We start from the raw sequence: 72,089 nt of genomic DNA, 5'->3' as shown, positions 1-72,089 counted from the left end.
GCTCATATAACGGTTATACCTAAACCTGATAAGGATCCCTCTTATTGCTCCAATTATAGGCCCATTTCTCTCTTAAACGTGGACCTTAAAATTTATGCTAAATTACTAGCCCTGCGGTTACATTCCCTCATCCCGAAGTGTATACATCAAGAACAGGTGGGTTTCGTCCCAGGCAGAGAAGCGCGTGACAGTACCCTGATGACCTTGGGCATTATAGCTAGAGCTAGGTCTACTGGGTCTCCTCTGTGCCTGCTTTCAGTGGACGCAGAGAAGGCCTTTGACAGGGTCAACTGGGGATTCCTAGCCTTAACCCTAGAGCGTATAGGCCTCGGCACTAAAATGATTAAGCGTATTATGGCTCTTCACTCCTCTCCCTCAGCCCAGGTATGGGTCAATGGCCTCCTCTCTACGCCTTTCGCTATTAATAATGGAACGCGTCAGGGTTGCCCCTTATCCCCCTTCCTATATATTCTGACCATGGAATCTTTGGCCAATGCTTTGCGTAACAATCTGTCTATAAAAGGGGTGGGAATTGGAACGAAGGAGCACAAACTGTCACTTTTTGCTGATGACTTACTTCTCTACCTCTCAGACCCCAGAATAGGCTTACCTTCAGTCCTTCGGGAATTTGAGAGATTTGGTAGACTCAGTAATTTCAAGGTAAATATTCAGAAGTCCGAAATTCTGAATATCTCATTAACACATAGGGAAATCACCCACATCAAAGAAGGGTTCTCGTTTAAAGTGGCCTCTGACTCGATTCGCCACCTGGGCATTAGCCTTCCTGCAAACCCTAGTCATCTCTTCCAATTGAACTACAAACCATTACTTAGGAGGGTAGAGGCCTCTCTCCAGAAGTGGTCCCCCCTGCAGATTTCTTGGTTCGGTAGGATTAATGCCCTAAAGATGGACATATTACCCAAACTCCTCTACCTGTTCCAGACTGCCCCGTGTAATATACCTAATAGATTTTTTGCCCAATTGCGGTCACTAGTCTCTAAGTTTATCTGGAATGGCACAAGGGCCAGGGTGAGCTACAAAGTTTTGTCTAGAGCAAAGAGCTTGGGGGAAGCTGGCCTACCTGACTTCCAGGCATATTTTAGGGCCTCCATCTCAAACTGTGTTCTAGACCTTGTACACAAACGTTCTCTGAAACTTTGGGTAGACATAGAACACACCCTCGAACCGCATCTGGTGCCTGGGATATTTTGGCTTCCTGTAGCCGCACAAAATAGTCTCTTACATACCCTTCACTCCCCTTTACTTCAGACTCTGATTAAATTATGGGGTAGATTTGCCTCTAAAATCAAGTTAATTTCCACTCCAGGTCCTTTGACTCATATTGTGACTCACCCTGGCCTTCCTTCTCAGATCAGGAACTTACCATCTTTCCGTACGGTCCCCCCTCCCCGGATTCTAATTAGAGATATTTTTAATAGTTCGGGTCTCTTACCCCTTAGGGATCTGTCACATATATTTCTAAATTCCCCGAGTCGTTGGTTCCATTACCTTCAACTTCGTAGCTTTTTGGGATCCCTGGCTCCCGGATCGCAGCTGTCGGCCCCTCTGACAAATTTTGAAAAGCTCTGTGTTGCCAACACAGTTCCAGATCATGGTATCTCTCTGATTTATAGCTTGCTGGGTGCCGGCGGGATGGAGGACCTGTCACTCGATGAGCAGATGAGAAGTGTTGGGTTTGCCTCTGGTTGGGAGAACGAACTGATGTTTTCCCTGTCCTCTGAGCAATGGAGTCGCTCCCTCTTATTTACTCATAAGTCATCCATGTCATGTCGCCTGCAGGAGCTGAATTATAAGATTCTTACACGTTGGTATAGGACTCCGGTTAAGTTGCACCACTTTTATCCATCTGTCCCCAACACTTGCTGGCGTTGCCAAGCAGAGGTTGGTTCCATGCTCCACATTTGGTGGGACTGTCCTGGGTTTGCCCCATTGTGGCAGGATGTTTTTGCTCTGTATAATGCTCTCTACCGTCCCCTCTGATCGCTTTGCTCTCGATATACCCGGGCAGGATCCAACATGTCAAAAAAGGAGTGCTTAGAACATTTGTTTTATCTATGAGGCAGATTATTCCACGCCAGTGGAGATCTTCTGATAATTTGCGGAGAATCACGTGGGTACGGGCCCTAGATGCCTTGTTCAGGATGGAGGAGTTGGAGGCCGAGTCCTGTAACCGTACCCAACCGTTTACACTGACCTGGGAACCTTGGCAACAGTTTAGAAGCTCCTCCCGTTTCCAAACCTGGCTGGACACAGGTGATTGCACCTGGCCTACATGATATGTTGTCTAGTCATTCTCCCTCTTCCTTCCCACCTCCCTTCCCCCTTCCCTTCCCTTCCCTGTCTTTTGTTTGTCGTTGTCTTGTCCTTGTCTGTTCCCCTGTCTTTGCTTGTTTATTGTTTTGGTTCGCTTCACCATGAGCTGCATTTTAGTAGCCCTTTGTTCAACTTGCTATTACTGAGTACTCTAGGAATTTGACGTGAGTTCTTATTTCCTTTCCTTCCAGCATTCATGGCTCTATGAGCTACACATTATGTTTCCCCCGGTTGCTGAGCCATTTGATATGTATGTGCTAAGTGGTACCTGATCCCTCTGGACCGCATTGTGTGTGACCCAGGGGAGTATGTTGTTTTCTATGTCCACCTTTGCACTGGTACTTTATGTTTTATATAGTTCTGGAATAGGAGATACCTACTGCCTACATTGTCATGGCTACTCTGTTTAATTAATTGCTTTGTTTCTCTATGCAATAAAAAGAGATTCAACACTAAATAGTGTCCTCTATAGTGCCTCATAGTGTGAATAATGTCCTCTATAGTGCCCCCAGTGTAAATAGTGTCCTCTATAGTGACTCCAGTGTAAATAATGTCCTCTATAGTGCCCCCAGTGTAAACAGTATCCTCTATAGTGACTCCAGTGTAAATAATGTCCTCTATAGTGCCCCCAGTGTAAACAGTATCCTCTATAGTGCCTCCAGTTTAAATAATGTCTTCTATAGTGCCCCCAGTGTAAATAGTGTCCTCTATAGTGCCTCATAGTGTAGATAATGTCCTCTATAGTGCCCCCAGTGTAAATAGTGTCCTCTATAGTGCCCCCAGTGTAAATAATGTCCTCTAGTGCCTCCCAGTGTAAATAGTGTCCTCTATAGTGCCCCCAGTGTAAATAGTGTCCTCTATAGTGCCCCCAGTGTAAATAATGTCCTCTAGTGCCTCCCAGTGTAAATAGTGTCCTCTATAGTGCCCCCAGTGTAAATAATGTCCTCTATAGTGCCCCCAGTGTAAATAGTGTCCTCTATGGTGCCTCCCAGTCTAAATAGTGTCCTCTATAGTGCCTCCCAGTCTAAATAGTGTCCTCTATAGTGCCTCATAGTGTAAATAATGTCCTCTATAGTGCCTCCAGTGTAAATAATGTCCTCTATAGTGCCTCCCAGTGTAAATAGTGTCCTCTATAGTACCTCCCAGTGTAAATAGTGTCCTCTATAGTGCCTCCAGTGTAAATAGTGTCCTCTATAGTACCTCCAATGCAAATAATGTCCTATATAGTGCCTCATAGTGTAAATAATGTCCTCTATAGTGCCTCCCAGTGTAAATAGTATCCTCTATAGTACCTCCAATGCAAATAATGTCCTCTATAGTGCCTCATAGTGTAAATAATGTCCTCTATAGTGCCTCCAGTGTAACTAGTGTCCTCTATAGTGCCCCCAGTATAAATAATGTCCTCTATAGTGCCTCATAGTGTAAATAATGTCCTCTATAGTGCCCCCAGTATAAATAGTGTCCTCTATAGTGCCTCCAGTGTAAATAATGTCCTCTATAGTGCCTCATAGTGTAAATAATGTCCTCTATAGTGCCTCCAGTGTAAATAATGTCCTTTATAGTGCCTCCAGTGTAAATAGTGTCCTCTATAGTGCCTCCAGTGTAAATAGTGTCCTCTATAGTGCCTCATAGTGTAAATAATGTCCTCTATAGTGCCTCCCAGTGTAAATAGTGTCCTCTATAGTACCTCCAATGCAAATAATGTCCTCTATAGAGCCCCCAAGTGTAAATAATGTCCTCTATAGTGCCCCCCAGTGTAAATAATGTCCTCTATACCAGTGTTCCCCAACTCCAGTCCTCAGGACCCACCTGCCGGTCATGATTAAAGAATCTCCTATGAATGAATGCCTCTTGTAAGTCCTGATGCACGGACACTAATTATATCACCTGCTGAATACTAAGGAAACCCTGAAAACATGGCCGGCAGTAAGCCTGAGGACTGGAGTTGGGGAACACTGCTCTATAGTGCCCCCCAGTGTAAATAATGTCCTCTATAGTGTCCCAAGTGTAAATAATGTCCTCTATAGTGCCCACCAGTTTAAATAATGTCCTCTATAGTGCCCCCAGTGTAAATAATGTCCTCTATAGTGCTCCCAGTGTAAATAATTCCTCTAAAGCCCCCCAGTGTAAATTATGTCCTCTATAGAGCCCCCCCAGTGTAAATAATGTCTTCTATAGTGCCCCCGTTTAAATAATGTCCTTTATAGTGCCCCCAGTGTAAATAATGTCCTCTATAGTGCCTCCCAGTGTAAATAGTGTCCTCTATAGTGCCCCCAGTGTAAATAATGTCCTCTATAGTGCCTCCCAGTGTAAATAATATTCCTCATACTGTACCCCATTGTAAATAATGTTCTCCATAGTGTCCCCTATTTATAATGTATTCCCAGTCAGAATGTACTGGGATCTACAGATAAATCTCTCTCTATATACCAGTGGATTGTATATGTGTTTTTAAGGGAACAAAAGCAGAAGTATATATTTTTTTATTCATTTCTAAAAAATGTATAATGACACAAAATAAGGAACAATTACGGTAGCAGCGGGTCCTGAACCTGGGACCTTCTATATTGCAGCCAAGCGTTAAGCCACAGAGGACAATGCTACTAACAAAAAAGATTTTCTTTGACTAAAAATCTTACTTTTCGCCATGTATCATTTCTTCCCAAGCACAATGTTCTGGTATCTACAGATACATCTCTGTACAGACAGAACATTGTAGAGGTGGTTTTTGTAAAAGAATAAAAGCAGAAGTATAATTTTATATATTTTTTTAATTGCAAAAATAAAATAAATTACAATATACAAAATTGTCCCTTATAGAAGGAGAATAAGTAAAATAATGGAAGAGGGGTGGAGCTTGCCGATGGCGGAGTAAGCAGCACGCAGCTTGAGCTCCTGAACACCTCCGGCTTACAACGCTAACACATAGCTCACAGAGGACTGCGGGATACTCCATGGGGCGCAAGAGGGGTCCATCTTCCACCACAGTGCCTACAGCACATGAACCAGGCAACATAGCACGATTTTTCGGCCCGTCCAGCCAGCCCGGGAACCCAGGCTCCGGAGCCACTACTTCCAAGATCGCGGAGCTAGTGCAGGATCCCGCCGCCTCCACGCCAGTGACCAGAGGGAAGACTGCATCCCTTAGTGCCCGCATTCAGGGAGATCATCACACCGGAGGACCTCCAGCTTCCTATGCAGCAGCGGTGAGTCCTGCCTCGATGTCTGCGTCCATTTTGCCGGCGTCTATAGGCTCAGAGGCCTACCCAGACCTGCAGCTCTCCCAGTGTGGTTCCCCAGCCCCGTCAGCTGCTTCAAGCAGATCACCTGCCGCCCACTCTCATGACGATGATTGGGACTGGAAGATGCACTTAAAATCTCTCCCCACTACCACAGAGGTGAACGCCCTGCTTAGCACGATGGAGGCTTCCTTCAAGCAGGATATGGTGGCCTTGCACCAAGACATCAAGCATGTGGGGCAGAGAGTGGAAGATGTGGAAAACAAACAGGAGCAGAGCCTCAACACCCTGGACTGCCACTACAAGGTCATAAATGATCACGCTGCACAATTGCAGGACATTCTGACCCACATTGATGACATAGAGAACCGTAATTGGAGGAATAACCTCCAAATCAGAGGGGTCCCTGAATCTATAGATGATCTTGCCGCCTGGGTGCAAAGCCACTTTGCAGCATTATTGAAGGCAGCCCCTGACACTATCATTGAGATTGATCGGATTTATCGGGCTCTTGGCCTAAAGTCATCTGACCTGAACCGTCCCAGAGACATTATATGCTGCATACACTTAGAAAGAGTCTATCCTCAGAGCGGCCCGTAACGCAGCTGGTTCTAATTTGGACCCTAACGCTATCCAGATTCTCCCGGATCTTGCTCGACGCACCTTACAGCTCAGGAAAGCTTTGAAGCCTCTCCTATCCTTGCTTAGGGACAATACGATTTTATACAGATGGAGTTACCCTTTTCAACTTTCTGCAAGGAAAGATGGGAAATCTGCTATCTTCAAATCTCTTGCTGACCTGCCTAAATTCCTGGCCACATTTGATCTACCTCCATCTTGGCTCCAGGATCCTCAGGAGACTGGCCCGTTTTGCAGATGGTTCTTCTATCATACTGGGCAGTGACCTTAATATGGTGATGGACCCTGCTATGGATTCTTCGACTGGTAAGTCCGGTATCTCTCCGGCATCCCAGCGCTGTTTTAGAGAAGACCTGTCCTCTCTTTGCCTCGTTGATTTATGGAGGGTGTTGCATCCGGGAGTCAGAGATTTTAGTTTTGACTCTCAAGCACATAATAGCTACGCTAGATTAGATCACCTGTTTGTCTCACATTCTATATTGGATGCTGACCCACTCAGTTCAATGGATGGATTCCTTTGGTCAGACCACACACCGGTGTATGGTCTACTCAGGTTTCAACAGACACCTTCCTGCCCCTTCACGTGGAGACTGAATGATAATCTCCTAAACGACCTAGTTTGTATAACTGACATTCGCAAGGCCATTTCAGAATTTGCCAATAACCACCAAAATAATTCGTCCCCCCCCTACGATAAAATGGGAAGCTCTAAAATGTGTACTTAGAGGAATTTTTATTTCCCATGGTGCCAGACTCAAGAAAGAACACTCTGCAAAACTTTCCTCTCTCCTGATAGCACTCGACAGTAAAGAAACATCAAATAAGCTTGCCCCGTCTGACCAGTTGAAAGCCGACATCTCTCTTCTCCGGCAGCAAATACTCAGAATTCTTGATCAGAGAACTTTTTGCCTTCGCGATAAAGTTTAATTCGGGTTCTTTGAATACGGAGATAAGAGTGGGAAATGGCTTGCTAGGGCTCTACACCCACGGCTTCCACAGACACAGGTTACCTCGTTTAACACACCAAATACGGGCATAGTACATTCCCCCTCTGGAATCTCATCAGAGTTCCGAACTTACTATAGTTCCCTATACGACCTGAACACCGGAAGAGATTCTACTTCGGATGCCTTTATACTAGACACTAGGAATTATTTGAGCCAATTCGGCCCCAAACGTATTCCCAGCGAAGATTCAATGGCTTTGGAAGATGATTTCTCACCGCCAGAACTCATAAGAGTTATGAAAGATCTTAAAAATGGGAAGAGTCCGGGTCCAGATGGCCTAACCCCACGTTTTTATAAACTCCTCATGGAAGAATTATCCCCCTTTCTCCTCCAGTCTTTCAACTCCGTAGCTTTGGAAGTTCCATTCCCGCCCCAAGCTCTACAGGCCCATATAGCAGTCATACCCAAACCTGACAAAGATCCCTCCCATTGTGCCAATTATAGACCTATATCCCTTTTAATTGTGGACCTATAAATGTATGCCAAATTAATCGCTCTGCGGTTACATCCCTTTATTCCAAAATGTATCCATCAGGAACAGGTGGGTTTCGTCCCTGGTAGGGAAGCACGCGATGGTACCCTGAAGACCCTGGGCATTGTAGCTAGAGCTAGGTCTACTGGGTCTCCTCTGTGCCTGCTTTCAGTAGATGCAGAGAAGGATTTTGATAGAGTCAACTGGAGCTTCCTGGCCCAAACGCTAGAATGTGTAGGTCTTGGCTCTAAAATGATTAATCGCATCATGGCATTATACTCCTCTCCCTCAGCCCAGATCCGAGTCAATGGCCTTCTCTCTACGCCCTTCACTATAAAGAACGGAACGTGCCAGGGTTGCCCCCTTTCTTTACATTCTGACCATGGAATCATTGGCTAATGCACTTCGGAGCAATCAATCAATAAAAGGGGTTGAGGTTGGAGCCAGTGAACACAAACTGTCCCTCTTTGCGGATGACTTGCTTCTTTACCTTTCCAACCCTAGAATAGGACTACCTTCGGTCCTTCGGGAGTTTGAGAGGTTCGGCAGGCTTAGCAACTTCAAAATAAATATCCAGAAATTTGAAATTTTGAATATCTCCCTGGCTCATAGAGAAGTCACCTACATCAAAGATACATTTTAGTTTAAAATGGCTTCCAACTTGATCCGCCATCTGGGTATCAATCTCCCTGCTAACCCTAACCACCTCTTTCAGCTGAACTACAGACCGTTGATTAGGACTGTTGAATCTACCCTCCAGAAATGGTCCCCCCTTCAGATCTCTTGGTTCGGTAGAATTAAAGCCCTGAAGATGGACATCTTACCCAAACTCCTTTACCTGTTCCAGACTGCACCCTGTAATGTACCTAACAGATTCTTTATCCAGCTTCGGTCAATAGCCTCTCTGTTTATTTGGAATGGCGCTAGGGCCAGAGTGAGTTATAAAGTATTATCTAGAGCGAAGAGTTTAGGAGGAGCAGGCCTTCCTGACTTTCAGGCATACTATAGAGCCTCCATTGCAAATTGTGTGCTAGATCTTATCCACAATCGTACCCTGAAACTATGGGTTGACATAGAGCATCCCCTTGCCCCACGTCTGGTGCCAGGGATATTCTGGCTCCCTGTGGCCGCTCAAAATAATCTCCTTCACACTCTTTGCTCTCCATTACTTCAAACTCTGATGAAGTCGTGGGGAAGATTTGCTTCCAAAATAAGTCTAGTTTCTGCACCAGGTCCGCTGACGGCTATTACTGCTCATCCTGACCTACCGTCCTCGATTAGAAGCTTACCATCATTTCGGGCTCCCCCCCAGATTCTAATAAGAGATATTTTTAAAGGACCAGGACTTCTACCCCTTAATGATTTATCTCACATCTTTTTCAATTCCCCAAGTCGTTGGTTTCATTATCTCCAGCTCCGCAGCTTTGTAGGTTCTCTGGCTCCCGGATTGCAATTATCCGCTCCTTTGACAAATTTTGAAAAGCTTTGTGTAGCTAGCACGGGTCCAGGTCACGGTATCTCTCTGATTTATGGTCTGCTTGGTGCCGGTGAGGTGGGGGATAGGTCGTTGATCAGATGAGGGGTGTCGGATTTGCCTCTGGTTGGGAGAGCGAACTGGCGGCCTCTTTATCTGCTGAACAATGGAACCGTTCCCTCTTATTCACTCATAAATCAACCACTTCATGTCGCCTACAGGAGTTGAACTATAAAATTCTCACACGTTGGTATAGAACTCCGGTCAAGTTGCATCAATTCTACCCATCGGTCTCCAACACCTGCTGGCGATGCCAGACAGCAGTTGGATCCATGCTTCACATATGGTGGGACTGCCCTGGGGTCGCCCCCATGTGGCGGGATATCTTTGTTCTTTACAATGCCCTGTAACGGACTGCTATATCTCCGTCCCCTCTGATTGCTTTACTATCTGTTTACTCGGACAGATATCCACATGTCAAAAAAGGGGCTCTTAGAACATTTGTTCAGTCTGAGACAGATTATACCGCACCAATGGAGATCGCCAGATAGCTTGCAGAGAATCACGTGGGTGCGTGCCTTGGACGCCTTGGTTCGAACGGAGGAGTTAGGGGCCGAGGCCCACAACCAAACCCAAATGTACGCGCTGACCTGGGAGCCTTGGCTGCAGTTTAGGACCTCCTCTCGCTTCCAAACCTAGTTGGATTCAGGTAATTACTCCTGAGGCATCTTTGATAAGTTTTTTGGCTGTCTCCCCTACTTCCCGCCCTCCCTTTCTCCCTCTTACCTTCCCTGGTCCTTTGTCTGTCTATGTCTTGTCTTTGTTTGTTTGTTTCCTTGTCTGTGTGGGTTGACTTTTTCGTGTTTCTCACCATGAGCCACGATTTTAGAAGCACTATATTCGCCTTACTACTATTATGTAATTAGGGTTCTTGACCAAGTGCTTGCTACACTTACTTTCAACATACTTGGCTCTACAACCTGCATTCTATGTTCCCTTTTATTACTATGCCGTTATAAGTGATTGCACTATCTGGTACTCGAGTTGGCACACTTTCTTCAGTTAGAGTGTTACTATGTTCCCAAGCGAGGGTCTACCTTATTTGACCGTCCACAATTACGTAAGGGACTTCAGTCCCACAATCCCAGCTATCTTGGGCGGTATTTATGGTTTACTTAGTCTCAAATTGTACTTTGATTGGAGGATAACGCTGTAGCATATACTCGTCTAATCTCTGAAGCCTCTACTTGTACTCAGGGGGCATTTACTGTTTGCAAGGTCTATAATGCTTTGTTCACCTGCTTTGTCCTTCTTTACAATAAAAAAGATTCAACAATAAAATAATGGAAGAGGTATTTCTATCAAATGACAGAAATCAACGCCTCCAGGAAGTCTCCATACAGGGCTGGTCTCTTTAAGGAGATCCAGTATCCAGCTTAAAGCATACCTGAATTTTCTGAAAGATTTTGTGCAATTTCTGTGCTACTTTATATAGTCTTAACTGTGAAGGGGCTTTTTTTATTTTTATTTTTTATTATTCTTCTCTTCAGCTGCACAGCTAGATGAATTTCTCTTAGATGCAGGTAGTTTCTTCCTTCTGTAAAGTCCTGTGATCTCATTTCTGTTACTTTCCACTTTGGTTGAGTCAAAAAAAACGGATGCAAAATAATGAATGCTAAAAATAAAGGATCCTTTTTTTTATCTGTTCTTTTGCCGGATCAGAAGAACGGAAAATGAAACGGTGATGTGAACCCCCCCTAACAGACACATGATAGGATGATCCTATGATGGATCTTGCCTGACAACAGGCAGTGGACTGCAACTTAGGTAGAAGTGAGACCTCTAGTGGCCATGACTTCACAGATTTAAAAAAAAATTGTAGGTGGATGCAGGCAGATTTTTAAATGAAGTGATTTAGAAATTTGCTAGTTACACCGTTTGCTATAAAATAAAATGAACTTATGTGAAAGGACAGTGACTTTTTTAGCTTCATATAGAATCAAAAGGTTCCCGAATAATTCTGCAAAGTAGAATCTAGTGTACTGTACATATCTAGTGGAAGGGGTTGTGCCATATGAACAGTGAGCAGCATTAAGACGGTGAAGAGTTTTTACTTGTAGAGGGTCCGTATAGCAACAGACTTTTAATTTGGTGGAAAATACGTTTTGTATGAAATTAAAGAGGTTACCCGATAAGACGTATTACTATGCCATGAATAGGGCCTTCCCAATAAAGTATTATTGCAAAATACATGCAATAAAAAAATATCTATTTTTTTCAATTTTCATAGAAGTTTTTGTCTCTTGTAGCTCCCCCTGAAGTTTTTACTGTGGTCAGATTTCTAGTCCACCTTCTACATTCAGTAGTGGACTGTCATGCTCTGTAGCTTCTCGCTCCCCTTCCTCTCATTATCTGATAGTGAAGCAGGTGAAGTGACCCAGACACCTTTCATTCATTTATCCCTTCTTCGAAATTCCTAGACGTCTATAGTCTCTATCTAGACCAGGGATCACCTACCTTGGGCTCTCCAGCTGTGGTGAAAGTACGACTCTCAGCATGCTCACTTGCTTGGCTGTTCAAAGAACTGAATGTAGCATGTGAATGGAGCATGCTGGGAGTTGTAGTTTCATAACAGCTGGTTGCCAGAGGTTGCTGACACCTGATCTAGAGACAATGGGGTCATTACATACTACATGTATCTCTGCCCTCCTAGGCAGGGTAGGAAGGGGATTAAACAAGCTGATTTCAATGTACTGCTGGCAGATGCAGGCGCTTGATGAGCTGCTGCCCTCCCACAGACAGGGAGAAAGAGAAGCCCTCCTGATAATGTGAGTTCAAATAGTTGTGTGCAGCATTTAAATTCCTGGGATAACCCCTTTAACACTGCACAAGTCTGGCTTTTATCACCTGGTAGACTGCTTTGCAGACAAAAAAAAGATAGGGCCAAATGCGAGGGACCTTGCGAAAAAAATACATAATAAAAATTATGCAAATTGTATGTATGCCTAAATAGTAAAAACAAAAACTAAAGGCCGTCCTGCAAACTTGGCTCATCAATGTAGAAATAGGAAAATTATGAGAAGCAACAAATTGTTATATATATATAAACAAAATATTATTTACAAAGGGGACACTGCGGACGGCAGATATTATTTACACTGAGGGGCACTATGGGGGGCATAATATCTACGGTTTCGTTTCCAAGTGGTACCTTGGAACAGAACCGGAGTTTGGTAAAAGGTATTTTCAGTAGAAATTAAATTCTGAAGTTATTATGCGAAGTCTCGCGAGACTTCGCCTCATAGGAGCAAATACATTCTAAGGCTACTTTCACACTAGCGTTCGGCTAGCGTTTGATCGGATCCGTTCTGAACGGATCCGATCATAATAATGCAGACGGAGGCTCCGTTCAGTACGGATCCGTCTGCATTATTTTAGCAAAAAAAAGCTAAGTGTGAAAATAGCCTAGTACGGATCCGTCCAGACTTTCAATGTAAAGTCAATGGGGGACGGATCCGCTTGAAGATTGAGCCACATTGTGGCATCTTCAAACGGATCCGTCCCCATTGACTTACATTGAAAGTCTGGACGGATCCGCACGGATCCGCACGCCTCCGAACGGCCAGGCGGACACCCGAACGCTGCAAGCAGCGTTCAGCTGTCCGCCTGTCCGTGCGGAGGCGAGCGGAGCGGAGGCTGAACGCCACCAGACTGATGCAGTCTGAGCGGATCCGCCTCCATTCAGACTGCATCAGGGCTGGACGGCTGCGTTCGGGTCCGCTCGTGAGCTCCTTCAAACGGAGCTCACGAACGGAAACCCGAACGCTAGTGTGAAAGTAGCCTAATACTGTACAGAGCACTCGCACCATACAGTATGGTATTTTTTTTACCTGTTTGATTTCTTATCCTAAAAGCTAACGCCCGAACAGGGACTTGAACCCTGGACCCTCAGATTAAAAGTCTGATGCTCTACCGACTGAGCTATCCGGGCTCTCTGTGGAGCGATTGAAGTTATGACTTTCTGACCGACTGTATTTTCTTTCTTTTTATAGCTCCACCTTTTACCATACCGTGCACTAGTATCTGCTTCCTAGAATTTTCACATACATTTAGTATGTACAGGTGACTTGAAAATTATTTCTTCCCATGTGCATAACCTTACATTTGTCAGTGTTAAAGGATAACTGTCACATTTGGACCCTAATTTCAATTTTCATATATGTAGTTACTATTACCATGATATTCCAGAATCACTAACTATTCGACTTACCTACCCCATATTTCAGAAGATTCAGCTCTTAGCAACCAGTCTGCATAAAACTGCAATTTCACTATTCTGTTAAGATGGCTGCCACTGCCCTCACCCTGAGGCTAATTCTGCCTGCCCTCACTACCCACAATGCATTGAGCTCCTCGTGCACTAGCTTCTGCACCTCAACCAATGGTTGCTCTCCACACTTAAACACGCCCTCCTCCTATCACCTACACTTTAGGAAGTGGCTGGATTGTGGAGCGTTAATTCATGTGTCTTATTTATGTGTACTGTCATCTTTTGCCTTTCATTGCCTTTTGCCATTGCAGCCCCCAGTGCCTCTCCATCAGCCCCCAGTGCCCTCTCCATCAGCCCCCAGTGCCCTCTCCATCAGCCCCCAGTGCCCTCTCCATCAGCCCCCAGTGCACCCTCCCCGGTATTAAAATCATTGGTGGGCAGTTCGGACCCCCCAATCATTGGTGGTAGCCGCAGTTCCGATCGGAGTCCCAGCAGTGTACTGCTGGGGCTCTGATCGGTTACCATGGCATCCAGGACGCTACTGAAGTCCTGTCTGTCATGGTCAGTTACTCTGCAGCAATATACTTACATGCGCTGTGGCCGCCGGGCGCTCCTTATTCTTGTAACTTCCAGGTCTTTGCGGCGCATTGCTTATGCTTATAGCAATGCGCCGCACAGACCTGTGACGATTTTTAGGTTTTTAGGAGTTATTTACTAAAGAGCCAAAAGTTAAAACATGGCAAACAAGGTGATATTAATCACCAAAATCCAATATTGAAAACAATATGTGACCGTTATCCTTTAAACATCATCTGCCACTTGTATAGTGATGGACAGAGCACTCAACGGAAAGCCGGGACCATGTGGTTTGAACAAATAATACACTTATTTATTTGTACTATAAATCACCAGTCCTGGTGATTTATAGTGCAAATAAATAAAAGTGTATTATTTGTTCAAATTACATGGTCCCGGCTTTCTTTTGAGTGCTCTGTCCATCACTATACATTCCCCCCCCCCCCCCCATTCGAGTGAGTGATCTCGTTTGGACAGGTGCACCTCCTTGGTGTCCAAGTTTCATTTAGTGCGACATCTTACCTATTGTCTATCATCTGCCACTTCTCTGCCCAAGCCTCAAATCTATCCAGATTCATCTGTACCAGTATTTTTCTAATGCAAACCAGATCCCATTATTGTAGCAGACCCTCATGAGGTGTTCATTTTATAGTCAGTGTGGTCCACTAGGAGGCGTTCATTTTAGTCAGTGTGGTCCACTAGGAGGCGCTAATTTTGTAGTCAGTGTGGTCTGCCAGGGGGTATTCATTTCTGTCGTTTGATGGAAATGCCTCTTCCATTATTTTACTTGTTCTCCTTCTAGAAGGGACAATTTTGTGTATTGTAATTTATTTTATTTTTGCGATTACTAAAAAAAAATAAAACATTTTACTTCTGCTTTTATCCTCTTACAAAAAACCAGCTATACAATGCACTATCTGTACAGAGATGTATCTGTAGATACCAGAACGTTGTGCTTGGGAAGAAATGATACATGGCGAAAAATATGATTAAAGGGGTTCTGCACTTTGTTTTAACTGATGATCCCCCATTTTTAATGTATTTCCATACATAATGTACTGGGATCTACAGATAAATCTCTCTCTATATACCAGTGGATTGTTTGCGTGTTTTTAAGAGGATAAAAGTGGAAGTATGTATTTTTTTTAAATTAATTTCTAAAAATTTAATAAGGACACAAAATAAGCAACAATTAGCAGCGGGTCCTGAACCTGGGACTTTCTATATTTCAGCCAAGCGTTAAGCCACAGAGGACAATGCTACTAACAAAAAGATTTCCTTTGACTAAAAACCTTAAAGGGGTTCTGCACTTTGTTTTAACTGATGATCTATCCTCTGGATAGATCATCAGCTTCTGATTGGCGGGGGTCCGACACCCCCGCAGATCAGCTGTTTGAGAAGGCAGCGGCGCTCCAGTAGCGCCGCGGCCTTCTCACTGTTTATTGTTTACTAGCGTGGGCGGGGCTAAACTCTGTTCACTTGAATGGAGCTTAGCCCCGCCCACGCTAGTCGATACTAGTCGTGACGTCAGTGGGCCGGCGGTAAACAGTGAGAAGGCCGCGGTGCTACTGGAGCGCCTCTGCCTTCTCAAACAGCTGATCGGCGGGGGTCCCGCGTGTCGGACCCCCGCCGATCAGAAGCTGATGATCTATCCAGAGGATAGATCATCAGTTAAAACAAAGTGCAGAACCCCTTTAAGGTTTTTAGGCAAAGGAAATATTTTTGTTAGTAGCATTGTCCTCTGTGGCTTAACGCTTGGCTGAAATATAGAAAGTCCCAGATTCAGGACCCGCTGCTAATTGTTGCTTATTTTGTGTCCTTATTAAATTTTTAGAAATTAATTTTAAAAAATACATACATCCACTTTTATCCTCTTAAAAACACGTATACAATCCACTGGTATATAGAGAGATTTATCTGTAGATCCCAGTACATTATATATGGAAATACATTAAAAATGGGGGACACTATGGAGAACATTATTTACAATGGGGGACAGTATGGGGAATATTATTTACACTGGGAAAAAAAGTCCCAAAAACAATAAAATGTATCCATTTTTAACGACCAATTGAAACTGATGCAAAACAGATGAAAAACAGCCATTAAAAACGGATAGATGTCCAGCACATACTGATGCAAGATGGCCATACAAAACAGACAGTTTATATATTTTTTTACTGTAGTGAGTGTAGTGAGCCTTACCTTCATGACAATAATGTGTTGTTGTTTTTTTCCTTGACCAAAAGTGTCTCGCCCGAACAGGGACTTGAACCCTGGACCCTCAGATTAAAAGTCTGATGCTCTACCGACTGAGCTATCCGGGCTCTCTGCAGAGTGATTGAAGTCCTAACTTTCTGACCGACTGCGTTTCCTTTATTTTTCCATAGCTTCACCTTTTACTAGTACCTCCATAAATACAGGACCAAACCTGGGCAAGGTTAATCACACACGTATTTACAAATGCCTATGAAGGCAATAGAAACCTATCTTGGCCCAAGTCGAACTAATACTTCACTTTTATTAAACAAATCATTAAAAAGTGTCACTAATAATTGTGATTCACATCTAATGGGACACAGACAGACAACCAAAATAACCTTCTAAGGTATTAAAAACACAGTTTATGGCCCACTGTGAGAGATGGTATATGTCATCGTATGGAGGCGATATATGTGATCACTCACTCCAACAAGAATGAGAACAGCAAAAAAGCTGCAGCGTGCCCACAAGTGTTATGCTAGCTAGGTGCCGGCTAGAATTGATTGATGTTACCAAATGTCAATAGTGGGAGACTGATGCCATCATCCCACTATATGAATTGAAGGACTGTTTGACAGCCTACTATTTGCCAACACACAGGGCACTAGCCGTAGACTAGGATGTGTGAGCTACTGCTAGTGCCAATGAGATGCCAGTGAACGAGCCCAGCCACTGTTATTTGCTGACTGGGTGCGTTATCACGTCTCTGAATGCTGTTACCAACACAGACTGGTTAGCAACAAGAGGCAACAAATCATACAAATTGTTGCCCTTTATTTGTGTGGGGGGATTTGTGGCATCCACCCGCTACACAATTAGATGTGGTCTAGGGCAACTAACCCTTGAGTAATGGCAATGGCTACACTGTTAGTAACCTGAGTGTGCGAGCTGCTGGTAGATACCAGACAGTTCCTGTCAGCACAATCAGGACTAGCCTCTAGTGCCAATGAGATGCCAGTGAGCAAGCCCAGCCACTATTAGTTACTGACTGGGTGCGTTATCACGTCTCTGAATGCTGTTACCAACGCAAGCTGGTTAGCAACAAAAGGCAACAAATCATACAAATTGTTGCCCTTTATTTGTGTGGGGGGATTTGTGGCATCCACCCGCTACACAATTAGATGTGGTCTAGGGCAACTAACCCTTGAGTAATGGCAATGGCTACACTGTTAGTAACCTGAGTGTGCGAGCTGCTGGTAGATACCAGACAGTTCCTGTCAGCACAATCAGGACTAGCCTCTAGTGCCAATGAGATGCCAGTGAGCAAGCCCAGCCACTATTAGTTACTGACTGGGTGCATTATCACGTCTCTGAATGCTGTTACCAACGCAAGCTGGTTAGCAACAAAAGGCAACAAATCATACAAATTGTTGCCCTTTATTTGTGAGGGGGGATTTATGGCATCCACCCTCTACACAACTAAACGTGCACTAGGGCAACTAACCCTTAAATAGAGGCGATGGCTATACTGTTGGTAACCTGAATGTGCGGGCTGCTGGTGGATACCAGACAGTTCATGTCAGCACAATCAGGGCTAGCAAGACCTATGTCTACCTAGAAAAGCAGCCTGTTGATAATGTTAGGCAGGTACTGATGACATGTGCAGGGCTAGCAGACTGCTGTCCTCCTGAATGTGTGACCAGTCGTGAATGCTAGACGGGTCACTACTGATGTTCTTCAACAAAGGGCCACATATCTGCTAATTAAAACCTAAAGCTGCCCCCCGACATGTTTCGCCAGTCTCACTGGCTTCCTCAGGGGTAACGGGCAGCAATGAATGAAAGCCTGTACCGGAAGACTACATAGTGTCCCCATGATTGGCAGATGCATTTAGCCCATCAGTGATGGAGGCAGAACCTACCATCGCCCAATCACCGTAATCGGAGGTGGCTGACATCATCTCCCTGTGCCAGACCTCTCCGTTACCTCACACTTGACGTCATTGCGGCGTCAAAATACCTCAAAGAGCATGCGCCGGCACTCCGGCATGAGCTCTTCGGCAAAGCGGCTCAATGCGCATGCGCTGCGCAATAGATGGCTGCGCACAGACTCCGGGCGGACCGAATCACCCCGCAAGACCTAACACATCACATCTCACATCGCAAGAGGGGGAGGTAATTTTGACATTCATTGTCAGAATTAATCCCTATAGCTTTGAATAAAAGCTTCTAAGGTCAAATGTATAAAATATTTTTTTTTCAGACTTACATAAGTTAACCCTTTATACTATGATGCAAATAGCTTATACAGCAGTGCCACCTAGGTATCCGTAGGTGACATTACAACAGTAGCAAAAGTGCATTCTGGGTAAGGTTATGATGTCACATTTTTATCAATGGTCACGCCCATCCGACAATGATTGGAAAGTTCCAAACTAGGAAGGTGTGTTTAACTGATAAGTTTGTGGTCATAAACCACACAAAGATAGACACAAAAAAAGAAGGGGAGAGAGAAGTGAAGCTCTCTAGAGGGGTCTATCAAGATGAAAACCATGGTGAGATGCGCTATGATGGACCACCCAGCTTTCATAGGAGCAGAAGTGAGATTCCTACTAGGACTTGGTAAGAGACACAGAAAATGATATTTCATTTTATTAAGACTAATTTGATAGTGTGGGTGAAATTATACTATCTAGATTGGCGAATAAATAAATACATTAATTAATTGATCATCTCCATATTGAGATGTAGCCTTAGGATATTGTGAGGCTTCATTCTACCTGCAGAAGAATCAAGACTCATAATCTAGCAAAGCATTAAATAATTGCATATATATATATATATATTGATAGAACATTCTTCGCCAAGCTAAGTGATGGATTCCCACAGGAAAGACTTTTTTCAAGTCCTTCTCATTTCAGTCATATGTGTGAAAATAGTCCAGGATGGGGCAGAAGGATACAGTTATCTCTTCTAAGTTATATCCTTGGATGGATATGCCCATCCCTAATGTCATGTGATGTGTATGTAGTTGGTTAGGGGGGGCAGAATGTATTTAGTATTCTATATTGATGTCTAGGATTAGACAGGCCCGTCCTGATATCATGAGGTTTTTTCTGAACAGAAGTAATATATATAACCTACTATAAACTTACTATAGGCCGGTAAGTTTAACATCTGTTGTGGGTAAACTTTTTGAAGGTTTTCTGAGAGATGCTATATTAGAGCATCTCAACGGAAATAAGCAAATAACGCCATATCAGCATGGCTTCGTGAGGGATCGGTCATGTCACACTAATTTAATCAGTTTCTATGAGGAGGTAAGTTCTAGACTTGACAGCGGCGAATCAATGGATGTCGTATATCTGGACTTCTCCAAAGCATTTGACACTGTACCACATAAAAGGTTAGTATATAAAATGAGAATGCTCGGACTGGGAGAAAATGTCTGTATGTGGGTAAGTAACTGGCTCAGTGATAGAAAACAGAGGGTGGGCATTAATGGTACACACTCAGATTGGGTCATTGTCACTAGTGGGGTACCTCAGGGGTCTGTATTGGGCCCTATTCTCTTCAATATATTTATTAATGATCTTGTAGAAGGCTTGCATAGTAAAATATCAATTTTCACAGATGACACTAAACTGTGTAAAGTAATTAACACTGAAGAGGACAGTATACTACTACAGAGGGATCTGGATAGATTGGAGGCTTGGGCAGATAAGTGGCAGATGAGGTTTAACACTGATAAATGTAAAGTTATGCACATGGGAAGGAATAATGCAAGTCACCCGTACATACTAAATGGTAAAACACTCGGTAACACTGACATGGAAAAGGATCTAGGAATTTTAATAAACAGCAAACTAAGCTGCAAAAAACTGTGTCAGGCAGCTGCTGCCAAGGCCAATAAGATAATGGATTGCATCAAAAGCGGCATAGATGCCCATGATGAGAACATAGTCCTACCACTTTACAAATTACTAGTAAGACCACACATGGGCTCCTGTAAACAAGGCAGACATAGCAGAGCTGGAGAAGGTCCAGAGGAGGGCTACTAAAGTAATAACTGGAATGAGGCAACTACAGTACCCTGAAAGATTATCAAAATTAGTTAGGTTATACACTTTAGAAAAAAGATGGGGAGGGGAGATCTAATTACTATGTATAAATATATCAGGGGTCAGTACAGAGCTCTATCCCATCATCTATTTATCCCCAGGACTGTGACGAGGGGACATCCTCTGCGTCTGGAGGAAAAAAGGTTTGTACACAAACATAGAAGAGGATTCTTTACGGTAAGAGCAGTGAGACTATGGAGCTCTCTGCCTGAGGAGGTGGTGATGGTGAGTACAATAAAGGAATTCAAGAGGGGCCTGGATGTATTTCTGGAGTGTAATAATATTACAGGCTATAGCTACTAGAGAGGGGTCGCTGATCCAGGGAGTTAGTCTGATTGCCTGATTGGAGTCGGGAAGGAATTTTTTATTCCCCTAAAGTGAGGAAAATTGGCTTCTACCTCACAGGGTTTTTTTGCCTTCCTCTGGATCAACTTGCAGGATAACAGGCCGAACTGGATGGACAAATGTCTTTTTTCGGCCTTATGTACTATGTTATACTTAACCTATTTTCCTATTTTGATATCCTAACCTAATAATAGCTTGGTTATAAGGTGACAAGTTATTTCCACTCACATGTATTGTTAAGCTTGTAATGCTTTATATTAATGCTATATATATATATATATATTCATTTGCATGTATCATTGTGTTTATTTACATATATATGTTTATAACCTTGTAACCAATAAACCTGTGTATTATTGTATAATGCAGAGCTACATTTTTATCATTAACGTCATCTCACGTCAAAGGAACTTATTTATCTGAGGAAATAGTCTGAAATAGATGCGAATTGTATCAATTAGGTTGTCTACAATTCACCAGGTCATGATTTTAAGAATTTATGACAAATTTTATTTTTTTATGGTTAATTATTTTTATGACCATAATTAATAATTCTTAATTGAATTATTACCCCCCGACAAGTTAAATGTCGCCGTTCCCTGGGGAGCAAGTCGTACCTACAGTACAGATCAAAAGTTTGGACACACCTTCTCATTCAAAGAGTTTTCTTTATTTTAATGACTATGAAAATTGTAGATTCACACTGAAGGCATCAAAACTATGAATTAACACATGTGGAATTATATACATAACAAAAAAGTGTGAAACAACTGAAAATATGTCATATTCTAGGTTCTTCAAAGTAGCCACCTTTTGCTTTGATTACTGCTTTGCACACTCTTGGCATTCTCTTGATGAGCTTCAAGAGGTAGTCACCTGAAATGGTCTTCCAACAGTCTTGAAGAAGTTCCCAGAGATGCTTAGCGCTTGTTGGCCCTTTTGCCTTCACTCTGCGGTCCAGCTTACCCCAAACCATCTCGATTGGGTTCAGGTCCGGTGACTGTGGAGGCCAGGGCATCTGGCGCAGCACCCCATCACTCTCCTTCATGGTCAAATAGCCCTTACACAGCCTGGAGGTGTGTTTGGGGTCATTGTCCTGTTGAAAAATAAATGATGGTCCAACTAAACGCAAAACGGATGGAATAGCATGCCGCTGCAAGATGCTGTGGTAGCCATGCTGGTTCAGTATGCCTTCAATTTTGAATAAATCCCCAACAGTGTCACCAGCAAAGCACCCCCAAACCATCACATCTCCTCCTCCATGCTTCACGGTGGGAACCAGGCATGTAGAGTCCATCCGTTCACCTTTTCTGCGTTGCACAAAGACATGGTGTTTGGAGCCAAAGATCTCAAATTTGGACTCATCAGACCAAAGCACAGATTTCCACTGGTCTACTGTCCATTCCTTGTGTTCTTTAGCCCAAACAAGTCTCTTCTGCTTGTTGCCTGTCCATAGCAGTGGTTTCCTAGCAGATATTCTACCATGAAGGCCTGATTCACACAGTCTCCTCTTAACAGTTGTTCTAGAGATGTGTCTGCTGCTAGAACTCTGTGTGGCATTGACCTGGTCTCTAATCTGAGCTGCTGTTAGCCTGCGATTGCTGAGGCTGGTGACTCGGATGAACTTATCCTCCGCAGCAGAGGTGACTCTTGGTCTTCCTTTCCTGGGGCGGTCCGCATGTGAGCCAGTTTCTTTGTAGCGCTTCATGGTTTTTGTGACTGCACTTGGGGACACTTTCAAAGTTTTCCCAATTTTTCGGACTGACTGACCTTCATTTCTTAAAGTAATGATGGCCACTCGTTTTTCTTTACTTAGCTGCTTTTTTCTTGCAATAATACAAATTCTAAAAGACAATTCAGTAGGACAATCAGCTGTGTATCCAGTACGGAACTGATGGTCCCAACCCGATTTATAAGGCAAGAAATCCCACTTATTAAACCTGACAGGGCACACCTGTGAAGTGAAAACCATTTCAGGTGACTACCTCTTGAAGCTCATCAAGAGAATGCCAAGAGTGTGCAAAGCAGTAATCAAAGCAAAAAGTGGCTACTTTGAAGAACCTAGAATATGACATATTTTCAGTTGTTTCACACTTTTTTGTTATGTATATAATTCCACATGTGTTAATTCATAGTTTTGATGCCTTCAGTGTGAATCTACAATTTTCATAGTCAATAAAATAAAGAAAACTCTTCGAATGCGAAGGTGTGTCCAAACTTTTGGTCTGTACTGTACTTCTAGCGACACCACTGCCTAAGTCAGGTTAGGCCCACCACCCTCTATCTATCTAAAACATTAATCTCCATTGTTATCATTGTACATATCATCTGTAAGATGTAATCGGTTCTTTGTAAATAATCCCATAAGAAAAATGGTCAAAGGTGCAAGTATTTAGCTCCTAAATTAGCTTTTGTGGTGTACTCCGAGTGGGTCGATGCAACCTAGTTTCCTAGTCACTTTCGCAGTCTTCATTTTTCTCATCACTTTTGATCCTTTGCCTCAGTTGCCTAACTTTCATGGCAATAACGTGTTGGAGTTTTGTTTAACGTGTTTGATTTCTTATCCTAAAAGCTAACGCCCGAACAGGGACTTGAACCCTGGACCCTCAGATTAAAAGTCTGATGCTCTACCGACTGAGCTATCCGGGCTCTCTGCAGAGTGATTGAAGTTACGACTTTCTGACCGACTGTGTTTTCTTTCTTTTTATAGCTCCACCTTTTACCATTCTTTGCACTAGTACCTGCTTCCTAGAATTTTCACATACATTTAGTATGTACAGGTGACTTGAAAATTATTCCTTCCCATGTGCATAACCTTACATTTGTCAGTGTTAAAGGATAACTGTCACATTTGGACCCTAATTTCAATTTTCATATATGTAGTTACTATTACCATGATATTCCAGAATCACTAACTATTTGACTGACTTACCCCATATTTCAGAAGATTCAGCTCTTAGCAACCAGTCTGCATAAAACTGCAATTTCACTATTCTGTTAAGATGGCTGCCACTGCCCACAGCCCTGAGGCTAAGCCCACTGAGGAGGCGTGTCTCAGCTCTCTCCCTATCACAGCTCAGGAGGCGTGTCTCAACTCTCTCCCTATCACAGCTCAGGAGGCGTGTCCATGATCTCCCTATCACAGCCCAGAAGGCAGTTAAAGGATGAAACTGAGCATGTGCGGCCATCTCAGAGAGCCGGACAAAGAAATAAGAAAAAGAGCAAACAGTAGGTGGAGCTCTACAAAATTTTTACTTACATGCCATTACAAAAATATTCAGATCCAGGTGCTGGTTTGAAAACTGTAGAATATTTTCTGTGGGACAACCCCTTTAAAAAAAAAAAAAAACAGCCTGTCATAGTCAAATAGGAAATGGTAGCTGCCACAGTTTTTTCCCATGATATGAAATATACCAAATAATCAATGCATACAGGTAAAAATTGCATAAAAGGTTTGAGGAGAAGAATCTTCCCTCTTGAGATGTTGTGTAAAGAGATGGAAAAAATTACAGGAACAGAAATCGGGGGCAGAGTGGCCCTGGAAAGAAGATCTAAAAGTGGCCTCATGTTGTTTGTGCAGGGTCGAGCTGCGGTTCCTTGGGCCCATCAGAGCCTGTTATTCTCGACACCCAACCCTCATCATCAATAATATTGAATAGGTTTTAAATTAAAGAACTAGACCCTAGTAGCAAGTGATTGACTCCAAAGAAAGCCAAATGGGTTTTATTATTCTGAATCTTCAAGGATGGTATCAGATCCTGGGCCCACCAGAGGATCCCCCAATCCAACCCTGTGTTGGTGAGTTCAAAAGGAAAGTAGGCAGGGCTGGCACAAGTAGGCAGAGTTAGTCCCCCTCTCGTCCGTCGTGCATTCATACGACCATAGGCATTCCGTGCCCATATTGCGGTCACCAATCTTTAAGATAGGGAGCGATGCAGAACGGAGGCATGGATCGGACGCACTCGGAAGCGCTTTAATGGTTTTTTTGGTCCATGCCTCCACACTATAAAAGATACAACATGTTCTATTGTTTAAGGTATATGGTGGTTTGCGGACCCATTCAACTATAATTCTAGTTGAATAAAATTCTAGGAAGCAGGTACTAGTGCACAGTATGGTAAAAGGTGGAACTATAAAAAGAAGGAAACGCAGTCGGTCAGAAAGTCATAACTTCAATCACTCTGCAGAGAGCCTGGATAGCTCAGTCGGTAGAGCATCAGACTTTTAATCTGAGGGTTCAGGGTTCAAGTCCCTGTTCGGGCGTTACCTTTTAGGATAATAAATCAAAAGTTATTGCCATGAAAGTTAGGCATATGAGGCAAAGGATCAAAAGTGATGAGAAAAATGAAGACTGCGAAAGTGACTAGGAAACTAGGTTGCATCGACCCACTCGGAGTACACCACAAAAGCTAATTTAGCAGCTAAATACTCGCACCTTTGACCAAGTATATCACTTACGGGCCAAAAATATGCTTACACTAGGTCGCATCTTGTCTATCTGGTTCTATTCTATTTAATTAACAAACAATGGGGAAAAACAGGGACTTGAACCCTGGACCCTCAGATTAAAAGTCTGATGCTCTACCGACTGAGCTATCCAGGCTTGTAGGAAAACTAATGAAAGTATTTACATAGTGACAAAAGTCAACATTCCAATGACACATTGGGCCAGAGTTATCATTAGCTCAAGTCAGAATAATGGAGTGAAAAAGTCGCACATTTTTGCGCAATCACTAAAACTGCGCAAAAATTTGCGACTTTTTTCTGCTCTGTGCTATGCTCGCCAGTTTTCTGAAAGTGGGCGTGTTTTCTTATGTAAATTAATCTCTAGACAGATTTACTATTGAGACTATTTAAAAAGTCGCAAAAAAGTTGCAAAAAAGTCACAAAAAATTGCGCAATTTCACTCCAGTGAGGACCATGCTTATCTTATGAGACTTTTTAATAGAACATGCGACTTTTTCATAAAGATGTGCGACTTTTTCATAAAGATGTGCGACTTTTGTAAAGCTGCTTACTGACGGATAAACTGCTACCGTCAAACCACATTTATTACAGTCTTAAAGGGCCGATCATAAATCTGACTTGGCTAAAACTGACTTTAGCCATATGTGAAAGTGGAGTGAGCTGTCAGAGTCGTGATAAATCTGGCCCATTGACTTTTGGTCAGAGTTTACAGCAGAGGTGGATCATCTTGGAGAAGTAGAGAATGAAAGGGAGAGTTTAGAAAGGGATAGTATATTTACACAGTAGTAACAGACTGCATAATGATGATGCAGTTCAGTACAAGAGATCAGATATGAACTTACTGTGCAGTGGCTGAGTTTGGGGTGGCCCATTGCTACACTGGGTCCCCCGGACACCAAAAAGATGTTTCTGTTCTCTAGAAGGGATGGTAAGGCATGGTGCACCACAATGGTAAATACCGTATTTTGTGCTTTACAAGACACACCAAGGTTTTAGAGGAGGTAAATCAGAAATACAAATTTTACAAAATAAATATTTTCATCAGACCACCAAATTAGACTCCTAATCTTTATCAGACCTCAGATTAGACCCCCATATCAGACCTCAGATAAGATCCCTATATCATACTTCATATCAGACCCCAGTGGCGTACCGCCCATAGAGGCAGACCACGCCACTGCTATGGGGCCCGCGGCACTGGGGGGCCCGTAGCGCAGAGGAAGCCCCGCCCATCCTATTTGGCCCCGCCCACTCATGACCGGCTGCTTTTCTCAACTCATCTTATCTTCTGCACAGAGTACAGACACCCCCCCGGGCCCCCCCTTGACCTGAGACTGTCTCAGACGTGACCTGACCCTCCTCCTGACCCGGCGCTCGAGCCGCTGGCCAATCAGCACAAGGCAACTCTCTGTTGAGGCAACTGCTGATTGGCCAGTGGGCGGCGCAAGGGGGCGGGCGGGAGAATCGACTCGAAATTCGCCGACGGCGACGGCTGTCACCCCACCAGAGTCAGTGCCTGCCCTGCCCCCTGAGCTGAGGAGAGACGAGCTGAGTGCTGACTGAGCCAGAAGGAGAGGGAGGAAGTACGGAAGATTCTGAATCTGAAGTGACTTGAGGAGGGTGACTGAGCAGTGTGCACCGTCCGTGTCCCTGGCTGGCTGGCCTGAAGAAGTAAGTCACAGTCTGGGGGGGGGGGGCCCCTCTATGTTTGGGGGTCTCCTCTGGCTCCGCTCCGCCTCCTTCCCTTTCTATCTGTCCACTCCAGGCACTGTAGGAGGAAAGCACACTGTCCTCTATGAGCCCCCTCCCCTGAGTCCTCTATGAGCCCCCAACTCCTAATGCCCCCCAAAATGCCAGGGGGAGAGGAGTAGAAGGAAAGCACACTGTCCTGAGCATTTTGGGGGGCATTAAGGGTTTGGGGGCTCATAGAGGACAGTCTGCTTTCCTCCTACTCTGTCCTGTATGAGCCTCCCCCCCCCCCCTGAATCCTCTATGAGCCCCCCTTATGCCCCCATTACCCCAAAATGCCCAGGGGGAAGGAGGAGTAGGAGACAAGCACACTGTTCTGAGTCTCTCCGCCCCCCCCTGAGTCCTCTATGAGCCTCCTGCCTCCCAACCCCTAATGCCCCCATTACAGCAAAATGCCCAGGGGGGAGATGAGTAGAAGGAAAGCACACTGTCCTGAGCATTTTGGGGGGCATTAAGGGTTTGGGGGGCTCATAGTGGACAGTGTGCTCTCCTACTCCTCCCCCCGGGCATTTTGGGGGGCATTAGGGATTCTTTAATGGGGGTGTGGCATGGGAGGAGCCAGGACAGGAGGTGGGACGGGCCAGGGGTGGGTAATGGGCGGGGTTAGGGGGCCCAATTCAGATGCTTGCTATGGGGCCCAGTGATTTCTATGTACGCCCCTGTCAGACCCCCATCAGACCTCAGATCATCAGAACCCCAATATAAGATCTCAGATGAGACAAAAACCAACTAACGGTACTTTCACACTTACGGCACAGGATTCGATTCCGGCAGGCAGTTCTGTCGCTGGAACTGCCTGCCTGATCCATCAAAACCGAACCAGAGTTTGGTAAAAGGTATTTTCAGTAGAAATTAAATTCTGAAGTTATTATGCATAGGAGCAAATACATTCTAATACTGTACAGAGCACACGCATTATACAGTATTCTGTGAATCAGCTTCAGATGCTTCCTAGTTAAGACTAGGAAGCATCTGAAGCTGATTCACAGAATACTGTAGCCTTTTTATGGCAATAGCATGCTGTTTTTTTGATTTCTTATCCTAAAAGCTAACGCCCGAACAGGGACTTGAACCCTGGACCCTCAGATTAAAAGTCTGATGCTCTACCGACTGAGCTATCCGGGCTCTCTGCAGTGTGATTGAAGTCATAACTTTCTGAACGACTGTGTTTTCTTTCTTTTTATAGCTCCACCTTTTACCATTCTGTGCCTGCTTCCTAGAATTTTCACATACATTTAGTATGTACAGGTTGTGCCTGCATACATACATAATTCCTCTGGGTAGCCATCTTATATGCTTCTGGCCTATGTAAAAAAAACTGTGAACTCTCATCTTCGTGAAGCCTGGGTTACCTATGATATAGATGGACACTTTTATTACCACTACTCTTTGAGGCCAGCTATAAAAGGTCATAAAGGCTATACCAGGCCCAGCTCATCCTGTCCTATAAGATGAGATCAGCTCGCTGTCAAGCCTGGCTGGAGCGTGACGTCATTAATTTCCAGGTCTAGTTTGAGGAGAGCTAATAGCCCTTAATTAGCTCTGGGCATAAAACCAGTCCACTTTCATATTTCATTTATGAATCAACTTATGCCCTTTCTGACACCAGATCCAGGCTCTACAGAGTATTGTGGTTAATTTGGTATCAAATATGACTAGAGGATGTGATTCTGTAGCTGACCTATGGGTGGTAGAAGAACTACAGGTCCCAGCATTACCGTGTGTGGTCTCATTCTGTAGGTAAATAAATAAGGATCGCAAATATGTATTCTGTATAAAAATATGCCGATGTATCAGGGAGATACGGGCTTAAGTATAATCCTCATTGTAGGAACTGAACTTTGATGGGGTCATAAAACACTTGGGGGCCAATCCCTAGGCTTCACAGTCCCTCTGCTGCCATTGGCTGACAGGAGTAAGTCTCCTGCCCATGGGAGAGTTCATAAAAATCTGTGCACAAGGACAGAGGAGAGAGACCCATGGAACATCACTAGACACTTAATTGGACATTGACGGCATATCCCTGTATCAGAAGAACTTTGAGGGTCTCCCCTGATACATACTGAAAAGGGGTTTGCAAGGATTCAAAAAGGACATATGAACGACCATCTGAAACCCTCCAGAGAAACTAAGTATTCTTTCATCTTTTTCCCTTTCATTTGAACTGTCGTGATTATTTATATTGTTATTATTATTCTGTAGATTTACAGTCATTTTCATTAGACTTGTATGCACTGCTTTTTACCGCTTATTAAAGATTATAAAATCTAAGTGGCCAAGTCTTCCATATTCTAAGCTGCTGAACAACGTACCTTGCCTTTGAAGAGACGTTACCAGGTAGTTAGTTAAATTGCATTTAGGAATTGTAGCTGGGGGTGATTGACTGCGGTTGGTCAGTAAGTGATATCCGGTTCATCCACTGATCTGTGTGATAGTGAATGACCCGGATAGTCGGCTCGTGGACCGGGAACCCACGTGGTGGCAGTTACCGAAGTGTAGTGGGGGGTGTTAGCCGAATGGTAATACCCCGGTCACGTGAGGTCTCTGTGTGTGCGCAGACTCCGTCACAGACCACTACGTCAGAGCTGTGGGATCCGGAGCGATCGGATCCATAGTTCGTGACATTTTCAGGTGACTTGAAAATTATTCCTTCCCATGTGCATAACCTTACATTTGTCAGTGTTAAAGGATAACTGTCACATTTGGACCCTAATTTCAATTTTCATATATGTAGTTACTATTACAATGATATTCCAGAATCACTAACTATTCGACTTACTTACCCCATATTTCAGAAGATTCAGCTCTTAGCAACCAGTGTGCATAAAACTGCAATTTCACTATTCTGTTAAGATGGCTGCCACTGCCCACAGCTAATCCCGCCTGCCCTCACTACCCACAATGCATTGAGCTCCTCGTGCACTAGCTTCTGCTCCTCAACCAATGGTTGCTCTCCACACTTAAACACGCCCTCCTCCTATCACATACACTTTAGGAAGTGGCTGCATTGTGGAGCGTTAATTCATGTGTCTCATTTATGTGTACTGTTATCTTTTCCCTTTCATTGCCTTTTGCCTTTGCAGCCCCCAGTGCCTCTCCATCAGCCCCCAGTGCCACTCCCGTGCCTCTCACCAGCCCCCGGTACCCTCGCCATCAGCCCCCAGTACCATCTCCATCAGTCCCCAGTGCACCCTCCCCGGTATTAAAATCATTGGTAGGCAGTGCACCCTCCCCCCCCCCCCTCCGGTATTAAAATCATTGGTGGGCAGTGCGGACCCCCCATCATTGGTGGCAGCCACAGTTCCGATCGGAGTCCCAGCAGTGTAATGCTGGGGCGCCGATCGGTTACCATGGCAGCCAGGACGCTACTGAAGTCCTGGCTGCCATGGTCAGTTACTCTGCAGCAATATACTTACATGCGCTGTGGCCGCCGGGCGCTCCTTCTTCTTGTAACTGACAGGTCTGTGCGGCGCATTGCTTATGCTTATAGCAATGCGCCGCACAGACCTGTGACGATTTTTGGGTTTTTAGGAGTTATTTACTAAAGAGCCAAAAGTTAAAACATGGCAAACAAGGTGATATTAATCACCAAAATCCAATATTGAAAAAAACAGTTATCCTTTAAACATCATCTGCCACTTGTATAGTGATGGACAGAGCACTCAACGGAAAGCCGGGACCATGTGGTTTGAACAAATAATACACTTATTTATTTGTACTATAAATCACCAGTCCTAGTGATTTATAGTGCAAATAAATAATAGTGTATTATTTGTTCAAATTACATGGTCCCGGCTTTCTTTTGAGTGCTCTGTCCATCACTATACATTCCCCCCCCTCCCCCCATTCGAGTGAGTGATCTCGTTTGGACAGGTGCAGCTCCTTGGTGTCCAAGTTTCATTTAGTGCGACATCTTACCTATTGTCTATCATCTGCCACTTCTCTGCCCAAGCCTCAAATCTATCCAGATTCATCTGTACCAGTATTTTTCTAATGCAAACTAGATCCCATTATTGTAGCAGACCCTCATGAGGTGTTCATTTTATAGTCAGTGTGGTCCACTAGGAGGCGTTCATTTTAGTCAGTGTGGTCCACTAGGAGGCGCTAATTTTGTAGTCAGTGTGGTCTGCCAGGAGGCATTCATTTCTGTCGTTTGATGGAAATGCCTCTTCCATTATTTTACTTGTTCTCCTTCTATAAGGGACAATTTTGTGTATTGTAATTTATTTTGTTATTTTTGCGATTACTAAAAAAAACTATAAAATTTTACTTCTGCTTTTATCCTCTTACAAAAAACCAGCTATACAATGCACTATCTGTACAGAGATGTATCTGTAGATACCAGAACGTTGTGCTTGGGAAGAAATGATACATGGCGAAAAATATGATTAAAGGGGTTCTGCACTTTGTTTTAACTGATGATCTATCCTCTGAATAGATCATCAGCTTCTGATTGGCGGGGGTCCGACACCCCCGCAGATCAGCTGTTTGAGAAGGCAGCGGCGCTCCAGTAGCGCCACGGCCTTCTCTCTGTTTACTGTTCACTGTTTACTAGCGTGGGAGGGGCTAAACTCTGTTCACTTGAATGGAGCTTAGCCCCGCCCACGCTAGTTGATACTAGTCGTGACATCAGTGGGCCGGCGGTAAACGGTGAGAAGGCCGCGGTGCTACTGGAGCGCCTCTGCCTTCTCAAACAGCTGATCGGCGGAGGTCCCGGTTGTCGGACCCCAGCCAGTCAGAAACTGATAATCTATCCAGAGGATAGATCATCAGTTAAAACAAAGTGCAGAACCCCTTTAAGGTTTTTAGGCAAAGGAAATCTTTTTGTTAGTAGCATTGTCCTCTGTGGCTTAACGCTTGGCTGAAATATAGAAAGTCCCAGGTTCAGGACCCGCTGCTAATTGTTGCTTATTTTGTGTCCTTTTAAAATTAATTTTAAAAAAATACATACTTCCACTTTTATCCTCTTAAAAACACGCATACAATCCACTGGTATATAGAGAGAGATTTATCTGTAGATCCCAGTACATTATGTATGGAAATACATTAAAAATGGGGGACACTATGGAGAACATTATTTACAATGGGGGACAGTATGGGGAATATTATTTACACTGGGAAAAAAAGTCCCAAAAACAATGAAATGTATCCATTTTTAACGACCAATTGAAACTGATGCAAAACAGATGAAAAACAGCCATTAAAAACGGATAGATGTCCAGCACATACTGATGCAAGATGGCCATACAAAACAGACAGTTTATATATTTTTTTTACTGTAGTGAGTGTAGTGAGCCTTACCTTCATGACAATAATGTGTTTTTTTTTTTTTTAAATGTGTTTTTCCCTTGACCAAAAGTGTCTTGCCCGAACAGGGACTTGAACCCTGGACCCTCAGATTAAAAGTCTGATGCTCTACCGACTGAGCTATCCGGGCTCTCTGCAGAGTGATTGAAGTCATAACTTTCTGACCGACTGCGTTTCCTTTTTTTTTCCATAGCTTCACCTTTTACTATACCATGCACTAGTACCTGCTTCATGGAAAAATATTGAGGTTCTCAGGGCTCTTTCACACTTGCGTTGTCCGGATCTGGCATAGAGTTCCGTCGTCGGGGCTCTATACCAGAAGAATCCTGATCAGGATTATCCTAATGCATTCTGAATGGAGAGAAATCCGTTCAGGATGCATCAGGATTTCTTCAGTTCCGGAACGGAACGTTTTTTGGCCGGAGAAAATACCGCAGCATGCTGTGCTTTTTGCTCCGGCCAAAAATCCTGAAGACTTGCCGCAAGGCCGGATCCGGAATTAATGCCCATTGAAAGGCATTGATCCGGATCCGGCCTTAAGCTAAACGTCGTTTCGGCGCATTTCCAGGTCCGACGTTTAGCTTTTTCTGAATGGTTACCATGGCTGCCAAGACGCTGAAGTCCTGGCAGCCATGGTAAAGTGTAGTGGGGAGCGGGGGAGCAGCATACTTACCGTCCGTGCGGCTCCCGGGGCGCTCCAGAGTGACGTCAGGGCGCCCCACGCACATGGATCACGTGATTGCATGGCACGTCATCCATGCACATGGGGCACTCTGATGTCACTCTGGAGCGCCCCGGGAGCTGCACGGACTGTAAGTATGCTGCTCCCCCGCTCTCCGCTCCTACTATGGCAACCAGGACTTTAATAGCGTCCTGGCTGCCATAGTAACACTGAACGCATTTTGAAGACGGATCCGTCTTCAAATGCTTACAGTACACTTGCGTTTTTCCGGATCCGGCGTGTAATTCCGGCAAGTGGAGTACACGCCATATCCGGACAACGCAAGTGTGAAAGAGGCCTTAGTCAGAAAAAATCCACTTTTTAATAGCAATGGACTCTGTGGCTTACTGCCTACAGCATTTGTCTCCAATCCATAAGGTTCTGAGTTCAAGACCCAGCAGTGACAATTTATAAAGTAGCAGAATAGAAGTTACATATACAGTGGTATTCCCAAACACTGGAGATATATATGGAGTCAACCATTGAGCTGGGACTTTTAAATTATAGATGCGTAAGAGCAGGGACTCCTGTATTTTGGTGTGCTGGCCCTGCCTATCTCCTGTGGAGAGTGTCTCTATCATGCACCTGACCATTCTGTGGCAGAGCGGGGACAGAGAAACTGCTTATAGGAGCACCTTATAGATGTAGGTGCACTGTGGATTAAATGTGTTATTTATGTTTTTTTACGGTTTAGTGTCCCTTTAACAAACAGGTTCTCTAGTTTTCACAGCATAACCCATAACAAAAATTGCCAATGCTGACTGTATTTCGAGCCATTATGGCGGGGTATTGGGAAAAGTTTTCAAACAGCAATAATCACGCCTCGGATTATTTTATTTTTTTTTCCTCAGTTCAAAGACTCTCGATAATCTCACATCATTTCAAGCAAAATGAATCACATAATCGAGGCCTTAAGAAACATCATCGGGAAATTCCTAAACCAAAAACTGTTAGTCAAGATACCTCAAATAAGTCTTTTCCATTGCGTAATCTTCCAAATATCCTCTGCTTTATCTTCTCCATTTCTTTTCTTGTCAACCAGATAAACTGTAAACAATCTTGATAAAAAAATACTTCTGCAATCTTCAGGAGAAAGAGACAAATGCTTAAAAACTAGAAGATTTCTCATATCCCATAAAACTTCTTTAAAAATACTAAAAATAATCCAATAAATACGTGTTTCTTTTGGGGTTTTGAGATCTTGACCAACTAAAACACATTCAAACGAAAAATTGGAAAGACCTAAAAGCGCTATAAAAATTCTTTCTAACATCTTAAAACATTGTCTGGCAAAAGGACAGCTCCAAAAAACATGCTGAATGTCCTCAATTCCTCCACAACCCACTCTTGGACATTTATCTGTCACTGGAATCCCTCTACCATATAACAATGCTCTGGTTGGGAGACGGCTATGTAATGACAACCAAACAATGTCTCTTTGTCTATTTGTTAGACCAAAAACATTAAAAAGTTTCCACGTCTTACTTGCTTGTATGATATTACAGAATGTATGGCCGTTACATCGATGACCTGATCTTTATCTGGTCTGGTGATGTGGCGGCCATACCATCTTTTGCAGACTATCTGAACGCATGTGTGAGCGGTATCCAATTTACCGTTCAACATAGCGCCAGGAACATTGAGTTCCTGGATCTCCGCCTCAGGGGAGACTCCGCCGCGGCCTCCATATACACCAGCACCTACAGAAAACCAACATCAGGCAATACAATATTACATGCACAATCATGCCATCCCATGCATACCATCAGAAATATACCAAAAGGAGAACTAATTAGAGCTAGAAGAAATTGCAGTGACGAGTCGACATATGAAACAGAGGCGCAAAACATCATAAGTAGACTAACACATAGAGCATATTCCGAAAAAAAAGATGAAGAAATGCAGCAGAGACATTCAACATATGAATAGGAATATACTATTGAACACACATGTAGAAACAGAGACAAAAAATCAGAGAGATATCCAACCAAGAAAGAAAAAATATTTTTGTCACACAATATAGTAAGGAATACACTCAAATTTGTGACATTGTCAGAAAACACTTCCCAGTGCTAGCGTGTGACAAAACATGGGCATCTATGGTACACAATGGCATTAAATGTGCAGCCCGAAAGGCACCCACCATAGCCAGTTCAGTCAGCCCATCTCTCTCTTTAAAAATGACAAATCCCGAACAACACAAAACACATGGTTATCAACAACAGGAAACTATAAATGCGGTCACTCCATTTACATTCGTTGTAAATACATGAAGATCTGTCAAAACTTTGAATCCAGTATTAACGGCCAGGTTTTCAAAATAAAATCCTTTTTAAATTGTAATACCACCTATGCGATTTATTGCATAACATGCACAAATTGCAGGCTACAATATGTGGGATGTACCACAAATGCAATAAAAACACGCATTAGAAAACATATATCAGACATACCGTACCATGAAAACTGCAACATATCTGCGGCAAGTCTCCATTTTGCCATGGTACATGGTGGTGATGTCTCCTATATGTCAGTGCAAGGCATTGAAAAGGTTAAAAAACCAACACGAGGTGGTGACAGAAAAAGGAAACTCTTAAACAGAGAATCATACTGGATTTTCCGACTTGAAAGTCGCCAGCCTCAAGGTTTAAACAAGAAACTGGATCTAATTTTGCAGTATTAACTAACGGCTTATTTCTCTTCTTTTCTTTCTTTATTTCCCATTTCCTTCAATTTATTATTTTTATGGACCATATGAATTGTCTTTTGGCATGTTTTTACCTATGTACACATTTGTGGAAGGGAGGGGTTGAATTTTCAGCCTGATTACTTCAGGTGAGAGACCCTCCCCCTCCTCTCTACAAAAGTAACTCACAGTGTATTTGAAACAGTCATGAGTAAGGGCTAAGATTGTATTGTGCCCGAAACATGTAGACTCTGCTTTCTGTACCTGGATTTTATACTGAATTTTCAATAAAGAAGCCTTGGATTACCACAAGTACAAGCTGGACAAAATCTCTTTTTCTCTATATTTCCGTATTTCTCCTGGTTCGGGTGAAGGAGTTGTTCCGTGCTACAACAGTGGAATCCTTGGCAGGTGAGAGCTGCTCAAAATTTGTTTTCTCCGATATTACAGAATGGCACATCACATAAAACCTCTTTACTTTTGAAATGTTGCATAATTTTATCTTTCTCAGGGTTACCCAAAGAGCTTAGTTCATACTGATCATTAAAGAACTTGAGGACCACATAGAAGGAAGGCAGTACAAATGACATTGGTCTCCTCAAATCCTTCTCACACCAGCCCCACTTGATAAAAAGCCATCCTGCTAAATATCTGCACATTTGAAACGTTCTAAAAGAGCGCTTAAAAGTCTTAAAAACATTTAAAAAATAATGCATCTTTAGAAATAAGTCAATGTTCGGAAAATCATATCCTCCCATTCTGCTACTGCTCATTACAATTGTCCTCTTCACTTTCTCAATGTTTGATCCCCAAAAAAACACAAAAAGCTTTCTTGTCATCCTTTTAGTCCATAACTGTGTAGGTGGAAAGATCACTGCTGTATACAGTAGTAACGGGAGAATCACAGTCTTTATAATTAAAATCTTCCCTTTCAGCGACAAATTTCTCAATTTCCAAAAATTTATCTTCATATCCACTTTTTTTTCCAATTCTTTGAAACAACTCTCTCCTTTAAGATCTTTACTAAAACCAATCCCCAGTACTTTCAGTTCATTCTTTTGGATCACACCTTCCACCTCCACATCCACCTTCCTACCAAAATTACATAGCTGAGTTTTACTCCAATTAATTGACATCCCTGCTATACAACAAAATATTCTTGTATGCAAATTAACCCTATGTAAATCTGCTTGTGAACTACAAATAAAGACCACATCATCCATGTAGCCCAGGGACTTCACAGTTCCTCCATTGCTACCAGGGATCAGAAAACCATCCACACACTTGTCCCTCTGCACATTTTTCAGTAGAGCTTCCATAATGCAAATAAAAAGTATTGGAGACAGCGGGCATCCCTGCCTCACACCAGATAATATCCTAATATTCTCCCCAACATGACCATTAATCAAAATCTGACTGGTAACACCTTGGTAAAGCCCCTTTATAATTAGCAACAACTTCTCAGGAATCCCCAAGCGTGCAAGTGCCGCAAACATGAACCTATGAGAAACCTTGTCGTATGCCTTCTCAAAATCAATAGATTCAGCCAATAAAACCCCATTATTAACATTTGTATGATACACAATATCCCTTAAAAGCATCAAATTATCAGAATTTCTCCTACCCGGTACTGCACAGATCTGATACTCCCCTACCATCAAGCCAATCATTTCTGACATCCTATCCGCTATGATTTTGGTAACAATTTTGTAATCACTATTTAACAAGGATATCGGGCGCCAGTTTTTTATATCTCTTTTATCCCCCTTCTTATGCACCAACGTAATAACACCTTTCTTCATAGAATTTGATAAAATACCTGTGTTAAAAACATATTGCACAACCCGAATTACCTCCTTACCAATAAAATCCCAGCACACCTTATAAAACTCAGCGGGGAGGCCGTCCGAGCCTGGAGTTTTCCCTCTTGCCATCTTCTCCACAGCTCTTTTGACCTCCTCCTCCTGCACCTCATTATTTAAAACACAAATCTTCTCATCAGGGATATTATTTTCTAGAATCATACAATAGTCATCTATTTCTTTTTTGCTAGCTTTACTTTCATTACTAAAAAGATTTTTTATAAAAGCCGGTAATCTCATTCACCATATCAGATCCGGTTGCTTCACCTGTTGATGTTAAAACAGACTGAAAACAACCTTTGGGTCTAAAACACTTTTTAAAAAAAATATCGGGAACACTGTTCATTTTCTTCCATATGCTGTATTTTTGCCTGATACACTATATTCTTCCCTCTATTTTTAAGATTTGCCTTTATTTCTTCTTTAATCTGCAAAATGTCTTGATCCACTTCTAATCCTATCTGTCTAAATTTATATAATGCTTCCAGCTTGGATACAAGAACAGCATCCTTCCTGTTTTTTTCCTGTGCCTTCCTAAAACCAACCCTCTTAAAATATTTAGCAAACTCTCTCTCCTCCAATAGAAAATGTGTTGGGTATACTTTTAACACCATGTGGCATATTAACATCCGGTTTCAAACGAACCAAGTACTTCCTTTTACAGTTCAGATAACCATGCTTGTTCCTCAATCTCTCCACAAATTCCAAAGCTGCACAATATCTTGCCAAGAACATACTCACAACCTCATCAGGTACCTTGGGGTTGTACATATGAACAATAACAGTCACTTTTTTCTTCTCAAAAAGCGGTTGCACTGATACTTTCCTCAAAGTTTCATTCTGTCCTTCTTCTTTCATCTTCTTCAGATCCATGAACACGCGTTCACATAAGCTTGCAGAAACAAAGGTAATATCATAAATGCCTTGGCGAGGAAAATCCTGTAACCCCAATACCTGATTTACCTTAAGGTAATCCAGTTTCTTCAAGACATCATGCACGATCTGGTCCAAACCAACCTCCTTCCGATGTTCAGTCGCAACAAGAAGTCGCACTGTATCTTCCAATCCTTGAGCCATCCTGCAGGTCAAAAACACGCCAACCCACAATCAAACTCGTAGACCCCAGGGTCCCCCGCAAGGAGGACCCTGTAAGATCTCTCTAACCCAAGCACCAGTAGAGTTTCCTCAACTAGTACAGATTCAGAAAATAACAACAAAAAAACGAATAGCTTTTCAATCAGCAATAATCACGCCTCGGATAAACCTCATGGGCTATGATACTGCCACTGCGCAAAGCTGACATTCTACTAGTGAGGCATAGAAGAGCTAACACAGTGTAGTGATTAAACCTGTGGAGACACCCAGCAGTCAGTAAATGCAGAGCTGGTGATTCTGGGAATGGATATGCTAATAGTCCATGCATACATTGTGGGTGGGCTGTTGCCCCGGGCTATAGGGAGCTGAAGATTGACATAAAATACTGACTCTTTTGTCCACTTTAGCTCTGCGTCAGTAGTTTCCCTAGATAGCCTTCCTGAAAATACTAGAACCACACTATGTGGGTAGTGCCACACATAGTGTGCCCAAAACTAATTATGACAAGGAAATAGTGCCCCTGACAGTAATAGCGCCGTATACATAACGGCCCCTAAAAAGTGTAGATATGGATACAGTTTGTTGTGCCTTTTCATAGGTAAATGCATTGATATCTAATTCATTGTAGTCAAGATGAATGTTCATTGCCTTTAAGAGCCATGCTCGACTATATTTGCAATTTTGTATGTCTTGAGTAGGCCAAAGTAAGGTCGCACAAAGGTTTCTGTGTAAAAAGGTTTCTACTCTTCAGTGTTATTCTTCTCATTAATGTACCAGTCTGAGAAGAGGCCTCTCCTATAAATTTATGACGGGAGATAAAGTTAAGCTCTATGCAGCTGGTGATAATTACCTATACAATTAGGCATTTATTAATGAAGCAAAATATATAATATGCATGTATTCATTTAATGAGCCTTAGTTAGTCCTTAGCATAAGACAATCAGTAGGACATATATATATAAAAAAGGAAAGCAATGGCGGCACCAGAATACAAAAAGGGTGCTATGTCCAGGGATGTAGCAGCTTACCCCATCAATAGGAAACGAAAAAAGGACAGCACTCCAAGTAAAAGTGATGATGATTTAATCACCCATGTGCAGGCCTGCACATGGGTGATTAAATCATCATCACTTTTACTTGGAGTGCTGTCCTTTTTTCGTTTCCTATATATATATATATATATATATATATATATATATATATATATATATATGTTTGTTTATATTATATTATATTGTTATGTCACGAAGACAACATGTATCCAGTATATTATATATATTTCTCATTAGGAGAATATTTGTCTCTAAAAGAGTGTCTGTAAAGATGTGTGTTTTGTAACAATTAATCACATCTTTGGTATGACAGGAGGTACTGATATCTCTGTGAGAAAACAATATCATTATGATCCATAAATCAACAGTGTGAGAAACATTCAGAGAGACGCCTAGAGGTCTGTCTCTAATTGCTACAAGTGTCAGAATTAATCCCTATAGCTTTGAATTAAAGCTTCTAAGGTCAAATGTATAGAATACATTTTATTCAGGATTGCATAAGTTAACCCTTTATACTATGATGCAAATAGCTTATACAGCAGTGCCACCTAGGTATCAGTAGGTGACATTACAACAGTGGCAAAAGTGCATTCTGGGTAAGGTTATGATGTCACATTTTTATCAATGGTCACGCCCATCCAAAAATGATTGGAAAGTTCCAAACTAGGAAGGTGTGTCTAACTGATAAGTTTGTGGTCATAAACCACACAAAGATAGACACAAAAAAAGAAGGGGAGAGAGAAGTGAAGCACTCTAGAGGGGTTTATCAAGATGAAAACCATGGTGAGATGCGCTATGATGGACCACCCAGTAGATTCCTACTAGGACTTGGTAAGAGACACAGAAAATGATATTTCATTTTATTAAGACTAATTTGATAGTGTGGGTGAAATTATACCATCTAGATTGGCGAATAAATAAATACATTAATTAATTGATCATCTCCATATTGAGATGTAGTCTTAGGATATTAAATAATATTGCCTATATATATATATATATATATATATATATATTGATAGAACATTCTTCGCTAAGCTAAGTGATGAATTCCCACAGGAAAGACTTATTTCAAGTCCTTCCCACTTCAGTCATATGTGTGAAAATAGTCCAGGATGGGGCGGAAGGATACAGTTATCTCTTCTAAGTTATATCCTTGGATGGATATGCCCATCCTTTAGGTCATGTGATGTGTAGTTGGTTAGGGGGGGCAGAATGTATTTTAGTATTCTATATTGATGTCTAGGATTAGACATGCCCATTCTGATTTCATGAGGTTTCCTCTGAACAGAGGTAATGTATATAACCTATGTTCCTATTTCAATATCCTAACCTAATAATAGCTTGGTTATAAGGTGACAAGTTATTTCCACTCACATGTATTGTTAAGCTTGTAATGCTTTATATTAATGCTATATATATTCATTTGCATGTATCATTGTGTTTATTTACTTATATATGTTTATAACCTTGTAACCAATAAACCTGTGTATTATTGTATAATGCAGAGCTACATTTTAATCATTAACGTCAGCTCACGTCAAAGGAACTTATTTATCTGAGGAAATAGTCGGAAATAGATGCGAATTGTATCAATTAGGTTGTCTACAATTCACCAGGTCATGATTTTAAGAATTTATGACAAATTTTATTTTTTTATGGTTAATTATTTTTATGACCATAATTAATAATTCTTAATTGAATTATTACCCCCTGACAAGTTAAATGTCGCCGTTCCCTGGGGAGCCAGTGGTACCTACTTCTAGCGACACCACTGCCTAAGTCAGGTTAGGCCCACCACCCTCTATCTATCTAAAACATTAATCTCCATTGTTATCATTGTACATGTCATCTGTAAGATGTAATCGGTTCTTTGTAAATCTTCCCATAAGAAAAATGGTCAAAGAGGCAAGTATTTAGCTCCTAAATTAGCTTTTGTGGTGTTCTCCAAGTGGGTCGATGCAACCTAGTTTCCTAGTCCCTTTTCGCAGTCTTCATTTTTCTCATCACTTTTGATCCTTTGCCTCATATACCTAACTTTCATGGCAATAACGTGTTTGATTTCTTATCCTAAAAAGCTAACGCCCGAACAGGGACTTGAACCCTGGATCCTCAGATTAAAAGTCTGATGCTCTACCGACTGAGCTATCCGGGCTCTCTGTGGAGTGATTGAAGTCATGACTTTCTGACCAACTGTGTTTTCTTTCTTTTTATAGTTCCACCTTTTACCATTCTGTGCACTAGTATCTGCTTCCTAGAATTTTCACATACATTTAGTATGTACAGGTGACTTGAAAATTATTCCTTCCCATGTGCATAACCTTACATTTGTCAGTGTTAAAGGATAACTGTCACATTTGGACCCTAATTTCAATTTTCATATATGTAGTTACTATTACAATGATATTCCAGAATCCCTAACTATTCGACTGGCTTACCCCATATTTCAGAAGATTCAGCTCTTAGCAACCAGTCTGCATAAAACTGCAATTTCACTATTCTGTTAAGATGGCTGCCACTGCCCACAGCCCTGAGGCTAATCCCGCCTGCCCTCACTACCCACAATGCATTGAGCTCCTCGTGCACTAGCTTCTGCACCTCAACCAATGGTTGCTCTCCACACTTAAACATGCCCTCCTCCTCCTTCTATCACATACACTTTAGGAAGTGGCTGGATTGTGGAGCATTAATTTATGTGTCTTCTTTGTGTACTGTTATCTTTTGCCTTTCATTGCCTTTTGCCTTTGCAGCCTCCAGTGCCTCTCACCAGCCCCCAGTCCCATCTCCATCAGTCCCCAGTGCACCCTCCCCGGTATTAAAATCATTGGTGGGCAGTGCACACCCCCCCCCCTTCCTCGGTATTAAAATCATTGGTGGGCAGTGCGGACCCCCCCATCATTGGTGGCAGCCGCAGTTCCGATCGGAGTCCCAGCAGTGTAATGCTGGGGCTCCGATCGGTTACCATGGCAGCCAGGACGCTACTGAAGTCCTGTCTGCCATGGTTAGTTACTCTGCAGCAATATACTTACATGCGCTGTGGCCGCCGGGCGCTCCTTATTCTTGTAACTGACAGGTCTGTGCGGCGCATTGCTTATGCTTATAGCAATGCGCCGCACAGACCTGTGACGATTTTTGGGTTTTTAGGAGTTATTTACTAAAGAGCCAAAAGTTAAAACATGGCAAACAAGGTGATATTAATCACCAAAATCTAATATTGAAAAAAATATGTGACAGTTATCCTTTAAACATCATCTGCCACTTGTATAGTGATGGACAGAGCACTCAACGGAAAGCCGGGACCATGTGGTTTGAACAAATAATACACTATTATTTATTTGTACTATAAATCACATCATAGTGTATTATTTGTTCAAATGACATGGTCCCGGCTTTCTTTTGAGTGCTCTGTCCATCACTATACACTGAATGATCTATCCTCTGAATAGATCATCAGCTTCTGATTGGCGGGGGTCCGACACCCGGGACTCCCGCCGATCAGCTGTTTGAGAAGGCAGCGGCACTCCAGTAGCGCCGCGGCCTTCTCACTGTTTACTGTTTACTAGCGTGGGCGGGGCTAAACTCTGTTCACTTGAATGGAGCTTAGCCCCGCCCACGCTAGTTGATACTAGTCGTGACGTCAGTGGGCCGGCGGTAAACGGTGAGAAGGCCGCGGCGCTACTGGAGCGCCTCTGCCTTCTCAAACAGCTGATCGGCGGAGGTCCCGGTTGTCGGACCCCAGCCAGTCAGAAACTGATGATCTATCCAGAGGATAGATCATCAGTTAAAACAAAGTGCAGAACCCCTTTAAGGTTTTTAGGCAAAGGAAATCTTTTTGTTAGTAGCATTGTCCTCTGTGGCTTAACGCTTCAGGACCCGCTGCTAATTGTTGCTTATTTTGTGTCCTTATTAAATTTTTAGAAATTAATTTAAAAAAAAATACATACTTCCACTTTTATCCTCTTAAAAACACGCATACAATCCACTGGTATATAGAAAGAGATTTATCTGTAGATCCCAGTACATTATGTATGGAAATACATTAAAAATGGGGGACACTATGGAGAACATTTACAATGGGGGACAGTATGGGGAATATTATTTACACTGGGAAAAAAGTCCCAAAAACAATGAAATGTATCCATTTTTAACGACCAATTGAAACTGATGCAAAACAGATGAAAAACAACCATTAAAAACGGATAGATGTCCAGCACATACTGATGCAAGACAAGGCCATACAAAACAGACAGTTTATATTTTTTTTTTACTGTAGTGAGTGTAGTGAGCCTTACCTTCATGACAATAATGTGTTGTTTTTTTTTTAATGTGTTTTTCCCTTGACCAAAAGAGTCTCGCCCGAACAGGGACTTGAACCCTGGACCCTCAGATTAAAAGTCTGATGCTCTACCGACTGAGCTATCCGGGCTGTCTACAGAGTGATTGAAGTCATAACTTTCTGACCGACTGCGTTTCCTTTTTTTTCCCCATAGCTTCACCTTTTACTATACCATGCACTAGTACCTGCTTCATGGAAAAATATTGAGGTTCTCAGGGCTCTTTCACACTTGCGTTGTCCGGATCCGGCATAGAGTTCCGTAGACGGGGCTCTATACCGGAAGAATCCTGATCAGGATTATCCTAATGCATTCTGAATGGAGAGAAATCCGTTCAGGATGCATCAGGATGTCTTCAGTTCCGGAACGGAACGTTTTTTGGCCGGAGAAAATACCGCAGCATGCTACGCTTTTTTGCTCCGGCCAAAAATCCTGAAGACTTGCCGCAAGGCCGGATCCGGAATTAATGCCCATTGAAAGGCATTGATCCGGATCCGGCCTTAAGCTCAACGGCGTTTCGGCGCATTTCCGGATCCGACGTTTAGCTTTTTCTGAATGGTTACCATGGCTGCCAAGACGCTGAAGTCCTGGCAGCCATGGTAAAGTGTAGTGGGGAGCGGGGGAGCAGCATACTTACTGTCTGTGCGGCTCCCGGGGCGCTCCAGAGTGCCGTCAGGGCGCCCCAAGCGCATGGATCACGTGATACCATGGCACGTCATCCATGCGCATGGGGCGCTCTGATGTCACTCTGGAGCGCCCCGGGAACCGCACGGACTGTAAGTATACCGCTCCCCGCTCCTACTATGGCAACCAGGACTTTAATAGCGTCCTGGCTGCCATAGTAACACTGAAAGCATTTTGAAGACGGATCCGTCTTCAAATGCTTACAGTACACTTGCGTTTTTCTGGATACGGCGTGTAATTCCGGCAAGTGGAGTACACGCCGGATCCGGACAACGCAAGTGTCAAAGAGGCCTTAGTCAGAAAAAATCCACTTTTTAATAGTAATAGACTCTGTGGCTTACTGCCTACAGCTTTTTTCTCCAATACATAAGGTTCTGAGTTCAAGACCCAGCAGTGACAATTTATAAAGTAGCAGAATAGAAGTTACATATACAGTGGTATTCCCAAACACTGGAGATATATATGGAGTCAACCATTTAGCTGGGACTTTTAAATTATAGATGCGTAAGAGCAGGGACTCCTGTATTTTGGTGTGCTGGCCCTGCCTATCTCCTGTGGAGAGTGTCTCTATCATGCACCTGACCATTCTGTGGCAGAGCGGGGACAGAGAAACTGCTTATAGGAGCACCTTATAGATGTAGGTGCACTGTGGATTAAATGTGTTATTTATGTTTTTTTACGGTTTAGTATCCCTTTAACAAACGGGTTCTCTAGTTTTCACAGCATAACCCAAAACAAAAATTGCCAATGCTGACTGTATTTTAAGTCATCATGGCAGGGTATTGGGAAAAGTTTTCAACTAGCAATAATCACGCCTCGGATAAATCTCATGGGCTATGATACTGCCACTGCGCAAAGCTGAGATTCTACTAGTGAGGCATAGAAGAGCTAACACAGTGTAGTGATTAAACCTGTGGAGACACCCAGCAGTCAGTAAATGCAGAGCTGGGAATACTGGGAATAGATATGCTAATAGTTCATGCATACATTGTGGGTGGGCTGTTGCCCCGGGCTATAGGGAGCTGAAGATTGACATAAAATACTGACTCTTTTGTCCACTTTAGCTCTGTGTCAGTAGTTTCCCTAGATAGCCTTCCTGAAAATACTAGAACCACACGGTGGGTAGTGCCACACATAGTGTGCCCAAAACTAATTATGAGAAGGAAATAGTGCCCCTTACAGTAACAGCGCCACATACATAACGGCCCCTAAAAAGTGTAGATATGGATACAGTTTGTTGTGCCTTTTCATAGGGAAATGCATTGATATCCAATTCATTGTAGTCAAGATGAATGTTCATTGCCTTTAAGAGCCATACTCGACTATAATTACAATTTTGTATTTCTTGAGTAGGCCAAAGTAAGGTTGCACAAAGGTTTCTGTGTAAAAAGGTTGTTCTGAGAAAAGGCCTCCTTGTCTACTTATAAATTTATGACGGGAGATAAAGATAAGCTCTATGCAGCTGGTGATAATTACCTATACAATTAGGTATTTATTAATGAAGCAAAATATATAATATGTATGTATGTATGCATTTAATGAGCCTTAGTTAGTCCTTAGCATAAGACAATCAGTAGGACATATATATTTGTTTATATTATATTGTTATATGTCACGAAGGCAATGTATCCAGTATATTATATATATTTCTCATTAGGAGAATATTTGTCTCTAAAAGAGTGTCTGTAAAGATGTGTGTTTTGTAACAATTAATCACATCTTTGGTATGACAAGAGGTACTAATATCTCTGTGAGAAAACAAGGCCATTCATATCATTATGATCCATAAATCAACAGTGTGAGAAACATTCAGAGAGACGCCTAGAGGTCTGTCTCTAATTGCTACAAGTGTCAGAATTAATCCCTATAGCTTTGAATTAAAGCTTCTAAGGTCAAATGTATAAAATACATTTTTTTTCAGACTTACATAAGTTAACCCTTTATACTATGATGCAAATAGCTTATACAGCAGTGCCACCTAGGTATCCGTAGGTGACATTACAACAGTAGCAAAAGTGCATTCTGGGTAAGGTTATAATGTCACATTTTTATCAATGGTCACGCTCATCCGACAATAATTGGAAAGTTCCAAACTAGGAAGGTGTGTTTAACTGATAAGTTTGTGGTCATAAACCACACAAAGATAGACACAAAAAAAAGAAGGGGAGAGAGAAGTAAAGCTCTCTAGAGGGGTCTATCAAGATGAAAACCATGGTGAGATGCGCTATGATGGACCACCCAGCTTTCATAGGAGCAGAAGTGAGATTCCTACTAGGACTTGGTAAGAGTCACAGAAAATGATATTTTATTAAGACTAATTTGATAGTGTGGGTGAAATTATACCATCTAGATTGGCGAATAAATAAATACATTCATTAATTGATCATCTCCATATTGAGATGTAGTCTTAGGATATTGTGAGGCTTCATTCTAACTGCAGAAGAATCAAGACTCATAATCTAGCAAAGCATTAAATAATTGCTTATATATATATATATATATATATATATATATATTGATAGAACATTCTTCGCCAAGCTAAGTGATAGATTCCCACAGGAAAGACTTATTTCAAGTCCTTCCCATTTCAGTCATATGTGTGAAAATAGTCCAGGATGGGGCGGAAGGATACAGTTATCTCTTGTAAGTTATATCCTTGGATGGATATGCCCATCCTTTAGGTCATGTTATGTGTAGTTGGTTAGGGGGGGCAGAATGTATTTAGTATTCTATATTGATGTCTAGGATTAGACATGCCCATCCTGATATCATGAGGTTTTCTCTGAACAGAGGTAATGTATATAACCTATGTTCCTATTTCGATATCCTAACCTAATAATAGCTTGGTTATAAGGTGACAAGTTATTTCCACTCACATGTATTGTTAAGCTTGTAATGCTTTATATTAATGCTATATATACACTACGTGCAGAATTATTAGGCAAATGAGTATTTTGACCACATCATCCTCTTTATGCATGTTGTCTTACTCCAAGCTGTATAGGCTCGAAAGCCTACTACCAATTAAGCATATTAGGTGATGTGCATCTCTGTAATGAGAAGGGGTGTGGTCTAATGACATCAACACCCTATATCAGGTGTGCATAATTATTAGGCAACTTCCTTTCCTTTGGCAAAATGGGTCAAAAGAAGGACTCGACAGGCTCAGAAAAGTCAAAAATAGTGAGATATCTTGCAGAGGGATGCAGCACTCTTAAAATTGCAAAGCTTCTGAAGCGTGATCATCGAACAATCAAGCGTTTCATTCAAAATAGTCAACAGGGTCGCAAGAAGCGTGTGGAAAAACCAAGGCGCAAAATAACTGCCCATGAACTGAGAAAAGTCAAGCGTGCCACTTGCCACCAGTTTGGCCATATTTCAGAGCTGCAACATCACTGGAGTGCCCAAAAGCACAAGGTGTGCAATACTCAGAGACATGGCCAAGGTAAGAAAGGCTGAAAGACGACAACCACTGAACAAGACACACAAGCTGAAACGTCAAGACTGGGCCAAGAAATATCTCAAGACTGATTTTTCTAAGGTTTTATGGACTGATGAAATGAGAGTGAGTCTTGATGGGCCAGATGGCTGGATTGGTAAAGGGCAGAGAGCTCCAGTCAGACTCAGACGCCAGCAAGGTGGAGGTGGAGTACTGGTTTGGGCTGGTATCATCAAAGATGAGCTTGTGGGGCCTTTTCAGGTTGAGGATGGAGTCAAGCTCAACTCCCAGTCCTACTGCCAGTTTCTGGAAGACACCTTCTTCAAGCAGTGGTACAGGAAGAAGTCTGCAAGGTAAGAAAAACTTGATTTTCATGCAGGACAATGCTCCATCACACGCGTCCAAGTACTCCACAACGTGGCTGGCAAGAAAGGGTATAAAAGTAGAAAATCTAATGACATGGCCTCCTTGTTCACCTGATCTGAACCCCATTGAGAACCTGTGGTCCATCATCAAATGTGAGATTTACAAGGAGGGAAAACAGTACACCTCTCTGAACAGTGTCTGGGAGGCTGTGGTTGCTGCTGCACGCAATGTTGATGGTGAACAGATCAAAACACTGACAGAATCCATGGATGGCAGGCTTTTGAGTGTCCTTGCAAAGAAAGGTGGCTATATTGGTCACTGATTTGTTTTTTGTTTTTTTTGAATGTCAGAAATGTATATTTGTGAATGTTGAGATGTTATATTGGTTTCACTGGTAAAAATAAATAATTGAAATGGGTATATATTTGTTTTTTTGTTAAGTTGCCTAATAATTATGTACAGTAATAGTCACCTGCACACACAGATATCCCCCTAAAATAGCTAAAACTAAAAACAAACTAAAAACTACTTCCAAAAATATTCAGCTTTGATATTAATGAGTTTTTTGGGTTCATTGAGAACATGGTTGTCAATAATAAAATTAATCCTCAAAAATACAACTTGCCTAATAATTCTGCACTCCCTGTATTCATTTGCATGTATCATTGTGTTTATTTACTTATATATGTTTATAACCTTGTAACCAATAAACCTGTGTATTATTGTATAATGCAGAGCTACATGTTTATCATTAAAGGGGTTCTGCACCTTCATTTAACTGATGATCTATCCTCTGGATAGATCATCAGCTTCTTATCGGCGGGGGTCCGACACCCGGGACCCCCGCCGATCAGCTGTTTGAGAAGGCAGCGGCGCTCCAGCAGCGCTGCTGCCTTCTCACTAGTTACCGCCGGGCCGCCCGCCCACTGACGTCACGACTTGTATCAACTAGAGTGGGCGCGGCTAAGCTCTGTTCACTTGAATGGAGCTTAGCCGCGCCCACTCTAGTTGATACAAGTCGTGACGTCAGTGGGCGGGCGGCCCGGCGGTAAATAGTGAGAAGGCAGCGGCACTGCTGGAGCGCCGCTGCCTTCTCAAACAGCTGATCAGTGGTGGTCCCGGGTGTCGGACCCCCGCCGATCAGAAGCTGATGATCTATCCAGAGGATAGAGCATCAGTTAAATGAAGGTTCAGAACCCCTTTAACGTCATCTCACGTCAAAGGAACTTATTTATCTGAGGAAATAGTCGGAAATAGATGCGAATTGTATCAATTAGGTTGTCTACAATTCACCAGGTCATGATTTTAAGAATTTATGACAAATTTTATTTTTTTATGGTTAATTATTTTTATGACCATAATTAATAAATCTTAATTGAATTATTACCCCCCGACAAGTTAAATGTCGCCGTTCCCTGGGGAGCCAGTGGTACCTACTTCTAGCGACACCACTGCCTAAGTCAGGTTAGGCCCACCACCCTCTATCTATCTAAAACATTAATCTCCATTGTTATCATTGTACATGTCATCTGTAAGATGTAATCGGTTCTTTGTAAATCTTCCCATAAGAAAAATGGTCAAAGAGGCAAGTATTTAGCTCCTAAATTAGCTTTTGTGGTGTTCTCCAAGTGAGTCGATGCAACCTAGTTTCCTAGTCCCTTTCGCAGTCTTCATTTTTCTCATCACTTTTGATCCTTTGCCTCATATACCTAACTTTCATGGCAATAACGTGTTTGGTTTCTTATCCTAAAAGCTAACGCCTGAACAGGGACTTGAACCCTGGACCCTCAGATTAAACTGAGCTATCCGGGCTCTCTGCAGCGTGATTGAAGTCATGACTTTCTGTTTCGCATCTTTTTATAGTTCCATCTTTTACCATACCGTGCACTAGTACCTGCTTCCTAGAATTTTATTCAACTAGAATTATAGTTTAATGGGTACGCAAACCACCATATACCTTAAACAATAGAACATGTTGTATCTTTTACAATGTGGAGGCATGGACCAAAAACCCATTGAAGCGCGTGTGCTCCGAGTGCGTCCGATCCATGCCTCCGTTCTGCATCACTCCCTATCTTGAAGATTGGGGACAGCAATATGGGCACGGAATGCCTATTGTCGTATAAATGCACGGCGGACGAGAGGGGGACTAACTCTGCCTACTTGTGCCAGCCCTGCCTACTTTCCTTTTGAACTCCCCAACACAGGGTTGGATTGGGGGATCCTCTGGGGGGCCCAGGATCTGATACCATCCTTGAAGATTCTGAATAATAAAACCCATTTGGCTTTCTTTGGAGTCAATCATTTGCTACTGCTACTAGGGTCTAGTTCTTTAATTTAAAACCTATTCAATATTATTGATGATGAGGTTTGGGCGCAGAGATTAATAGGCTCTGATGGGCCCAAGGAACCGCAGAAACAACATGAGGCCACTTTTAGATCTTCTTTCCAGGGCCACTCTGCCCCCGATGTCTGTTCCTGTGATTTTTTTCCATCTCTTTATACAACATCTCAAGAGGGGAGATTCTATTCCTCAAACCTTTTATGCTATTTTTACCTGTATGCATTGATTCTTTGGTATAATTCGTATCATGGGAAAAAACAGTGGCAGCTACCATTTCCTATGTGACTATGATAGGCTGTTGTTTTTTATTTAAAGGGGTTGTCCCACAAAAAATATTCTACAGTTTTCAAACCAGCACCTGGATCTGAATATTTTTGTAATGGCATGTAAGTAAAAATTTTGTACAGCTCCACCTGCTGTTCGCTCTTTTTCTTATTTCTTTGTCCGGCTCTCTGAGAAGGCCGCACATGCTCAGTTTCATCCTTTAACTGCCTTCTGTGCTGTGATAGGGAGATCATGGACACGCCTCCTGAGCTGTGATAGGGAGAGAGTTGAGACACGCCTACTGAGCTGTGATATGGAGAGCTGAGACACGCCTCCTGAGCTGTGATATGGAGAGCTGAGACACACCTCCTGAGCTGTGATGGGGAGAGAGCTGAGACACGCCTCCTCAGCTGTGATGGCGAGAGCATGGACACGCCTCCTGAGCTGTGATAGGGGGAGCTGAGACACGCCTCCTGAGCTGCAGCAGAAAACACACTCCCCTGAGCTGTCAGGGGACACTGCGGATGGCAGATATTATTTACACTGAGGGGCACTATGGGGGGCATAATATATACGGTTTTATTTCCAAGGGGTACCTTGGAACCGAACCGGAGTTTGGTAAAAGGTATTTTCAGTAGAAATTAAATTCTGAAGTTATTATAGGAGCAAATACATTCTAATACTGTACAGAGCACACGCATTATACAGTATTCTAATAAAGTATTATGTGAATCAGCTTCAGATGCTTCCTAGTCTTAATGTAGCCTTTTTATGGCAATAGCATGCTGTTTTTTTCTAATGTGTTTGATTTCTTATCCTAAAAGCTAACGCCCGAACAGGGACTTGAACCCTGGACCCTCAGATTAAAAGTCTGATGCTCTACCGACTGAGCTATCCGGGCTCTCTGTGGAGTGATTGAAGTCATGACTTTCTGACCGACTGTTTTCTTTCTTTTTATAGCTCCACCTTTTACCATACCGTGCACTAGTATCTGCTTCCTAGAATTTTCACATACATTTAGTATGTACAGGTGACTTGAAAATTATTCCTTCCCATGTGCATAACCTTACATTTGTCAGTGTTTAAAGGATAACTGTCACATTTGGACCCTAATTTCAATTTTCATATATGTAAGTTACTATTACCATGATATTCCAGAATCACTAACTATTCGACTTACCTACCCCATATTTCAGAAGATTCAGCTCTTAGCAACCAGTCTGCATAAAACTGCAATTTCACTATTCTGTTAAGATGGCTGCCACTGCCCTCACCCTGAGGCTAATCCCGCCTGCCCTCACTACCCACAATGCATTGAGCTCCTCGTGCGCTAGCTTCTGCACCTCAACCAATGGTTGCTCTCCACACTTAAACACGCCCTCCTCCTATCACATACACTTTAGGAAGTGGCTGCATTGTGGAGCGTTAATTCATGTGTCTTATTTATGTGTACTGTTATCTTTTGCCTTTCATTGCCTTTTGCCTTTGCAGCCCCCAGTGCCTCTCCATCAGCCCCTAGTGCCTCTCACCAGCCTCCAGTGCCTCTCCATCAGCCCCCAGTGCCTCTCACCAGCCCCCAGTACCCTCTCCATCAGCCCCCAGTACCCTCTCCATCAGCCCCCAGTGCCTCTCACCAGCCCCCAGTGCCTCTCACCAGCCTCCAGTGCCTCTCCATCAGCCCCCAGTGCCTCTCACCAGCCCCCAGTACCCTCTCCATCAGCCCCCAGTGCCTCTCACCAGCCCCCAGTACCATCTCCATCCCCTAAAGTGGGGAAAAATGGCTTCTATCTCAAAGGTTTTTTTTTTGTTTTTTTTTGCCTTCCTCTGGATCAACTTGCAGGATAACAGACCGAACTGGATGGACAAATGTCTTTTTTCGGTCTTATGTACTATGTCACTATGTTATACTTAACCTATGTTCCTATTTTGATATCCTAACCTAATAATAGCTTGGTTATAAGGTGACAAGTTATTTCCACTCACATGTATTGTTAAGCTTGTAATGCTTTATATTAATGCTATATATATTCATTTGCATGTATCATTGTGTTTATTTACTTATATATGTTTATAACCTTGTAACCAATAAACCTGTGTATTATTGTATAATGCAGAGCAACATTTTTATCATTAACGTCAGCTCACGTCAAAGGAACTTATTTATCTGAGGAAATAGTCTGAAATAGATGCGAATTGTATCAATTAGGTTGTCTACAATTCACCAGGTCATGATTTTAAGAATTTATGACAAATTTTATTTTTTTAGGGTTAATTATTTTTATGACCATAATTAATAATTCTTAATTGAATTATTACCCCCCGACAAGTTAAATGTCGCCGTTCCCTGGAGAGCAAGTGGTACCTACAGTACAGACCAAAAGTTTGGACACACCTTCTCATTCAAAGAGTTTTCTTTATTTTCATGACTATGAAAATTGTAGATTCACACTGAAGACATCAAAACTATGAATTAACACATGTGGAATTATATACATAACAAAAAAGTGTGAAACAACTGAAAATATGTCATATTCTAGGTTCTTCAAAGTAGCCACCTTTTGCTTTGATTACTGCTTTGCACACTCTTGGCATTCTCTTGATGAGCTTCAAGAGGTAGTCAACTGAAATGGTCTTCTAACAGTCTTGAAGGAGTTCCCAGAGATGCTTAGCACTTGTTGGCCCTTTTGCCTTCACTCTGCGGTCCAGCTTACCCTAAACCATCTCGATTAGGTTCAGGTCCAGTGACTGTGGAGGCCAGGGCATCTGGCGCAGCACCCCATCACTCTCCTTCATGGTCAAATAGCCCTTACACAGCCTGGAGGTGTGTTTGGGGTCATTGTCCTGTTGAAAAATAAATGATGGTCCAACTAAACGCAAAACGGATGGAATAGCATGCCGCTGCAAGATGCTGTGGTAGCCATGCTGGTTCAGTATGCCTTCAATTTTGAATAAATCCCCAACAGTGTCACCAGCAAAGCACCCCCACACCATCACACCTCCTCCTCCATGCTTCACTGTGGGAACCAGGCATGTAGAGTCCATCCGTTCACCTTTTCTGCGTCGCACAAAGACACGGTGGTTGGAACCAAAGATCTCAAATTTGGACTCATCAGACCAAAGCACAGATTTCCACTGGTCTAATGTCCATTCCTTGTGTTCTTTAGCCCAAACAAGTCTCTTCTGCTTGTTGCCTGTCCTTAGCAGTGGTTTCCTAGCAGATATTCTACCATGAAGGCCTGATTCACACAGTCTCCTCGTAACAGTTGTTCTAGATATGTGTCTGCTACTAGAACTCTGTGTGGCATTGACCTGGTCTCTAATCTGAGCTGCTGTTAACCTGCGATTTCTGAGGCTGGTGACTCGGATGAACTTATCCTCCGCAGCAGAGGTGACTCTTGGTCTTCCTTTCCTGGGGCGGTCCGCATGTGAGGCAGTTTCTTTGTAGCACTTGATGGATTTTGTGACTGCACTTGGGGACACTTTCAAAGTTTTCCCAATTTTTCGGACTGACTGACCTTCATTTCTTAAAGTAATGATGGCCACTCGTTTTTCTTTACTTAGCTGCTTTTTTCTTGCCATAATACAAATTCTAACAGTCTATTCAGTAGGACAATCAGCTGTGTATCCACCTGACTTCTCCACAACGCAACTGATGGTCCCAACCCCATTTATAAGGCAAGAAATCCCACTTATTAAACCTAACAGGGCACACCTGTGAAGTGAAAACCAATTCAGGTGACTACCTCTTGAAGCTCATCAAGAGAATGCCAAGAGTGTGCAAAGCAGTTATCAAAGCAAAAGGTGGCTACTTTGAAGAACCTAGAATGACATATTTTCAGTTGTTTCACACTTTTTTGTTATGTATATAATTCCACATGTGTTAATTCATAGTTTTGATGCCTTCAGTGTGAATCTACAATTTTCATAGTCATGAAAATAAAGAAAACTCTTTGAATGAGAAGGTGTGTCCAAACTTTTGGTCTGTACTGTACTTCTAGCGACACCACTGCCTAAGTCAGGTTAGGCCCACCACCCTCTATCTATCTAAAACATTAATCTCCATTGTTATCATTGTACACATCATCTGTAAGATGTAATCGGTTTTTTGTAAATAATCCCATAAGAAAAATGGTCAAAGGGGCAAGTATTTAGCTCCTAAATTAGCTTTTGTGGTGTACTCCGAGTGGATCGATGCAAAACCTAGTTTCCTAGTCACTTTCGCAGTCTTAATTTTTCTCATCACTTTTGATCCTTTACCTCATATGCCTAACTTTCATGGCAATAACGTGTTGGAGTTTTGTTTAACGTGTTTGATTTCTTATCCTAAAAGGTAACGCCCGAACAGGGACTTGAACACTGGACCCTCAGATTAAAAGTCTGATGCTCTACCGACTGAGCTATCCGGGCTCTTTGCAGAGTGATTGAAGTCATAACTTTCTGACCGACCGCGTTTCCCTTCTTTTTATAGTTCCACCTTTTACCATACTGTGCACTAGTACCTGCTTCCTAGAATTTTATTCAACTAGAATTATAGTTGAATGGGTCCGCAAACCACCATATACCTTAAACAATAGAACATGTCGTATCTTTTACAGTGTGGAGGCATGGACCAAAAACCCATTGAAGCGCTTCCGAGTGCGTCCGATCCATGCCTCCGTTCTGCATCGCTCCCTATCTTGAACATTGCGGACTGCAATATGGGCACGGAATGCCTATGGTCGTATGAATGCACGGCGGACGAGAGGGGGACTAACTCTGCCTACTTGTGCCAGCCCTGCCTACTTTCCTTTTGAACTCACCAAGACAGGGTTGGATTGGGGGATCCTCTGGTGGGCCCAGGATCTGATACCATCCTTGAAGATTCAGAATAATAAAACCCATTTGGCTTTCTTTGGAGTCAATCACTTGCTACTAGGGTCTAGTTCTTTAATTTAAAACCTATTCAATATTATTGATGATGAGGGTTGGGCGTCGAGAATAACAGGCTCTGATGGGCCCAAGGAACCGCAGCTCGACCCTGCACAAACAACATGAGGCCACTTTTAGATCTTCTTTCCAGGGCCACTCTGCCCCCGATTTCTGTTCCTGTAATTTTTTCCATCTCTTTACACAACATCTCAAGAGGGAAGATTCTTCTCCTCAAACCTTTTATGCCATTTTTACCTGTATGCATTGATTCTTTGGTATATTTCGTATCATGGGAAAAACAGTGGCAGCTACCATTTCCTATGTGACTATGATAGGCTGTTGTTTTTTATTTAAAGGGGTTGTCCCACAAAAAATATTCTACAGTTTTCAAACCAGCACCTGGATCTGAATATTTTTGTAATGGCATGTAAGTAAAAATTTAGTATTGCTCCACCTGCTGGTGAATACATAGTTCATGGTGCTGGCTGTGCTTACCGCTCCTCTCTGGGACAGCGTTGAACAGTCCTGACTGTGTACAGCATTAGGATGTAATGCGCACACCATGACCTGGAGCTGTGAGACATCATGTCTCAGTGTAAGGCCGAATGCACACGGCCGTTTTTGATGGCCGTGAGCAGTCCGTGGAACCACGGGCTAGATTCTTGCTGAGAGTAGGAGTGCACGGCGTCATTGGTTGCTATGACGCCGTGCGCTCCCTGCTGCCGCTGCAATACAGTAATACACTGGTATAGATCATGACGCCGTGCGCTCCTGCTCTCAGCTGGGAATCCAGCCTGTGGTTCCACGGACTGCTCACGGCTGTCAAAAACGGCCCTGTGCATTCGGCCTAACACAGGCCCACAGAAGAGCAGGAAGCACAAAGAGTGATGGGATGTGTGGTAAGTTAATTTAGGGTACCGTACTTACACACTTGCGTTATTCTTTTCTGTAAATACTGGAAAAGAACGGATCATTTATATCCCCATGTATTCTGAATGGAGAGCAATCTGCTCAGGATGCATCAGGATATCTTCAGTTCAGTCTTTTTGCCTTTTCAGGACGGAGATAATACTGCAGCATGCTGCGGTTTTATCTCCGTCCAAAATTCCGGAACACTTGCCGGAATACTTAATCCGGCATTTTTTGCCATTGAAATGCATTAATGCCGGATCCAGCCCCGAGTGTTTCGGCAAAACCGATTCGGTTGCAACCGTTCCGGCGACGTAACTGCCTGCCGGAATCGAAACCTCTGCCGTAAGTGTGAAAGTACCCTTAGTTGTTTTTGGTCTGATCTGAGATCTGATATTGGGGACTGACATGGGGTTCTGATGATCTTGGGTCTGATGGGGGTCTGATATGAAGTATGGGGATCTTATCTGAGGTCTGATATGGGGGGCCTGATCTGAAGTATGATATAGGGATCACATCTGAGGTCTGATATGGGGGTCTGATCTGAGTTCTGATATGGGGGTCTAATCTGAGGTCTGATAAAGATTGGGAGTCTAATTTGGTGGTCTGATGAAAATATTTATTTTTAAAAAAATTTATTTCTGATTTACCTCCTCTAAAACCTTGGTGTGTCTTGTAAAGCACAAAATACAGTATTTACCATTGTGGTGCACCATGCCTTACCATCCCTTCTAGAGAACAGAAACATCTTTTTGGTGTCCGGGGGACCCAGTGTAGCAATGGGCCACCCCAAACTCAGCCACTGCACAGTAAGTTCATATCTGATCTCTTGTACTGAACTGCGTCATCATTATGCAGTCTGTTACTACTGTGTAAATATACTATCCCTTTCTAAACTCTCCCTTTCATTCTCTACTTCTCCAAGATGATCCACCTCTGCTGTAAACTCTGACCAAAAGTCAATGTGTCATTGGAATGTTGACTTTTGTCACTATGTAAATACTTAGTTACTCATTAGTTTTCCCATGAGCCCGGATAGCTCAGTCGGTAGAGCATCAGACTTTTAATCTGAGGGTCCAGGGTTCAAGTCCCTGTTCGGGCGTCAGATGTTTTTTTTCCCCATTGTCTGTTAATTAAATAGAACCAGATAGACAAGATGCCAGGAGGGTCCGACCTGGTGTAATCATATTTTTGGCCCGTAAGTGATATACTTGGCTTCTCACTCTAGCACGGTGGAAGGCAGGCCTCGACTGCCCATCTGGCAATTCTGGCAAAGGCCAGATCGGCTGATGCTGGCGTAGGCTGCTCATTCCAGGAGCATAGCTAGGCCAAAACATCTGTTTGACCCAGGGCCCTGAAAGAGGGGCATTATAACTACTGGGGATACTAAAGGGCTACATTATAACAACTGTGGCACTCAGGGGCATAGCTAAAGGCTTATAGACCCTGGAGCAAGAGTTCACCTTGGGCTCCCCTTCCCTCAGTGCTTTGTGCTGCCCCCCCCATGCCAAATTCTTGACCTAACCCCTTCCCTCCAGCCAGAGGTGTAACTTGACCCGCATGCACTTTCTATAATACCGGTGTCTTCTTATGCGGCAAAACGGTCTTTGGGCCCCCTCAGGCTCCTGGGCCCCACTGCTACTCAGCTATGCCCCTGATGGCACTATAGAAAGCATTATAACTACTGGGAGCACTATAGAAGTGACTTATTACTACTGGGGCTTTATGGGGGCATTTTTGAGGTGTATTTTTACTACTGGGGGACTTTAGTGGCCTTATTACTACTTGGGGCACTTTAGGGAGCATTATTTCTACTGGGGGTACTGTGGGGGCATTATTATTATTATTAGGCACAATATAGACGGCACTCTCAGGCCGCAGGCTGGGACATGGCAATTTCTCCAATAATCACAGAGAATTCCACATAGTAAACAGTGCAGTTTACAGGGTATATGACTCCCAGGACACCAACCCCAAAATGTAGCTTAGTTGGGATATCATCAGAGGAGACCCTTAATCCAAATATTCCTGTGCAATACAGCTGTGTCCTCAGGGAAACAAGTGGAAACTGTGGCCTTGGGCAATTGGGAAGTTTGCTACCCATTAAAAGACCCTGTGTCCACCCCACGCTCCCTCCATGTTCTGTCGTGCAGAAGCTTGAGGAACACCGACAATATATGGGCATTGACTTGAATGGGTCCGTAATCCGCAAGATATGGAGCGGAGACACGGATAGGAAGCCCATGTTCTGTATCTCCGCACCACAACAAAATAGAACATGTCCAACTTTTTTCCGCTGCGGAACGTATCTTGCGGATCGTGGACCCATTCAAGGGAATGGGTTCGCATCTGCAAACTGTCCGCAGCACGGGCACGGGGAATACATGCTCACGTCCATGAACCCTTAGTTGGTTCAGATGAGGAAATTCTATGTTAGTCCATACATTACCAGATGTTGCCAGCAGGGGTCACTGTTAGTGAGGGAATTCTGACGTGTCGGGCAGTGGTCTGGCTGAAAGATTTGTGCTGCGCAGCCTTGAAGTGTAAATCTATCCCTGTGGTCCTGACGCGCAAGCCACAAATAATTTCATCTGTGATGTGGATCATATGGACTTTACATGATTTCATTGTCCTACTGCACAATTCAGGAAACAGCGGCAGAAATCCAAGGCTGGCCCTCAAGTTTCTGTCGTGGTTTGCATTTTTTGCTGTGGGTCTGCCCACGCCTTTAGCCCAATTCGATGGGGCTAATCCATGAGCAGCTACGCTTAAAGAGGGTATCCTGGTTGTAGCAAGTTATACCCTATCTACAGGATAGGAGATAACTAATATATAGGTGTGCAGTACGACAGGGCAGGGGGTATCTGCAAATGGTTTGTTCTTTATGTAATGGTCTGCATGTTTGTGCTATATATTGTACCCAGCATAGCTATGCATGGTGCAGGCATGGCTAGGGTTAATAATCCTGGCACAGTTCTCTTAGGACCCTAGGATGTGGGCTGGCTCCACCACAAGCTGTAAAGTGTTCTAGTCAGTTTAAGGAGAGGGGGGCAGACATAATGGGGTAGATTTATCAAGACCCACACTTTCTGCGCCAGTCTTGATATCCCCTGCCCTGCTGAAGGATGCACCTCATTTATTGACGAGGCACACGTCTCTTCATAAATTAGGCACATGCTCCGGCAGTCCGTGCGTCTAAACAGAAATCTACGGCAGGTCTGAGCTGCTATAGATTTCTGGCTTTATTTGCACCAGAAAACTGGCATAAATGAAGATAAATTTGTGGTGGCTGGCCCTTAACATGCCCCCTTTCTGAAAAGTGTCTGTGGGGGGGCTTAAAAACTGCCCTTTGCAACAATTTTTTCAATAGTTGCATTTAAAAAGTCACAAATACGTAGTTTGCAACTTTTTAATGCCACTTTTATGGGACAGAGAGCTAATAAGTTTCCCCCCATGTGCTCCTCTCTCCAGGCCCCAGCGTCAGCTTCAGAGACTTACAGATCTCTGTGACTTGCTACAAGATCTACAAGAGAGAGAGAAGGGGAAAAAGTGGAGAGATTAGAGAAGCTAGCAGGGTGAGCAGCCAGTCAGCAAGGTAACATGCTACTTCAGCTATTCCGACTTTGCTGTTGTGGAGGGATTACTACTAAGACACCCTACACACCTGAGGAATGACTCGTACCATCAAACCTGTAGACCGAATGCGCTTTGCAGGCATTATTCCAAGAATTTAGTAACCAGCCAGAGATTCTACTGAGAGAGACTTTAGCAAGATCTTGTATGAAGAGGGACTTAATGTCCAAAAAAGCCATACATTGCAATCTAGGAAAGGAGATGCACTATGTACAGATGAGACTGGGTTTCCTTGTTGGATGTACCTCAACTCCCATTTTGCACTACAGTAAAGAGAGGCCTGGTTTACTGATTACTACATCACCATATGCCGACCGTTTCATGCTCTACACTCCCTGCTTTGCACCCATATGAACACTACATATCAAGGGCACCCCAAACTACCATCAGGCAGGATCCCTGGGGATAGAGAGTGCCTGCCCGAGGGAAGAAAAAGTGCACCCTCCATCTACTGCACCAGCCCTAGAGAGAAATGGCCTGAGGGAAACCACTGTGACACATCCTATAGTCAGGACACCCACCGATCATCAGAATGCTGACCCTGTAGCCTACAGACCCTCTGAAAATTGCAGAGCACTCTACTGGGCTATCTCCAGTACTCCCATAGAAATGAATGGAGTGGCAGTGCAAATGCTTGACCCGCTGTTCTGTTCATTTCTGGGAGCTCCATTCTTGTGATGATGTTAGGCGTAGTTCACACTCATCTACATCCACTGGATTCACTGGTCAGGCATCATCTTCCAGACCGGCTGTATTAGCGCTAATGTCTTATTTCTTGACCTCATAGTCTGTAGCAGAACTCTCTCTTCTGACAGACACGTTCATTTGGCTGACCCCAATATGTTCTTAATTACACTCGGGGCCATGAGACCTCCCTGCAGGAAAAACATGAGGAAACGCACGCCTACCTTGGCTGCTAGTCGGTGATAAGCAGCCTATTATTTTGCTCATGGGAACCGTATGATCCAGGTCAGTCGGGTCTGTAGGACCCCGTGCTCATACCCATTAATGAAAGGGTTAAGTGCCTGCATATTACAGTATCTCATACTCCGGCCGGATTGTCATTAAAGTTTTGTCAGCTCTTTTCGACGGAAAGAAATACCCTGAAAAATGAATAATTTAAAGAGGCTGAGGTCATGTGCTAAATTATGGGGTATCCATCGCAGAAATTCTTCCCTTTAGCCACGGGCCAGACTTAAGTATAAGTTGTGGAAGTATGAGATACATATCGTAGAACATCCTGTATGAATTACGCACTAGGGAAGAGGATTTACGGATTTGAAGTGAGAGGATTTGCAGTTTCAGTTTTAAAGCCAATTTACAGCGCAGTTTTAACACATTGTTGGCCCCAATGATCCCCCAGAAAAGGTTTACACCCTCCAGGAATGGTAGTAATGACACATTATGTGGTGCACAGCAACACATTGGGCAGCGCCTTTGGTGTTCCTGCTGCTTCATTATTGACCCCACCCTGCTTAACCTCAGTCTCTGGTTGTGTTCAGCTATTCAAGGGGGTTGTCCACTGGGGAAAAATTGGTAATAAAATACACAGAATGGTATTAAAATATAAATGAAACAATGCGGTCAGAGATCCCCGATCCTGCAGTTTTAATGCCTTCCGGGTCACCGCTGGTTTCTACTTCCTGGTCTGGACTCAGCACACAGGAAAACCCAGGAAATGACTGACGGAGGTAGGGCCAGTGATTGGCTGAGTAGTCATTCCTGCCATATTCTGTGTGTTGAGCATGGACTAGGAAGTGGAGACCAGCAGAGACCTGGAACAGAAGTGGTTGGAGATCGGTGAGGCTGAGTCAATCCCTTGAGTCAATACTTTTGTAATTGCATGTAATTAAAAATTTAGTATAGCCAATAAGTTATTCAATAAAATGTATCTGTATAGGTCCACCTGCTGTTTGTTACTTTTCTTATTTCTTTGACCTGCTCACTGAGATGGCCGCACATGCTCAGTTTCATCCTTCAACTGCCTCCTGAGCTGTGATAGGGAGAGCATGGACACGCCTCCTGAGCTGTGATAGGGAGAGCATGGACACGCCTCCTGAGCTGTGATAGGGAGAGCATGGACACGCCTCCTGAGCTGTGATAGGGAGAGCATGGACACGCCTCCTGAGCTGTGATAGGGAGAGCTGAGACACGCCTCCTGAGCTGTGATAGGGAGAGCTGAGACACGCCTCCTGAGCTGTGATAGGGAGAGCTGAGACACGCCTCCTGAGCTGTGATAGGGAGAGCTGAGACATGCCTCCTGAGCTGCAGCAGAAAAGACATTCCCCGTGAGCTGCCAGTTTGATATGAATCTATCAGAGAAATGAATTGGGAGATCTCTGGATCCATGTGAGGTACAGGGCCAGTTCTAGCTTTGTTAGGAAGAGGCTGTAATTTATTATATGATGTCTGATCTTAATTTTTCACATTAGCTCCCTACATTGACTTCAGACACTTGCTTGTTTTATCCATACAATGCAGATATTGTGCCATGAGACTGTACCCCATGAGGAGGTTGTGTGTGTATTCTTATCTTAAATATCTGGGACAGGATTTTTTTTTCCTACACTGACCATTATAATTAGAGATGAACGAATCGAATCCCACGAAGTGGAATTCGATCCGAAGTTCAGGATAAATTAGATTCTCCTAGATGCCGAATTTCCTTGTGCTTCGTTGTCAGCGAATCAATTTAACTTTAAATCAATTTAACCAAATAAACTAACTTACCTCCTCCATTTGCTCGCGACGGGCCACCATCCTCCATCTTGCTTGAAGATCTCAGCCGAAATTCCGTACGGCGCGAGATTACATCATCACGCTGTCATACGTCACCGCGCCAGCCAGCGTGATGATGTAATCTCACGCCGCACAGGATTTCGGCTGAGATCTTCAAGTAAGATGCTGGCGGCCGGCCCATCGCGAGCAAATGGAGGCGGTAAGTTGGATTTAAATTTTTTTTTATTGTTAATTTTACACTCGGATTCCGCGATCATGTATGAACGTGGCATCTGAGGGGTACAATGACCAGGGCGGCGCTATCGCAGCTCCCTGTCATTGCACCCGCTACTTACAAAGAAATGTGCTTCGTGACAAAGTAATTCTTTACAAAGCGAATTTTTGGGTGAAATTCGGCGAATCAGCCGAATCAAACTTTTAAGAAATTCGCTCATCTCTAATTATCATGTCAAACCTCTGTAACCCAGAGGCTTCTCTTGCCCCTCTCAGCTTTCCGGGAAAGCCTACCCTCCCTATCCTTCCCACTCTGCCTGAATCTATAGCACATTAATGGAGAGCTCGCACGGATTTCAGACGAAAATGGCTCAAACGGATGCTAACAGGATTTGTTTCTTTACAGGATCCATTTTTTTTCCTGTTCTTCTGAAAGGTACTGTCGATCAATCCTCAGATAGGTCATTAACATCTGATTGTGTGACACCCCAGAGTGGTGTTACCACTTCTGCACCTTGCTATTGTCTTTATTGGTTTAACCTCATGTCATCCTATGCATTTATTCCAGGTCCTCCACTCTGTGCATTTCTAATGTTATCTAACTGTTCATGTAGTGTGCCTGGTTCACCAGCAGGTGGCAGCAAACACGGCAGAGCTGTACTTAGATAGAATGGAACCTTCCATTCCATTCTGACCACCCCCTCTGGAGAGAGGTGGGCGAGTCCTACTTCCTGCAGGAAGGGTGGGGCAGAAGTTCTAGTCAGTGTTGCTTTGCCCCAGCTAGGGGAAGGTGTGCAGGTGCACGTCTCTACTGCATGTGCCCACGCCAGGTGGAGCACCTTAAGCTCTGCTGGCCATGGAGGCCAAAGCTGGAAGCCTCAGGAGCCAGGAGGAAAGTTCCCTGGCATAACCTAGAGTCAGACTACAAAGTGAAGTGCAGCACACAGAAGAAGCTGAGTTATACAGCCAGTCTGTCAGTACAGCAGAGTCAGAAAGAAACAGATATAGCAGAGTGAAGTTTGCCTGCCAGTTTCATGCTAAAGCCTGCTGAAACCAAGACGAAGCCTGTAAACCGTTCTGGAGAACGTTTATGCGAAGTAAAGCTGCCATTGAACTTCATCTCAATGTCTGGACCAGGGTCGTAGCTATAAGGGGTGCAGAGGTAGCAGTCGCTACCGGGCCCAGGAGCCTGAGGGGGCCCTAAGACCATTGTGCCATATAAGAGGACACTGGTATTATAGAAAGTACATGCTGGTCAAGTTACACCTCTGGCTGAAGGGAAGGGGTTAGGTCAAGAATTTGGATTGAGGGGTGGTGCTGTTTTAATTTTTGCCTCAGGTGGCACGAAGGCTATGTGTTTCCCCCTTGTCACAAAGTAGGGGGCCCAAGCTGAACTCTTGCACCAGGACCCATGAGCCTTTAGCTACGCCCCTGGTCTGGACTTAAGTTATTCTTTAATCCCTTAATTATTCCCCCTATTTATTGCTTCGGAGCCAAAGCCTTGCGTCCAGCGGTATTCAGGAAGGAGCACCGTGACACACAATAACAGACATTTTAGGCTGCAACATCCAACTCAGCATTTCCTATACCTGGGACTTTTATATATAGAGGGCCCTAGGGGGAGGCGCCTGTTGCAATCAGAACTAGAACTTTGAATGAAACAGGAAGCATATCTCCGTTCAAAGTGTAGTGGTCATGTCAGGTTACTGCCGCTCATCCTTCATTGAAGTAAATGGGAACTGAGCTGTAGTAACCTGGCGTGGCCACTATACTTTGAACATCGCTGTGCTTCCTGTTCTACTCAAAGTGGTAGTTCCAGCACCAGAGTATACAGGGAACAGTTGATTGGTGGGAATTCGAAGTGTCAGTCCCCCACTGATCGAATAGCAATGACCAATCCTGAGGATAGGTCATCAATATCAGGAGTCTGGAAAACCTCTTTAAACATAATCTGATATCAGCGATTGAACGTGTACTTACAGCCTATAAATTTACCATTGTTTTTTCAAAATAGCCAAAAGTGGTATTCCCATCTCAGATATTTAATGCATATCCACAGGATATACGAAAAGCGCCCAATAGATGCAAGTCCCACCTCTGCAACTATGCTTGGCTACTTCCAGAACTCTCATAGAAATGCTCATACATGGTCACCTCCCCAGTCATATGGGCTCAGGATCCATGCTCGAAATAGGTGCGGGTCGCAGAGGTGGGACCTACATCTATTGAACATTTATGGTATATCCTGTAGATATGCAATAAATGTAAAGGCAGGAAATAGCTAACTTCAATATAAACCAATAGCCAGCAGCCTAGGACATAACTGCATGAAATGTAAGATTTACAGAAAGTATAGAGAGAGCAGAACAGGCATATGCTCAAGGGCCGCCACCATGTTCAAGAGCTAGGTGCCCTCATTAGTCATCCTTCTCACTCCATTCTCCTCTTTCAATCCAACCCATCCAACATTTTCTATTTACACCCCTGGCAGTCACTTGGTAGAGTGTACACTGCTCATCTGTGAGACCTCCACCTTTCTTGAAAATGGGGAACCCCTGACAGCTTTTCAACAATTCTATCAAAAAAGTGTCCATACATGCATGTGCCTTCCTTTTTTTTTTTATTCTTATGGAGTTGCTGGCCCAGTTGTCACCATAATTCCCTGAGACTTCAGTGGAGAGAGTCATGCACATGCGTGGACACCACTTCTATAGGTGGTTGAGGAGGTGGTCAGTTGGGTTCAGGTTCCAGAGGTGGGATAGGAACCTCATCAACCTTATTCCAACCCTGCAGATAAGGGATCTTACACATTAAATAGGTGGTGCTCTAGATAAAGGCCCTGTGAACTCATTTGATTGAGGTGTCTATCGAACAGAATTAGCACGCAAACCTCTGTATGTACTATTGCGCTTCTAGTCACCATTGATGGTAGAAGCCTTGTAGTTCATTTTAGGCTACATAGTTCTTGCCACAAAAAAATGGAGATTTGAGATCTGCACATCTGAGAATGACATTTACTGTCTCACGTAACAGGATTTGATGTTTTCTGAGAGGCGAGCTGTGAGAACATGGAAACAAGGGGTATAAGGCTAGCCGCAGGATAAAAACCACATTTACATCACAAAATCTGTAACTCTGCCATCTTTGTGGTTTTCATTCTTGGAAATACTTTTTGGTTTCATTTATTTTTTTTCTCCAAAAATCCTAATAAACCCTTTAGTTGTCTTCTATAGAGGCCTCACTTGGGATGGAATGACACAAAAGGGATGATTATGGTTACAGACCCTCTAAGCTCCTTCCACAACTTAGCACAGCACCTTGTGTGTAGGTGCAGATTTTGGATTCAGGGTCGGATGAAGATTGTTTGAAGCTCCTGGGCAAAAAATTTGGTTGTAGCCCGAATCTCTCAGAATCTCCCATAGCAAGCACATAGTGGCCATAAAACAAGTACATGGACCTGTCCACTGAATTGCTGTATACAAAGTTATATAGACAGTTGAGCCAGTGACTCCATTGGACTTCAAAGGGGAGTCACAAGGATTCTTCTCCACCTCTTCTTGGCATGACGAAGAAAAAAAAGGGGAAGGAGAAGAAAAGAAGCACGCCTTTAAAGTGACACTGCACATTGAACAAACTTTTGATATGATGTAGAGACATAGCAAAAGTTTAGTCTGGTGGAGGTCTGAACGCTGAGACCCCCACCGATCTGTAGAACAAGAGCAGAGAAGCACTTGCTAAGCCCGCTCTCTCTCCTTGCTGCCTGACAGGAAGCAAGATTGAGTCAATGGAAAGTCTATGGGCCCATCTCTCTCGCATCTCATGCAACGAGGAGAGAGAGTGCTCTAAGTGGGCGCTTCTCTCCCCTCGTTCTACAGATCAGTGGGGGTCTCAATGCTCAGACTCCCACATTTCATGTACAAGGCCATGGCTTTATGATAACTTGGCCCATAACCATACATATCAACTGTCTAGAGGGAAATCAGAGAAATCCAGAAAAGGGAAAGAATCAGTGACTCTTGTGGAGTGCCGCACAGAAATGTTCACACTTTACATACCCTAACCTTCAGCATTTCAATCACAAACCTTGCATACGAAGGTGTCACCACACACCACAATGAATATATGCCAAACCCGAGACCCTTCAAACAAATACAGCCCACCCTCTAACATCCATCACTGTAAATAACTATATGGAAGGACACTGTATATAATAATAAACCAAAACTCTGCATATAATAAGGGACAATGGAACATGTGATAAAAGAGGACACTGACACTGCATGTAATGAAATGTGATAATCAGAATGCAGTCCCAGAACCAAACTCAGTCCATAAATACAGCAACAGAACTAAACCCAGTACATAAATACAGCACCAGAACCAAACTCAGTCCATAAATACAGTACCAGAACCAAACTCAGTCCATAAATACAGCACCAGAACCAAACTCAGTACATAAATACAGAACCAGAACCAAACTCGGTCCATAAATACAGCACCAGAACCAAACTCAGTCCATAAATACAGCACCAGAACCAAACTCAGTACATAAATACAGAACCAGAACCAAACTCGGTCCATAAATACAGCACCAGAACCAAACTCGGTCCATAAATACAGCACCAGAACCAAACTCAGTACATAAATACAGCACCAGAACCGAGCACGGTACATAAATACAGCACCAGAACCAAACTCAGTCCATCTATCTCCTATCTAGCTATATCCATACTCACTAAAATTACAGGTGAATGCAGCAGCAGACGGCTCTGACAAACATGGACCCCACCCTACTTGGTTCCATCCACATCCCGCTATACATTCCATTGACGTGGGTCTTGACTGTCAGTGTGGCAGGGGCAACTCTCCGTTACACTGGTGAGTGGGTGGCGCGGCACCATTGTTTCTCAACCCCTCCCCCAGGTTGGGGAGTACGGACCACAGTGTCCTCTACAGTATAAGCAATTAGGTGTCAAGTCCCCCTCCCCCTGGGCCCACATATATAAATGCCTTAGCATGTCATGTGGTCATCCACCCACATGGTGGCAGTATTTTGGTTATAAACCGACACAGGACACGTTAAGGCATGTATATGTAATAGATTCCTCCTGTAAATTACATGACTAGTAAAATAGTAACCACATAGAGAATTAAGTCATGTTTGAGGTTGAATCCACCCCGGGTGATCATGCTGACACAATGAAATGCGCTATTAGACCGAATCTTTGCTGATTATGACTTGTAGGCTCTGATCCCGCTGACTGAAGGAGGCGCACCCATAACCAGACAGCTGGGCAGAGGTTACATTTCTTTTTGAAAGGGTATGTAAACTTTTACAGACATTTTTTTCATTTATTTGCAAGTGCATTTAAAAAACAAAAATGTAATAACATGAAGCAAGTTTGAAATACTCCTGATTAAATATATTGTCCCGTTTTGTGTATACAGCTCCTATGCATCTCTATGGTTATGGACTACACGTCTCATCCTGCAGTCACACTCTCTTACTGACTTACCGAGTATGAAGAAAATATGTCAAAGTTTTCAGGGCCTTCATAGTGCCCCCATAGTAGAGGCAGCCACCTTGGCCCCAAACTGCCTGACAAATAGTTTCTGTAAAAGGCTATTCACCACAGGTCCCCGTACCTTACAGCCGTATAAATGGTAGCCTCAAACCCTGCAGCAGTGCGTACCTTCCATGGATGGAGACCACTCAACTACTATGGTGCTCAGGAGGACGAGGGCGCAGTGCTGAACTCATTATTTTCCCGATATGAAGACAATGCATTTTCATGAGGTCACCGCTAGGGGGAGCTCAGTGCAAAGGCATTCGAAACAGCTTCCCTTACAGTCAATGGTAACTGTATGAACTTCCTATGCACTGAGCATCGCCTAGTTTTATAATACACTGTATGAGTTAAGGGCCATCTGTCAGTAGATTTGCACCCATGAAACTGACTGACCTGTGGTCCTTGTCCATATGCCCGCATTGCTGAGAATAATGATGTTTTAATATATGCAAATGAGTTTCTAGGAGCAATGGGGGCGTTGCCATTACACCTAGAGGCTCAGCTCTATCTGAAACTGCCGTGCCCTCTGTGCTTTGATTGACAAACCAGGCAGTGAAGATGTCATTACACCTGGCCCTGTTTATCAGAGTGCAGAAGAGAGCTGAACCTCTAGGTGTAATAGCAACGCCCCCGTTGCTCCTAGAAGCTCATATGCATATATTAAAATCAAATTTTTCTCAGCAGTGCGGGCACATATGAACATGGGACCAACACAGATGTCTTCAGTTGCCAAGTGCACATGTAACAGGTCAGCCAGTGTCACTGGTACAAACCTGCTGACAGATGCCCTTTAATTAAGGGGATTAATGGACACCTTCGGGGGAAACTTTTTTATTATTGCATTTTACTCATTTTGAGCTAAATAATTTTTTCTTTTGGTCAGCCATTTCTGAGATACAAGGAAAACAAATCAGTCTGTTTGCAAGCTGTCACAGTATGTTTTTTTTGAATCCCGTCATCTGATGGCTCATGTGTAGCTTTTAATTCTGATCTCCTGACCTCATAAACATTCGTTACTGATAAATTCTGGATTCAAAGAAAACAGACTGCGACAGCCGGCAGACAGACAGATTTTAAACCCTTGTATCTCGCAAGCGGCTGAAAATATTTAATAACATCCCATTTAAAAAATGATTTTTAGCCCAAAATGAGTAAAATGCAATCATTAAACAATGCCCCTGAAGGTGTCCATAGCCTTTAAGCTACTGAATATTATCAATGTATTCATGCCAGTTGTCTGGTATAAATACATGGCCAGCCAATCTGTTGCCAGCCCCAAGCCTTATTGCCTTTGCAATTGCCAACCACTCTTTTGCCTTATGTGCCAGCCATGCTGCCCACACAGTTGCCGGTCATATTATCCCTCAGTCCCTTCATAGAACTTCTGGAGCTCGGATTATAACTCACCTCGAATCTAAGCCTACATGAGTCCATGGGCTGAACCACTACGATGACTCATATAAAAATGTATATATCTGCCTTTCATGGCAGATGAGTTTATATGGCGTCTCATCTTGTGCCAACTATGTAAATACATTTTTCGGTGGAAAGTGAAGCCGTTCTCCAGCTGCTGCCATGAAGGGGTTGGGTGGATTCATTTGCATCGATTGCTACTATCTAAGAATGATGGGTGCATGGAGCAGCTGACGGGCACAGCTGGGAATTCATGGCGAACATGTACAGCACATATATCACATATACTGTCCTCTAGGCCAATGCAGACAGATGCTCTAAATATTAGACAGTGCAATGATGAGATCTGATGAGAAGCAGGAGCGGCTGATCCAGAAGGGGGCGCCACATATGGCCTTGCATCCAATACTTGTGATCAGAATAGCCATAGTTAGTTGGTCCATGTGTAGTGTCCCACTAGGTAAATGTGGGCACTACACAAGGGTCAATTGGGCCATGTTTGTTCCCACCTCCTGCGGGACAGGGTCATTTTATTTTATATGATGTTTTTATGTGTATTTTCCCTGTAATCTCTGTGTATCAGGCCTGTTAGGGGTAGTTCCTCCTCCTAGACAATAGCGGGAGCTAGGGGACCCCTAGTATTTATAGTCAGGCTCAGCTCAGGGAGAGGCAGTCAAGAGTGTAGAGTCAGAAGAGAGTGTGTACTTTAGCCAGAGAGGAGCTGAAGTGGAGCTTCTGACATAAAGCTAGACAGCCCAGGCTGCTAGCTTGCCACCAGGGGAAGAGTTGCCTTCTGAGAGAAATTAAGTTCCTACAGAGTACAGTGCAGAGCAAAAGTGATTTGAGTCAAACCAGAGAACTGAAGGGCAGAAGGATCTATTTAAAGCAAGGAGATATATACCTGAGGAAGTTTTCCCTAACCAAGGATAAAGCCAGCAATATGGCATACGGGCCTTGGGATAAAGACAGACAGGATTCTGAGGAAAGTGCAGCCTGATCTGTAAGTGTTTAACCCTCTGAGTAGCTTGCAAGAACATTGTGCCTGCCAATTGATGTAAAGCCTGCATGTTACTGCCTCCTACCTATGGAACTTTGACCAGACTGTATATAGTTAACTGTTCCAGTAAACAGAAGTTTTGGTTTACCACAACATTGTGTTCCTCAATTATTCCTGCCATAAATCGGTGTGCCACCATTACCGGCACTGGCATCACAAATTTAAAGGGATCTTGCCACTAGCACATTAAACAAACCTGCAACATCCAGGGCACCTCACCTACCATCAGGCCTGGTCCCTATACACAGAGAGTGCCCCAGAGGTCCCCTGTGCCAGCCTCTCCATCACTGCTGTACGTCTGCCCAGGGTATATAAAAGACTGTGAGTACTATAACCACCACCCTCGGTTAGTAACTACCCCTGTGACCTCACCATTCGCCTCACCCTGCAGGGCTGCGTACTGCACATGTATGCTATTATTATTTGAACACTATATGGCGAATCCTACACATCTCATGGTCTCCATCTTCCCAGCTGGCCTGGGCGCTGACCTGACTTGTGCCTGACCTCCGTATCGACCCTTCTCTCCCTGATCCGACTTCGGACTGTTTATCGGATTGCTTGTGCTCTGCTTGTACTTCAAGTGTGTCTCTCAATAC

At 43.3% G+C, this 72,089-nt stretch overlaps 11 non-coding genes and 2 pseudogenes across 11 annotated transcripts; 2 read left to right on the top strand and 11 right to left on the bottom strand.

Annotated features, from left to right (window-relative positions):
- Positions 1-13,083: 13,083 nt before the first annotated feature.
- On the bottom strand, positions 13,084-13,156 carry TRNAK-UUU. Its single transcript has one exon. It is a non-coding gene; the product is annotated as a tRNA-Lys (tRNA).
- A 3,109-nt stretch (positions 13,157-16,265) lies between these two features.
- On the bottom strand, positions 16,266-16,338 carry TRNAK-UUU. Its single transcript has one exon. It is a non-coding gene; the product is annotated as a tRNA-Lys (tRNA).
- Positions 16,339-23,254: 6,916 nt separating this feature from the next.
- TRNAK-UUU lies at positions 23,255-23,327 on the bottom strand. Its single transcript has one exon. It is a non-coding gene; the product is annotated as a tRNA-Lys (tRNA).
- A 1,541-nt stretch (positions 23,328-24,868) lies between these two features.
- On the top strand, positions 24,869-24,941 carry TRNAK-UUU. The gene has a single exon. It is a non-coding gene; the product is annotated as a tRNA-Lys (tRNA).
- Positions 24,942-27,946: 3,005 nt separating this feature from the next.
- Positions 27,947-28,019, bottom strand: TRNAK-UUU. The gene has a single exon. It is a non-coding gene; the product is annotated as a tRNA-Lys (tRNA).
- Positions 28,020-32,258: 4,239 nt separating this feature from the next.
- On the bottom strand, positions 32,259-32,331 carry TRNAK-UUU. The gene has a single exon. It is a non-coding gene; the product is annotated as a tRNA-Lys (tRNA).
- A 6,324-nt stretch (positions 32,332-38,655) lies between these two features.
- Positions 38,656-38,768, bottom strand: LOC122929784 (annotated as a pseudogene).
- Positions 38,769-41,699: 2,931 nt separating this feature from the next.
- TRNAK-UUU lies at positions 41,700-41,772 on the bottom strand. The gene has a single exon. It is a non-coding gene; the product is annotated as a tRNA-Lys (tRNA).
- Positions 41,773-43,970: 2,198 nt separating this feature from the next.
- On the bottom strand, positions 43,971-44,043 carry TRNAK-UUU. The gene has a single exon. It is a non-coding gene; the product is annotated as a tRNA-Lys (tRNA).
- A 1,295-nt stretch (positions 44,044-45,338) lies between these two features.
- LOC122929778 lies at positions 45,339-45,495 on the bottom strand (annotated as a pseudogene).
- Positions 45,496-51,876: 6,381 nt separating this feature from the next.
- On the bottom strand, positions 51,877-51,949 carry TRNAK-UUU. The gene has a single exon. It is a non-coding gene; the product is annotated as a tRNA-Lys (tRNA).
- A 3,433-nt stretch (positions 51,950-55,382) lies between these two features.
- Positions 55,383-55,455, bottom strand: TRNAK-UUU. Its single transcript has one exon. It is a non-coding gene; the product is annotated as a tRNA-Lys (tRNA).
- Positions 55,456-57,894: 2,439 nt separating this feature from the next.
- Positions 57,895-57,967, top strand: TRNAK-UUU. Its single transcript has one exon. It is a non-coding gene; the product is annotated as a tRNA-Lys (tRNA).
- Positions 57,968-72,089: the final 14,122 nt, after the last annotated feature.

The sequence above is a fragment of the Bufo gargarizans genome, chromosome 2 (genome assembly GCF_014858855.1).
Source record: "Bufo gargarizans isolate SCDJY-AF-19 chromosome 2, ASM1485885v1, whole genome shotgun sequence".
In the NCBI taxonomy this organism is placed as follows: domain Eukaryota; kingdom Metazoa; phylum Chordata; class Amphibia; order Anura; family Bufonidae; genus Bufo; species Bufo gargarizans.
This window is presented reverse-complemented; position numbering and strand designations above follow the sequence as displayed.